A 62054-nucleotide genomic window follows, 5' to 3' on the forward strand; every position below is an offset into this window, starting at 1 on the left:
AATGCACTTTAATTAGATAAATGAAATAGATAACATTCTTGGAAACACTTTGGCTACTCGCGACACAAGTTCCAAATTGCAAATTTTACCAGTATGTCAAAGGCAAAAACAAAACAAAAAGGTCAAAATGGATCATTTCAATTGTGTGTTAAATGTTTGTGTGATTGTTTGTTGTGTTTTATTCTTTTTCACTTTTAATTTCTACTCATAAATTGAATCCTCTCAACGAGTATATCCGTAATGCAGGAAAAAAATTCAGACATGATTCATTTACGAAATAAAAAGTGCTTATTACTCTGGCAAATATACTGAGTATCAAACTCAATTAAGGATAATCGATGTTGGATTAATTGATATCAATGAAATACAAGGTCTTCAGAAATAGGGTACTGCCAGGTTGTCATTCTCATGAATGTTTTTAAAATGCGAACGTTCTCCCGGAAACATTTGTAACTAGGTTTAAAATTTAGTCAACAATAATTTGTCTCTTTTATTTGGTTCACTATAAAATCTTTGGTACTTTTACATACCGTGTTGTTGTTTCGGTTATATATTTCCACAGTATCTGCCTTATTTTCACATGACTTCGTTTCGAGGTTTACCTGTTATTAATGCACAATGTAGAAAAATACAGAAAACCGGAATCCCCAAAGAACGCCCACAACGACAAAATTAAAAATGTTGCAGGTTCGATTTGATTGAGCCTGTGTATGGACGTACTGGAATGTACAGATGTAATCATACGGTGGTTATCTTGGAACCTTCAACGTGACACGTCAGTGCCATTCCATGAAAAGCGGCGCACGGTCCCCAAGTAAAATAATGTGTGTGTCATCACCTAGAATATTTTGATATCTGCTGTACCGATTGCATATTTTAGAATTATGGAAAAGGGGAGATCCGTCGAAAGTTAAGAAGAATATAATGGATAAAATCGTAGACTCACTTTAATTGAATATGTTATAGATAGACAATGTTACAAGTGCAAGACATTTCATGCCCCTCCTGGCACCGGTTCATGCAGTATACTTAGTCTTTGTCAATATTTCAAGTTTCGTCTGTTCTTTTTGATTTCACTTTAAAAAAAAATATTACATTTTAAATTTATATTTTATCTTTAAAATTACATCCATTTTAAAGAAAAAATTTAAATATATGCTCAATATATAGTTAACCTCGTTTATATATATGTTTTGAAAATATCTGATGTTTTTAAAAAGGAATCTGAGGATTTTTATTTTACAATATTGGTAATATCTCTATTCTACCTTTATTGACAGAGCTGTCTTCTATTCTAGTTTTGTTTCTCAAAAACCGTTATTAATAAAGAGAGATAAACCTATTGTTTTTCTTTCTTTTTTCTTCTTCTTCTATATAATGCATTTAAAAAACTTTTTTAAAAGCTTGTGTAAAAAATATTTAAATATTTTTTGTCTAAGTTGCTAACAGTAAATTGTTCATGGTTTATATACTTGTACATTGTATACTTATGATTTTCTTTATACAGACTGGCTAGAGCATTGTCTTTCTAATGACCAAAAATCCGAATGCAATGACGTCAGCGATGACATCGAAAGTAGTTACCTTGGTAACGATTCACCAGAGGAACGAAAAGGTAACTTATAGTTTCGTTATCAAGTAATATGAATCGTTATCAAGTTATTTGCCTAGATGGTAGACGGTTACTGTTTGTTTGTATCACAAAAATGTCGATGACTTCTAATCCAGTTACCTCTCTGGCATGGGTTCGATCCCCGGGAGATGCTTTGGTAGTTTAGCGCGGAGGAAGGTAGTCTAGTACTAGTGTAACTCTCCAGGAATGATGGTTAGGAAACTACCCGCCTATATGACTGAAATACTGTTGGGAAAAGGCGTAAAATGAAACAAACAAGCAAACAAAATCAAAAAAGTTATATATTGTCTGTCTTCTGGATTCAACCCTCACCACGTACTTGTCCACCTATCAGCCTGAACAAAAAATTTAATCTTTCTACGGACAATTTCAAATCTTTTACTGACTGAATTAGTGAATAGTGAACTGTACAAACCATAATGAGACAAACAAGCCTTAGGGTTGAGTGTTAAGTTATATTAGAACTTTATGCAGTACTTTGTGTTCCTCTTTCATTTTATGGTCATATTAATTGATTTCATGAGATAACTGAAAAGGTTCAAATCAAGTTATATTAATGTGTATTCCTACGCAAATACGTTCATCTGAACCAAACCTACAACTCATTTATTAGACCTTACATTGTTAAAAACTTAAAACTTTGAAATTAATAGGGTTTTTCTTCCAAATTTTTAAGGGAACATACAGGTGAAATCACGTCGAAACACTCAACCCAAAACTTAAATGGTAAATTTTCAATTTTACTATCTTTAAAAACTTGGGCATTTATAGCATATGAAATTAAAAAGGGTTTTTAATTTTTAATCATTAGAAACTTTTATTAATATCTTTGGCGTCTTTTAAAAATTTTAATTTTGTCGCCCCTTTTTTTATTCTTTTTTAAAATTTAAGGACTTTTAATTGTCGGGGAATTTTCAAAAAGGTCAGCATAACCCAAACTACCAATTTACTTTTGTTTTCAATCTTTTACTAACATCAGAGGGTTTTTCAATTTATAATTTCAGAGCTGTATTTTAACCCTCTGGTGCCACCACAAAAAGAAGACAGTGCTATCTGCTTATGCCTAAGTCACCATTCAGGATTTTACTGCCGTCTTTGATTAGGACCATTCCGGGGCCCGACATTAAAATGTGTCAAAAGTCTGATCAAGATCCTGTGATTCGTGGCTGGAAATCAAATTTTATTAAAATTTGTAAAAAACATTTATTTAATCACGAACAACAATCAGATATTGTTCAGGAGGCCGTCCTGATCCAGCCGTTTCCAGCAGAATCGTCCGATTATCCCGTTCTCAATCCAATTCTGATCCGATTTGTATCTTTGTCATGGTAAAAAACGACCAAATATGTCCCGACCACGTCCCGAATTCTCCGGAATGCGATCCGACAGAGATCTAGACAGTGACGCAGACAATGGAACCGACCTCTGACGGAAAGACATCCCGTTAGAAAAGCCGTTTCACGTGATAGTCCCTAGCTATGGTAGGTAGAGACTCCGGTATTTTTAGGTACTTTACACGCAACGTGCTTCCGTTCAATGTACCGCAGACATGTGGGAAGTTCCATCTGCCGGAGAAATTCAAGCGATTTCCTTCCATCCGCTGGTAGTGGGGACGTTACCCCCTTCAGGACTCATCAATGAGGTTAGACTAACAAACATTTACTGGGAAACTTGGGAAACCCCGAAATGCCACTTTATACTGCAAATTCGCGGATGCCGATCCTCAGGGCAGGCAAACTTTTTCCGGATCAAGGTTTTGCCTCAAGGATTTTTTTTATGCGGGGCATCCGACCAGCACTTATCTAATTTTTAGGGCAGCCTCATGATTTATGAAAGCTTTGGGTTTTCTTTTTCTCAGCCCCTTAATGTTATACGGCAGCTGTCCCTTTGTATATCCAGGCTTGCCCCAGTATCTTCTATTTTCTACCGGGGTCGCAGTGCCCTTCTGTTCAAATAATAATTGGCAAACAGAAGGTCTTCTTCTCCTTCTTCCATTTCAATGGGAGCAACCTCCTGCAGAGTTTCCGTCTACGAGCAGCATTCATGGTGGACCGGTCAAAGTACTGTCAATGAATGACACACATGCACGCGTTATACGTGAGCAGCTCAGCCGAATCTGGAAATCCACGCATCTGGAATCCTACAACTGTCGCAATATTCGGGATGATCGGGGCACTGCTAGAACGCAATTCTATTACAGTCTGCTGTACCGCATTGCACACGCCTTTTTCTGGACTCAGTCGTATCGTGTTCAGTAATTGTGGTGACTCTGACGTGGGCATTATTGCAGAATTTCGTATTAATCACAGAACTGTTCCGGGACGGATTCGGCAAAGACGGTTCGCATTCGGCAAGATCTGGGCGCAATCTGGACTCAATCGGCAAGAAACGGCAATGCAAAATTTCTCCCGTTCCACAGGACACTGACCAGACAACACAGGACATTGTTACGATTTTGATCCGATACAGGAGAATCTGTCACGACATAGTCACGATTGTATTGTGAGTTTCCCGAATGTTACGGGACGCACCTTACTGTCGGGAGTGCTTGACCGACCTCTCCGGACCATTTCCGATCCGTAGGACTCTGTTACGAACATATACGACTGCGTTCAGACAATGATTGGACATTCCAGATCATTGAGGATAGTAATCCGACTTTTTCGCTTTTCATGTCGTAGCGCTGTCTGATCTCAAACGGGAGCCATAATTGGCACTGTGTGAACACCGCATTAGAGCCGAATTAGAATCAGCTTGCACTTATTCATGTAAGCTCAAAAAGTGGTCGAGGTTCTGTACAATCGGCCTGTCAAATATTGTATTTTTGATATTGTAATTTCTTATAAAAAATCACAAAACCAACATAGTGCGTTTGCGACCAGCATGGATCGAGATCAGCCTGAGCATCCACACAGTCTGGTCAGGGTCCATGCTTATCGCTGTCGGTTTCTATACTTGTAATAAAGTTTGTAAGTGAACATCATTGATGCGCATTCTGGTCTGGATCCATGTTGGTCGCAAACGCACAATGTTGGTTTTGTCATCGCGCGGCTCACATGATTGCTCTCCATGTATAGGTTAGAAGAGAATTACGAGATAGCGGAAGGTGTATGTATACCACGGAGTACACTATATGTTCATTACTTGGATTATTGCGAGAAGCATGATACCCAGCCTGTCAACGCTGCCAGTTTTGGAAAGGTAATTCTAAAGTATTTTTTCCTAAGACGTTTTGCACAATAGTTGCATTTGATATATCTGATATTACTGAGACTAATATACACTCGGGATTAGAATTTGGTACTATTTCTCTAAGTTAGGGATAAAAGTTTTGAAAAGAAAAGTTTTTGCGTGTTCATTAAAATCTGGTAAAGTTATGGTCCCTCGAACAATATTTTATGAAAATTTAATGAAATATAGTGTAATAGTGCAACATCTTTCACAGGCGTTTTTCAATTTACAGCACTAACATAAAATACTTACTTTGAAGTATTACCAAGACTCCAGAACAGGTCTATGAACTGTAAATTATAGTTGTCCTGATGAAGAGCAACTTTACTCGAATATTAAGATTATCTAGTTGATTTAAACATATCTATTTAAGCAGTGTCTTGCAACTTATATTCATCACTTTCGAGTCCGCTACCTAGAACCAACCTATACTGCTGTCATATGAAGAATCATGGTCGTGACCCGATTAGGGCTCGAACCCATGATCCCTGGGTTTAGAGGCACATTAACCACTAAGCCATCGCTCCCTTAAGCCATCTTGTATACTGATAAAGATATTTTTATTAATCATCTTTTCTCTTAATTATCTTTCCTGACTTTTGATTACCTTTTCTTACTCTTCTAATTATCTTTTCTTTTAATTATCTTTTCTGACGATTAATTGTCTTTCTGACTATTAATTATATATCGATTCTTCTATTTATCTTTTCTTTTAATTTATCTTTTCCTAACTCTTATTATTTCTACTGATTATACATGTATATTGTTTTCAGAAGACAAATTTATTTTTATATTTGCATTAACGTATTGTAGATCATAAGGCAGCAGTTCCCTCAGCTGACAACTAGACGCTTGGGCACTCGGGGTCAGTCAAAGTAGGTAAACGCTTAGGCACTCGGGGTCAGTCAAAAGTAAATACTTTGGCACTAGGGGTCAATCAAATTAAGTAAACATTTATAACTTGGATCAAACAAAGAAATCAAAAAGCTCTAAGCGGCACTTGGAGTCTGCCAAATTACGTAAACTCTTAGAATTTGGGTTAAACAAAGTAATAATACCTTGAGTAAACGGAATCATTGAAAGTGAAATGTTTGTGATTTGTTTTGTAATTCTATAACCTTTATTTTATTATTTTCTATACTTACTGATGGCAAGTAAGGTAATATCTAAATTACTTGAGCTTAACCGATAAAGATATACATTTCAATAATAAGTTTATGATAGTAATAGAAAGTAGAATAATGAAAAAATAAATAGATATAATACTATAGAATGTATAGCAGAGATAATGAAATATGCCTCAACTAATTTTAAATAGAAAACATAATTGCACTAACTGCAAAAGAACAAGTATATTAACGATCTACTTAACTTTATATGAGCCGCATGACAAAACCAACATAATGGGTTTGCGACCTGCATCCGCGCAGTCTGATCAGGGCTTACAAACCCTATTTCAAGTAGAGAAACTGACAGCGCGGATGCGCAGGCTGGTCTGAAGCCATGCTGATCGCAAACCCACTATGTTGGTTTTGTCATGACGCGGCTCATATGATGTTTATTTAATTAGCATACTTTCCCTTCTAGGTATCACTATTATGGCATAGGTGTGAGAGAAACATCTAAATATTATGAAGTGGGATTTTCGGCAAAAGGTGTGCAGAGGTAAGTCAATATCAAACCTCATGTATGTGATGTAATTGATTTAAACGCTGCTTCTGAACCGTAACCTACATTTATTATATCTATTATTATCATTATTATTATTATTATTATTATTATTATTATTACTATTACTATTATAATAATAATTATTATTATTAATGACGCCTGTGACTGTTGCTGATAGCCGGTGTGGTACGGCATGAAATATTGAAAGTATCCACTTCAAATGCTTCTATGTTTTTGTTTGATACATGTGCCCATATATATAATTTGATACGTGCACTCAAAGTTTAAAACACAAATAAAGCTGATTATTAAAACAATACTTGTCTGGAGGTTAGTAGTTTTGTACTTGTCAGAATCACCCCTATTCAATGCACTTTATATATCACAAAAATATGTATGTCTCAAATTAAATATTTGCTTATCCCCAGAGTCTTTGTATTTCAAATACCCCGTTAACACGAACAAAATTGCAAACAATCAAATTAATAGTCAAAATACAATGCAGATATACTATATATTATTTTTAGTTATGATTATGTAATATAAATATAATTATTCATATTTAGCAAGACTCATAGCGATATTCACCTGTGATCTTTGAAAAATCATAATAGCTATTTTTCAATATTTACAGTTCTGCTGATGGTAAAAAAGACACAACAAAACAGGTAAGCGTACAGAAATTATCATCTTTATCATCTTAAGTGCTTTTTTTGTAGTTTTGGTAAATGATTTCAATTTAACTGAATATTGGTGTAAGCTTAACACATAGTGTCTCAATTTCGGTATACTGTCTAGCTTACGTGGTACACTATATATAATATGCATCCTTACAATTACTTGTTCAACACATGAACATTTACAAACGAAGTATAGATATGCAAATTTCATTGTAGTTTGTTTTAACCTTTGTTTTTAATTTCGAATGATTTACAGATTAAAGATCTTTTCTTTGTTTCAGATAATTGCATACTCACCGCGTTCTAAGTTAGGAACTTTACTTCCGGACTTTCCGGATATAAAAGACATCAAACTTCCCCCAAATGTTGCCGAGGATAAGGTGGGTAAAACATTAAACGTTTATAAAAAAAAGAGTTAAAATAGAGCTGCACGTTGCAAACAATCACCCAATGTTCCGTTTAATTCATGCAATTCATGCTTTGAAAAACTTGCTATTACTTGTATATTTGATGCCAAAACTTTAGTTTCTATTTTAAAACCTTCATTTATTTATCAATTCATTCAAATATCAATTCATTCACTCATTCGTACGTTCGTTCGTTCATTTATTTTGTTTATTTATTTATTTAATTATTTATCTATTTATTATTTATTTATTTATTTATTTATTTATTTATTTATTTTCTATATAAAGTCTACAGCACATGTACATTGAGATGTTATAATTGATCATGTAGTTATATATTATGGAAGCAGCATAATTTTACTGTTTATACATAAAAAAAATAAGATAAAGCTTTTTACCCTATTATATTTCTAATGAATTTTTTGTATTTGATTACAATTTTAAGCTCATTTTTCGTAATTTGTTCGAAGATTATCAATATCGTGTGATTCAATGTATTATCTTATAGAACAAAATACCCTTCCTCCTTAATCGCTTGAAAGTTTCAAAATGTGTTAGAAGTAAACGGGTATTTTAAATTGTTTCAAATTATTTTACAGGTTTTAACATTTCTGATGATGTACAGAACACATTGTCAAAGGATACTAGACACTGTGATACGTGCAAATTTTGATGAGGTAATTGTGATGTATTAATATCTAATTTAATTAATGAATATCTTGTTTGATAAATTTCTTATTTCATATATAAAAATCTAACTTTATAAGTGAATACATGTATATAGTTTTCTTATTATATAATTTCATAGATAAATATATATAATTTCATAAATAAATATCTAATTTCATTGATAAATATATAGTTTAAAATTTGTAATAACATACATAATTTCATAAATACCTAATGTGCTTTTAGTCTTTTTATGTAGTTCATAAAAAGAATATGAAACCCGTTTCATTGATTTATTCTTCCAAATAATTATGTTTAAAGCATGAAAAAAATATTCTTGTAAAATATCCGAAAATCCAGTTAGTTTTATTTAGCAGCACTTATACAATGTATGTTAGTGACGGATCGTATTGATAAGATATACTATAAAATAGCCAAGTATATTATACTCGTTGTAAGTTATGATACATAAACTTTGTTGCACACGATTGACCTGTTACACGAAATTACTATTACTGTTCTGATAAATTCCATATTGCATGTTATTTGACATAGATATGGTATATAATTTTTATTCTACTTTCTTTTTGTCGAACATTTGTCCAAAGGTGTGGTTGCAAACATATACTTATTGTACCGCTGTTCTGATTTTCATTTGTATATACATTTGTATTTCTATATGCTGAGCAGTTTCTCATATTTCTAGGCTTAAACATAGTTAAACTGTTGGTTATATATAAATATCAGTCTTTAACAGCCCGTGTAAAGTTCAATTGCTATGCAATACAACATTTTATTATTATACTTGATATCATACATCATATTTCAGGTACAAAGTTTTTTACTGCATTTCTGGCAAGGCATGCCAACTCACATTAAATCTATTCTGGAAAGCAAGATACTGGTCACGTTGGTTGGAGTGTGTGATTCGATACTCTACAGGGCTATTGCCAACGTCCTGATGCCGACCGTGTTGCAGCCTTTACCCGAAAGGTAAGCCTTTAAATAGATGACAGGAGGTGTGTGTGTGGTAGCTGTAAATATTTGATATTCAAAGGTTTTGAATATACACGTTTTAAAAAGTTTGAATTTTTGTCAGGTAAAATTTTGAATATACATGTATTAAAGGAATAGTGAAACAAAGTTGCACATTTAGCTTACCTTTGAAATGCATTTAAATGTTACATGAAATGATTAATCCGAAAAATTAACTGCTTTATATAAGAAGTAAACACATTTTCAGTGTGATTTCAAACTTATTTTTATGATAACAATTGTAACAAAAAGAAACATCTCTGTACTTTTCATAACAAAATTTTAAACATTACATTGACGGTGTTATTTTGATATTGCAGTTTAACTCAGGTTATTCGGAACTTCTCGGTTCAGCTTGATGACTGGCTACGCCAAGCTTTAGATTCTCTCCCAGACAGTTTACAAAGAGTGAAATTTGATCGTAAGTCTCAACTTAACATTATTATTTAATTTAATCCTATACCATTTGACTTGTTTTGGCTATTCCATTTTGACCACCCGTATAGTCTGACCACCCGTACTGTCTAACCAGTCTCTATACTGTTGGCTTTATAACTTAAAATTTCTTAATTAGAATCTATATACCCACATGATAATGGGCACTTCTATAGAATGGCAGCTAGTTTATTCAATTTAAGAAATTCAATAAGTGAAGGGTAAACTACTTGACACATCCATGGCTAGTATTCTTAAAGATGTTGACTTTTGTATCGGATGCGTTCTTTGTCCGTCGCTCTTCTTTTGCTAATTTTTGTTTTATATCCTACAAGAAATTTTGTTTTTAATACTGATTTATTTCGTACCACTTGCAACCTGGTATACAGCCAAACTTCGTTTGCTCGAACTCGGGGGACCGTGCAAATTTGTTCGAGAGATTGGTTGTACGAACCTACTCAGGTATTATTGCTATTAATACTCAATTGATTTTTCTAGTCGCAAGGCGATTTTCACAGGTTCTAAAGAGGCAGACGTCACTAAACCATTTATGCCAGGCGGCAAGAACGGTGATAAATTCGGCGGAAATTACGTCACAGATGCTAGACGATTGGTTCAACGTGGATCTCAACAGCATAATCAAACAGACGCTTTATACTACCGAGAGTAGTAACAGTATTGACAATATCGTTATTGTCAAACGTAAGACCTTCTTATTATGACAAAGGATATATAATGCCAAAATAGTTTAAGTCTTAATCTACCGGAACCGGAAGTAACCACTAGTATAAAGCCAGACATCCGTGCAGTCTGACCAGGCTCAATACTGTTGGTATCTTATGTTTTGTATTTTGATGTTGAAATCATTTAAACTTTGAATAACATATTCTAAATCCATAGTTGCACATTTCATTACGCACATTCAGAAGGTTAAAATATTTGAGGCAATTCTTAAAAACTCTTATATATAATTCTGTCAAGATTCGCCCAATGTGATTCAAATCTTTGTGTCGTTTATGTTATGTTGAGCTTATTTCAGATAAAATATATGCTTCTGATAGTTTTATTTCGCATGCCATATTTCCTTACTTTACAGCATACCATATCATTTGATATTTCCTTCTTTGCGTTATAAGACTTTGCATTTATAAAGCAATCTCTTTTTTAATTTATCAATATTAAGTTCCCTTTACATATATGAAATACATTGTTTGGTGTATGTTATTAATTTCGTACCATCAAATTTGTTTTTCGAGTCGTTGTCTTCATAACACTTGTCCCTCGAAGCTATGGGTTCTAATCCCGACAAGGTCTTTTGATTCTTTCGCGTGAGAGAGCTAGCTACAGAAAGTCGGTGATTTTACACAGATGCCCGTTCGTGCCTGAAATAATGCATGATGGGGGCACCTGAGCTCTTATGACCTTATTAGTGTAGAATCGACGTTATTACTGAAACCCAACCAACCAAAAATAATATGTCAATTTTCCCTTATGTAAGACTACAGATTTTCATTGCAATGTTAATTATCATTTTTATACAAATATAACTTATCTATATCAAATTATTCACAAAATAAGTCAAACATTTTTTTTTATTTTTCAGTCGCTCGAGATTTTGAAATTTTACTAGAAGAACAGGCTCCATTAGAATCCTATATTGAATGGCTGGACGGAATGATTGAACAATGTGTGTCGAAGGTAACAGAAATGTGTTACACATGTCCTACTTAGTGAAAACTTAAACGCTGTTTCTTTTTTCTATGATATGTTTTTATATTGTTAATTTATTCAAATAACTAAATTATTGTGATGAATGAGAAAGTATATTTATAAAAACAAGAAATATTGTCCCGAGGGCAGTCCAGTTATTTAGTTTTGAACCAATACTAATTAAGTACTAGTACTTTATTCTAAATATCCATCAGGTACATAGCTGTTTTATCTAAATTAAGCACGATAGATATATTAGCTTTGCAATTCACCATAACGAATCGTTATAAAATGTATGTACTATACAAAAAACTAGCTGTAGCGATCACACAAAATGTGTCAAATAAAAGAAGTGAAAACCTTAGAATAACGCCGATTCTTTAAGAATGAGTAGAGTGTCTGCTACAGTCTGATTTGCGATTATATTCTGTGTCGTAAGAAAGCATTTCTCAGAGTAAGTATATCAGACATGCTTATTTCTTAAATGTTTTTCACATAAAATAATTTATTCATCTCCAGTAATTTGAGCTCAAATGGAACTTATACATCATTTATTTATCAAGGTTTAGAAATGTTATCTTCATAATTCTAGTTTGTGTTTCAAACATATACTTACCGTAAAAGAGCGATACTATACAATTATAGACTAGTGAGCTATTGAATATGATGTGATATTCACCGGTAAATGTCATTTTGGCCTATGCGTTCTGTTGACTATTGTTTAAACTTCTGAGATAGTAACTTTTAAAATATCGGCCTAAAGAGAAGAGTTTTATTTGTTAAATGAATTTTTTTTGCACAAATGTCTGTAAAATGAGATAATACGGTGTTGTTTTAGAAATGCAGACAGAAGGGTGAGGCAACACCTCGGGTAGCCAGACAGTTCTTGTTGATGTGGAGTTGTGTCGGAACACGTGTTATACGGGACATGACATTACACAGTGCACCAAGCTTCGGTATATGAAACAAACAAATGATATAAAGCATGGAATTAATAACATAAAAATAACATATCATTTTTACGCAAGAGCAAAATAATGGCAAAATATCATTAAAACTAAATATATGTGGCTTTGCAATGATATATATACAACTATATATTCTTATCAAAGGTCCATTATGTCTTATAATTGCTATAAGTTTTTTTTTCTAAAATGTCAATCTTTGGTATCTTGTCACAATTTCAAGAAAATACTCATTTGCATAATATACATAAATTATATTTTGCTTTTGTTTTGCTTTGCAACTGGTATATTTCTTGTATTGAACTCAAAATACTACTTTGTTTAAATTTGGCCACCTTTAACTATCACTATATGTTTAGCGCTACTTTTTTCAGTTGTTGATTTTTTAATATACTCTTATTCCATAACTGAAACATTATCAAACACAAGTTTGGCAGTTCAAAAATATGTATTTTTGACGCATAATCAAATGCTTGATAATTATTACACAATTGTGAAATATTTTAATCTCTCACGCAGTTGTATAATAGTATTTATCTCTCTCTTTATAAAATACTTGACAATTATTTGAAATCTCAAATTTTGTAGATTGATGCAAATTTAAATTACATTTCATTTATTTATTATTATTGTAAATTATACTGTAGTAGCGTTTTGGATTGTGGACGCCTGTAAAATTTTGGTGGTTTACTGTTAACCTAGTGCCTGTTAATTAATAATTCAGTAAAGCTTTAATTCTTTATGATATATATAATTGATATAATTGTCAGGTTCGTTCCATTTGTTACATTTGATGTTTGATGAATATGTGCTGTACATGGTAGAAGATATTCACAATCATGACAAAGCTAATGATTTGTTACGAGCTGTTAAAGGAGAAATATCTATGGGTAAATGATATATTAATGTTGTTAATTGTTCAATCAGTAATTGATTAGTTTGATTTCGTCTTTGTTTTCAATAATCTGAGATTCGTCAGCTTCTTCTATGGCGTCTGTTTCCAGCTAAAATGTATTCGTTTGACAGGAAGCCATAACTGTAACTCAGTTTGCTTAAAGATTACTTTTCAAACAATTTTGCCAATTAATAAATTTATTTTTAACAATGAACTTATGTATGCAGATTCTGAAGAACGCAGTACAAAATTTATTTTCATATTAATAGCAATATTGAAAGTGCTTAGCGTACCAATATGTCTATTTTACGATTCAGATATCTTAGACGATCTTCTCATCTCGCCACAGCAGTCTTGCAAAAGCAGCGTCTTGGGAGATGTCATGGACACACAACGAACAACAGTTATACGGGGACCTGAATCACCATATGCAAATACAGGTTACGTGTCGGACTAGTAATCTAAATATTGCTGGCCGCGTGGGGTCGAACCCAATCAGGGTCCGGCCAAGTCGGTTTTTACTCCTTAAGCAAGAAACTTTTCATTCATTGTTTAGTACTGGTTGAGATTCCAGGAACGGATTCGAAACTGTTAAATAAGCTGACAGCTTCCAACACAATCGAAGTAAAATGATTTTGTAAATATTGTAATCCTCAACAAAGCTTGATCGGATAATTCAAGAGTCATGTAGGAACATATCAAATTTTGGCCAAATTTCAATAAATTTCAAATTGTAATAAATCTAGAAAAGCATCATTCTTTCAGTATAAAACTGTAGCAGGATTATATGACAACATTTTGAGATGTTTTATCTTTACAATACCATGAACATTTCATTTTTACCTCACATATAGTAACATGAAAACAACACATACAAAGTGCAACTTGATGACAAGTTCATTCGTTCGTATGAAATTAAAGATATATTATTGCATCAACGCGTTTTATAGAGCTTTGTGATTATTAACTGATTAGATTGAATATAGATATAGGTTAAATTTTACATGTATATCTTCTTGATTTTTAGATATGGAAGAGAGTCCGGCTTACTATTCCCAGAATGACACTATGTGTTTTCAACAACCTGTTATGTGTACAAATCAGAGATTATTAAGGTATGTCCGCTGAAGGGAAGAGCCATTGAGAGAGCACAAAAACACAATAGAAGCTAAAAATTAATAAAACCATAAAAACTTTTCAGTAGTTCGAATTCAGTCCAAGATTGCACATGCAAACATTATGGTTAAATTTATGTGCAATAAATTAAAAAATAGACATGTATATGTTTTCCTCAAAAGTCAACATTACATATAAACTTTAATACTTTGTTATTAATAATGTCCTGCATACATATCAAAACACACACACTAGTGTTGACTTTTTCTAGTTTTTCAGTTATCTTCAGCTTCTGTCTTGTTTTCTCATTCCGGCTGTCTACCTGTTGGCAGTTAGATTCAATTTCTTTATCTTTTGATAATTCAAGTAAAAGCTTGATATTTTGTTCATCATTACACACTGTTATAAAGGGACTCAAAAGAGGATTTTCGACATAAAGGGACTGGAACTATTTTTTCAGGAATTGTGTACCATTTGTATAAGGTCTAATAACTTTTTGTGCAAATTTTCAGATCATTCTCTTATTTCATTTTCCCAGAATAACCATTTTTATTGTGCAAAAAGACCAAGAAAAGTTGAGTGTTGAAAAGCTTTTCATTTAGATGGAGTTTAAGTTAGCTATGTGTATATCTTTTTGTTCTCCATTTTACGTCCATCACATGATCTATGTTAACAAATTCAAATTTAGTGTAGTTGCTCTCAGTAGTGCTCCTATAAAACAAAGCCTCCATTCTTATTACAATACTCATTTGTATAACAGTTTTATCATTACCATTTACAAAACAGTTTCTCATTTTTTCAGTCCACCTGGACCCCCATTGAATCAATCTCTTCCGTTTGGAAATGCTTATTCATCACCTTGTCGACAAAGAGGTAACTCATATTACGGACTTTATTCGTCACATTTACCGGAAGTAATTCCAACCAATAATTCCGCGGCTAATTCTTACGACTGTAGTGATTGGTCAACAGTCGGGCAATTAGGATCACACGGATCAACAAACATGGCGGCAGGAAGCAAAAGTCTTACAGATTCAGTTGTTGCTATGAAACAAAGTAATACAATGGATATACAGACTGTTCAACTTCAAACAGAACCGCGAATCAACACCAGTCAATATTATAGTGGGTTTTGTACTGAGCAAACAGGTGTTAAGAGGTGTTTAACTGGAAATCAAACCTATAATAGAAGATGCTTAGAAGATGAAAGTATTAGACCAAATATGGCGGACATGTACTATCATCACGTGACAAATTTATTGTGATTTTTCGACCTACCATACATGTTAGTAAGTGCGAGTAATGATTTTCTAGGACGTATGGCTTGGTATTTGGTATTGATTGTAGTTCAATAGAAAGATGTTTTCGTTATATCTCGTTTATTTATTTGTACATTATCTTGACAAAATAAATATATAATAAAACATGTATTATAACTCTTGTTAACAATAAACAATGACACTACGACAAATTCATTAAAAACAGCTGTACTTAACAAACTCCTTTTGTACTCAGATATACATACATATAACTACAACTTGTAGTTCAGTTTAAAATGGCACTCTAATTAGCTTCTGAAGAAAACAAAAAGACCTCAACATTCGTTCAATTTATACAAGTCTCTGCTTAATTATATCGCATAAGAGCGAAACTAATGATAAAATATAAATTTATAATGTTATAAACACAATATTTAAGATAAAAAAGAAAAATATCCAATAAACGAGCTGAAAAAAAACTACAACTACAACAACAACCAATAAAATTAATAATAATAAGCAATAATCAAAGTATTGCTGGCACTAGAAAAGTCCACTACAAGTTTGAACACCACAAGATATTTTAGATTTTATGAAACTGTTCAGGTGTTATCTGTAACATCGTGCGTTAAGTTTCCTTGCCTAATAATAAAATTATGTTTATCTTGGGGTTGGAACCCCATATGGATCTCAAAATAAAAAAATATGTGAATTTTCGCTCATCCAGATATGCGCAATAACTCGATATGTGAAGGAGAAAATAGGTCAATCTCAGGGTAATTTTTCAATTTTTTTAACATTTATATAAAATTCAACGATTTTTTAAAGTTTTCGTGGAGATATTCTTTCCTTCCCGGTTCTGGTGTGCACAAAACATGAAATGCATATAACGAAAATGTCGCTAGCCCTGTGTGATAGCTCTAACACTAAGAGTTCCTACACTGTGAAAGACCTTTATCACTGTGCAATAGCTTAAATAATGTGCAACAGCTCAAGCACCTAGCTAGATCCCAAAAAGTGTGGTTAAAAGCTTTAGCACCTGTGTGATAGTTCAATGATTTACAGTAGCTAAAACACTCCGCAATCGCTCTAAAACTTTGCGAAAGTTCTTTCAGTGTGTAAGAGCTCTCTTGCTGTAGAAGCAGTAGCTCAAGTTCTAACACTGTGACATAGATCTTACACTGAGTTATAACATATTAAGTAAAGCAATATTCTAGTCATAAAATAAGTAACATACATGCACGTCATTTATTATAGTTTTACAAAGAAATAATTCCGTGTGCCTATTCACGTGGGGGGTCACGTGACTTTGTATAGTAATATAAACGAGTAATGGCGACTTCTGAGGTCCTAAACGTGTCCTCATGTCACACTAGACCTGGCCTATCATATGCACGGTCTCGTGTGACTTACTAAAGCTGCATTTGCAATTTTCACATAATTCAAACAATGTTCTCGAAAAGCCTAAAACATAGAACAATGCACTTTTTATATTTAAAGAAAATTACCGTGCATATAATGGGTCAAGTCTAGTTTTGATATAGAAAACGTTTCTCACCTGTAATTAAAAAATAATAATGAACTTACCGAGGCCCAGAAGTCGCTATTACTCGTTTGTATTACTAAACAAAGTCAAGTGACCCCCTCCCCCTTCCCTTCCGCTATAGTCTCAATAATTTATTGCGAATCTCTGTTCTATTGCATTCCCACTCGTCTTTAACACAGAATTCTGGAATCTACAAAAAATACAGAATTTTTTTTTTTAGTAGATTTCAATTCAAGTGGCTGTACAAACAAGTCAGAAAGACTTTAATCTTAGAAATAACTTATTCATTTTCGTGTAATATAACATTTCTGTTATGTGGCGAAGTCTATCTTATAAAACATAGCTGAATCCAACTATTCAAAGTGAATAATTGAATCCTTATCATACTTTTTACAATATAAAGAAAAACAATAGTGCTTACAAAAGTTAAGTAGTATATGTACAATACTTTCAAAACGTTATTGGCCGTAGTGAAAGATGATAAATTTCTCGTAGTGTAAACTAAATTAAGGAGAAGCATGGTATTTTGAGAACTCACATAAACTTATCCTAGCATTATACGACATATTTTAGTCTGAAAATTGATTTCTACTTATAGGAATCAAATTTGTATGTATACTTACATCAAAAAAATGTTTTGGACATTTTTTCCATTGGTAATATATCTCGTTCCATTTGTCAAAGAGATTTAACTTCACATACATGTAATCAAATTTAAGTGTCACTGAAAAGGAAGTATTTGGAGGTAAGTAAAGTATTGATATAACGCGATTTGATATTCCAATTCAGACTCACATTTTTACCAAAGGCCACCGTCAAAATAAAAAATTCGAAGGAAGATATTGCAGTAAAGATTTCTACAAGAAACATCAATTTCTTGTACAAAATATAATGAAATTTTCAAATTTGACATTGGCAGTCAAGGTCGTTTATAGATCAAGGTCACACTTTATTCAACAAGTCAGTGTTGTCTTACACGTTGTTTTCTGCCAATATGAATTAAATCTGTCCACGACTGTCAAGTTCATTTTTGATCGATGCAACATATCATTTTGCGGTAAGTGTTGTTTTGTTCAAGTATAAGTCAAAATCTGTAACATCGTGATAAAGTTATCCCAAATTACAGCAAAAATAATTGACTTGAAATGGTCAGTCATTTTCACTTTAAGGTCAAGGTCATATTGAATGCAATAAATCTGCTGTGTCATATGTTGCGTTATTTCTAAGTATGGATACTATTAATCAATAAATAACAAAGTTATGACAATTTAAGCTTAATAGTTTGACAATCAAGGACAAGGTTAAGGTCATATTCGAATAATTCAACAAGTCAGTTTATTCTTTGCAAGTATGAATCACATCTGTCATGACAAATTTTATTAAATTCAATTATTTGACATTAAAGTCCAGGGTGATTTAAGGGTCGAGGTCAAACTTGAAATACTTTCATATGGTCAGATTTTGTCATAAGTATTCGAACCAATTCTGTTAATTAATAACAATGCTATGAGAATTTAAAGAAAATAAAGTTACTCGTCATTGACAATCAATAATATCTAAAGGTCAATATCTTTTTGTGTGTGAAAATGTCGGTTCCGTTGCAAATAATCTTATGTTCAAGTTTTAGGTAATAAATTACAAAGTTATGACAATAAAAGCGATAATTAACAATTTGATCTTAACGGTCAATGCCATTTTAAAGTAAAGATCTTAACTGAATTATTTATCATGTCAGTTTTCTAATAAGTGTTCTTTTTCCCTAGTAAATAAATAACATATTGGTTACATATGATAATTTAAGCAAATTTGAATCTGATGGCCAATGTCATTAAAGGTTTAAGGTCATATTTGAATTATTCAACATGTCGGTTTTGTAATAAGTGTTATTATTTAAGTATTAAACAAATCCGTAAATAAATTAACAAAGTTATGGCCATTTTTAGCCAAATTAATAAACTTGACACTTATTGCAGGCATGAATGGGCACCTGAATAGAACCACCTACGTTCCTGAATCTAGCTTGATAGCGTCCTCAAATGAAAATATCCAATGTTAAGTTCGAACTAACAGTGGTGAGGGGCAAGTGGTGTTAATTCAACGACCTTTACCACTCGGCCAGCGACACGTCGCCCTAAGTATGATGATAACGATAATACTTCATGTATAGTTTAAGAAAGAAACAAAAAAACAAAGAAGAAAAAAACAATCCCAAACGCAGTGAAATTAGAAAAACTTGATCGTCAAGTTCATTTATGAGACATTGTAAGGTGGTTTTAAGACTTAAGCTGAATGCAGTTTACATATAATTTATTACTTACTATACCAAATAATAAAGATGTAAACATTAACTTTAAGGGTGAATGTTGCTATACCTATAAATGCATTACGTAAAAAATGTCCTTTTTCAGGCAACAGAATATAACCCGATATATATGTCGATATTATTTAGAATAATAAATTTGTATTAATTTATACTGATTTCTTTGGACACAGGTGCCGTTGGCTTGGTTATGCATTCATTGCGCCATTTGTAAAAAGAAATACTCCATTCTTGCACTTCTTGTCTCCATTCATCTATAATGCTTTCAGAATCTGTAAAAGCGTGTCTTTCTAAAATGTAATTGCAATTCAATTTAAGTATAACATTGAAATGTAAGTTACTATAAGTCTTGTACCTATTCGCAACATCATTTTTCAAGTCAAATGCAGAAATTTCTCTACTATAAGTCTTGTACCTATTCGCAACATCATTTTTCAAGTCAAATGCAGAAATTTCTCCGCAAATTTTAAATATGCACATCATAAAATTTAGTAAAGTAAGAAAGAGGTTTTCAAGAAATGTTCTTGCACAAAAATAAAGTTGAATCAAGTCATTCAATAAAATGTTAATGTTGAAAATTATCAATTCATGAAATTCGCAAAATTTTCCTAAAGTTTACCACTTTCAATCTTTACATATGATTCATTTATAACGAAACCGTATATTTCTTTAAAGTATAAAATGATGTAAAAACAAAGTTTTTATACTTACCAGCATGTATATAATTGTAAATGTTATTAGACGATTTGTCATTCCAAACAGGTTTATTGTTGCCCAAAATATGTTGAAAAATAAAATAAATGAAAAAACTAGTGGCGATGGCTGCAATAATCGAGTTCCTCCTTTCAACCGATTTTGATTTGTTTCTTATTATTTTGAGATTATGTATTACCTCTAAATTGTCGCGTGTTTGTTTTTGAGTTATTTTGATCAGTTCATATTGTATTTCTTTCAAAATTTCGCAATTTTCACTGCCCATTTCAGTAGTTTGTCGTATGTTCTCAATTGTGCGTTCGGATTGGGCGTCAAAATTCTTTTTTATGTTTGAAATTATGCTCAAAAGACAGGGTGTATTCTTTATATCTTCTAATTTATCGATACAATATGTTTTGTTGATGTGACTTTCAACGTCTCTGTCATTAAGAAGATCCCTTAACGCATCAAATACTTTTGCTTTGTCATTCTCGTCAACAAGAAGAGTTTCGTTATGGGCAAAATATTTATTTCTACATTCTCTGACATTATCTATGACAAATTTCCTTATTTTAAATGCATTACATCTTTCCCATATACTGCATGCATTTGAGAGATCGAGGTAATTCACTGGTGAGCCATCTGTAGGGAATGTTGTGAAAACACTAGCAATATTTTCAAAAGATTCTTCCCAATTTGCCGTTGTCTGTGTAGTCCAGTCTATTGTGTGCTTTGGACAATGACGTTGGAGATGTTTTTGCCAGCCTTTGCAAGGCTGACACCATCTGAAAATGAGAATGAATTATGTAATAAAATTATTGTCACTATTTATAGGGTAATCATTGTTTGAGAAAAAATGTACAAAAAGGGATGGCTACCACGTTTGCTATTTGCCTTGTACATTATTTTCTCTCCTTTACTTTTCATACAAAGAAGATAGTTAAAAAATCTATAATACTGATGTATTTGGATTAAATCTACAAATCTCGAAAGACAACTATTCTTTATGATTTTAATTCGATAAATAATGTTTTGTTTGATGAATTTATTTCACTCTTTTACCCAGAAGTATTTCAGACCCAAATCTTTCGTCATAACTATGTGTGAAAATGAATAATGCTTAACAGGATGGGTGATAACGTAGCATTTGTCAAGGTCATCACGCTTGTGGCCGCGTCCATATCTTGAAATGTTTTTTCTATTTTTCAACATTTGAATCATTATCATATATCAGGATATTTTTCCGATTATTATGGCAATATTTCTTTAGTCGGCTGTGTAATTTCAGCTAGACCTCTTGTAAAATACACAGAAGTGAGTTTCATAAATCATTTTAAGCCCCTTACAAGCGCTAAAGTCATACGCATATTAACTATTAAAGCATGCGATCGTTTCACATATACTTTATTGCTCATATACCACGCGATTAAGAACTGAATGAAACAAGAACGTGTTTGTTAAACACAAATGCCCTCGTCTTAGATTCTTGTCAGTAGCAATATTTCAAAAAAATGTTTACCCATTCACTCAGTTATGGAAGGAAAAATTGGCAAAAAATTGTAAACACAAGTTATATAGCTTGACAAAGTCATTGCATTTTGTAACTGTGATAAATATAAGTTGCCAAGTCATTGCTCTGACTTGTGAAGTTGAAAAATATTCAACTTCATGCAAGTTATCTCCCTACCAAATATGAAATACATCTGTCATTAAATAAAGGCTGTATGGGCAAAAGTGTAAAAATCTATTTTCAGCACTGGTGACCTTGACCAAACAGACCCCTAACTCTAGCCAAAAGAAGAATACCATGTAAGGTATCTTCCTACCAAATATGAAATACACCTGTCAATAAAAAAGGCTGTATGGGCAAAAGCGTAAAAATCTATTTTTAGCACTGGTGACCTTGACCCAACTGAACCCTTACTTTATCCAAAGGACGAATACCATGCAAGTTATCTTCCTACCAAATATGAAATACATCTGTCAATAAATAAAAGCTGTATGGACAAAAGTGTAAAAATCTATTTTTAGCACAAGTGACATTGACCTACTGATCCCTACCCCAATCAAAAGGATGAATACCATGCATGTTATCTTCCTACCAACTATAAATTATCTGTCACTTAATAAAGGCTGTATGAGCAAATATGTAAAAATCTATTTTTAACATTGGTGACCTTGACCCAACTGACCACTAACTCCATAAAGTTTATGTTTATATCAATAATAAATAACATCTGTCTATAGAATAAGGCCAATACACCTGTAAAAATATAACAATCTATTTTTAACATTGGTGACCTTGACATTGGTAACATTGACCTAGACCCAATTGACCCCTCACTACATCAAAAAGAAGGAGGACCTCCCTTGGAATGTTTGTATTAAACTAAGACATCAACTAAACAAGAGGGACATGATGGCCCTGAGGTCGCTCACCTGTATATAGGCCCCCGTCCCCACCCCCCCCCCAACGTTGCAGGGCCAATTTAACCCAAGGGCTTTTATTTGCACAAACTTGGTAGACACCCATAAGAAGATGTTTCATGCTAAACATCTAAGCTCTAGCTCATTGGGCCTTTTAAAAGAAGATTTTTTTAAAGTTTTTACTATACACATATAGTTAAAAACAATGACACCCCTGGGGCCGGACCAGTTTTGACCCCAGGGCTTTTATTTGAACAAACTTTGTAGACACTTACTAGAAGATGTTTCATGCTTAATATCTAAATTCTAGCTATTTGGGTTTTTTCAAAGAAGATTCTAAGTTTTTGCTATACACATATAAAGAAAATCAATGACCCCCGGGGCGGGGCCAATTTTGACCCCAGGTCTTTTATTTGAACAAACTTTGTAGACACTCACTAAAAGATGTTTCATGCTTAATATCTTAACTCTAGCTATTTGGTTTTTTTCAAAGAAGATTTTTTTAAAGTTTTTGCTATACACATATAAGGAAAATCAATGACCCCCGGGGCGGTGCCAATTTTGACCCCAGGGCTTTTATTTGAACAAACTTGGTAGACACCAATTAGAACATGTTTGACGCTAAATATCTTAGCCATAGCTCTTTGAGTTCTTTAAAAGAAGATTTTTTAAGTTTTTACCATATGCATACAGGGAAAATCAATGACCCCCGGGGCGGTGCCACCTTTGACCCTAGGGCTTTTATTTGAACAAACCTGGTAGACACTTATTAGAACATGTTTCATGCTAAATATCTCAGCTCTAACTCTTTTGGTTCTTTAAAAGAAGATTTTTTAAGTTTTTACTATATGCATATAGGGAAAATCAATGACCCCCCGGGGCGGGGCCAATTTTGACCCCAGGGCTTTTATTTGAACAAACTTGGTAGACACTCACTAGAAGATGTTTCATGCCAAATATCTAAGCTCTAGCTCTTATGGTTTTTTAAAAGAAGATATTTAAAGTTTTTTCTTTCGGTTGCCATGGCAACCAGAGTTCTGCATGGAATTAAATTCTTTGAACAATTTTTAAAGGTGACCACCAAAGGAACATTCCTGTAAAGTTTGGATGAAATTGGCTTAGTGGTACAGGTAGAACTTAAGAAAAATCCAACTTGCCGTTCTAGGTTAACCTCGAACGGACAGACGGACGGACAGACAGACATAAGTCATCAGTAGTGACCATAAAAAGAAAAATTAGAATCAACAGAGTTACAACAGAAAGATAACAGTAGATTTATATAGGTGAGGGAAATCATACGCTTTTTGCATGGTATACATTATGGGCAACGGCATTCATACGTTTTGGGCAATACGTTGGAGCACATCATACGTTACGAGCAACGACATCTGTTAGAGTACATAATACGTTTCAGACACTGATACACGTAGGTTAACCCTAATTTGTTTATATAGCATATACTGAAAAAGGGATATCGTGTGCCTTAGAACTGAAAATTTACAACACTGCATTTCATCTTTACTTAAAAAACTTTAAATTCAGAGCAAAAAAAACATGTATTTTTATTATTATTAAACAGCAAAAACATGTGTTTCGTATAAAAGCAAAAACATTTATATCTTTTTTTTACAGCGACATCCTATTTCATATTAGAAAATGTTTATTTACAAAAGTTGATTTTTTTTCTTCTAACACTTTTTTTCATATTTTTGATACTGGATTTTTTCACAATGAATAAGTGCAATACAGTGTAATGTCTCATCAAATAACTAATAACTGTAAATGTTGTCTTTTCGTTGATTTCAACGGCATTTAGTCTTTGTACGGGAATGTTTATTTCTTCATATTTCTTTTTACGCACAGTTTCAATCTTCTCTACAAAGTTCTTAAATATGTCCAAAGCTGATGATGAAGATGCAAAAGAGGATATTTTTGGACCCATAGATGACGGAGACGAGTTCAGTGATAGTGACAATGACAGTTAAGGTGATATTGCTATGGCATATTCTTCAGAGGAGCCCTTAAATTCAGACCCTTGGGACGAATTTTTAAACGAAGTTTTCCGGAAGCGTCATTCGCAGTATGACAGTAAAGTTAGTTAATGAGCTCATGGAGATAAACAACGATATCAGCGATTCTGAAGTCATGGAAGAGTTTATCAGGATATGAAAAATACATACTGGACGGCTATGTTGAATAGTTTTGGTAGCAAACTGCTGTGGTTAGATGCCATTGAAAAAGACCCCGTCTACAAATCTATAACGGCGACTATCTAGCAGCTGATTGATTCTGAAGGTTATGATCCAGAAGATGCTTAAAAATACAGCATCCTTAAGAGGAAGTTTTATTTGACTAGAAATGTGTCATCATGCCACGGATGACCCGCATGCAGCCAAAATTTCAGATGTTGCATTAATTTTTTTTTTCATTTTAAGTTCAAAGCCCTTTAAACTTTTAAATGTTAACACAAACCATTTTCATACAATGTTCAAGGCACTGAAATTATTCAGTCTTAACCTTTTAAAAATAGCATATTGTATGTTTGTAGCCAAAATAATGGCTAAAAGTATGAGTGCTGAAACTGAAAGTTCAAAATTTTTCCAACACTCAGGAGAGATAAGTTTGTCTAAAATCATTGAACAGCGACCAAATTCAAACTTAAACTGCTTATTCCTAAGATGTATCTATATTATTTTCAAAGTGAAAGGGACATAACTCTGCCAAAAAATCATCAAACCATGACCAAATTCCTTTGACATATCCATATGTAAAATTTGAGTTGAATATGTAACACTGTTGGGTACATAATTAACGGAAACTGAAAATTTCATATTATTTCAAAGTAAAAGGGGCATAACTCTGCTAAAAATCATCGAACCATGACCAAATTCGAACTTGACCTGCATTTTCTCATGACATATCCATATGTCAAGTTTGAGTTGAATGTGTTGTACCGTTGTGGAGATAATGAACGGAAACTGAAATTTCATATTATTTTCAAAGTAAAAGGGGCATAACTCTGCCAAAAATCAACCAACCATGACCAAATTCGTTCTTGACCTTTATTTTCTCATGACATATCCATATGTCAAATTTGAGTTGAATGTGTGCAACCGTTCTTAAGATAATGAACGGAAACTGATGATGACGGAATGACAGAATGACAGAAGGACGGAAGGACGGAATGACGGAACAGGGTAACACTATATGCCCCGGCCATAAAATGGCGGGGGCATAATAAAGTGTAAGAAAGGTACGACAATTCCGACCGGGAAGCACAATCGAAAACTGCTTAAAATGATGAAACAACGTGAAACCAATACTTACGACAGAGATTAAACGAGTGTTTTGAGAATTGTTTGTCCTAGATACAATTTGAAAAGAAAGAACTATGATGTTGAGTCGCTGACAATAAAGGCACAAGCTTGGACTTTGTTGAGAGGATTGACGTTTCTGACTTATAATGTATTTCATATACCACGTGCTTATTACAAAGAGTGCTAAAACGCAACAGGACTCGCATTTCATGAAGTAGTCCAAACATTTTTTTACTTCTGATATGATTAATATTCTTATACATGAATCATGAACATGAAAATTCCGGAGCTCTAACAATAAGCTATTGAATTGAACAAAAATGCAATAAGACGTGTTTTATTATTTATATGTATTAACATGCAAAACCAAAGTGTAAATAAAATAACTCATTTTCTCGTTTTTGATCGTTTGTCAACAATATGAAAGTACGGCGTTACATTTTAATTGTTGTTAATACAACTTAATGTTTGTCAAAAACCAGTGAAGTATTCTATTACCACGGATGCCTTATCGTTGTATCTGTCATACACATCAACCTCGTAGTGTAAAAATGAATTATATTTTGCGTGGTTAGAAGAAGGGATATAACCTTCAGTGGATGATTTATTCATTTCATAGTCGACACAGAAAAACCTCGATTTATTTTAATTGGAGGTAAAAGTGGCAAATACAATGTAATAAGAATCAGTTAGAATACCTTTTTAAGTCAAATCTTAAAACAATAATTCTGTCGTTCTTAATTCTGAAATTTACAATATTTCTTTCATTTAAAAATTGAAAAAAATATGTTAAAACCTATAGCGTGTATTGGTGAGAGTCCATACTCTGTATAATTATCTACAGTGTAAATTTGCACAAACAAATAAGTAAAGAATAAATCATTGAGCAGAACACAGCTAATATTGTAATTTAGATTCAGTGCCGCGCAGAACCATTATACGCTGTTTCGATTGAATAAGGCTTTATTCATGCACACTAACCAAATGCACGTGATTTATTATTTCCTAAGTAAACGGACATTTTCTGTACGAAATTGGCTGTACTCATAGTTTTATTTAACAATAGGTTTAGCTCTTAAATTTGATTCGCAAATCATGGTCTTGCAACTACAGAATGGGGATACAGATAAAAACTACAATTTTGCAACTCGCAAGTAGAAATCTGCAGCTGCACGCATGTTACCAATAGCAGCGCTGTTGTTCATCATTTGTTTATTAAAGTTAGTAAATATTGCTTGAAAGTGTAATTTAATGGAATGTTATTAATTGTTCTCCAGTGATTTAATCTAATTATAGGTAGAGGAGTTATTTATAGACTTTGGTTTTTTTCAGCATTATGTACAGCATTTACATGTACTCCCTAAATATAGGCTTGTACATATATTGCATGCTATGTAATGAGTTTGGCATAGTTTCATTATTACTCAGTTGCAAAGCGAAAATATCAACATATAGTATCATTTTTATATATACTTTTACAATAGTTTGTATGCAATTGTACATATATTACATAAAAATGCATGTAATATTTTTCTTGTTTCGTTTATTTTTTTATGTATGCTAACTACATTAAATTTCAGTCTGAGATAAGTTTAACTATAACAGTGTAAAACTGTCCTTTACAAAATTCTCAATTGCATATTTCTTTTCATAAAATTGTTGTTCTGCTTTCAACTCTTCTCAAATTACTCATTTCAATAGACCAATTAAAGTTAATCATTCTGCCCGAGCTTTTTTATAAACGTTTGTTGTATTCACTCCCTTTACAAAAAAATAGTTTAAGGTAATGTAAAAAAGGCCCTACCTATTTTTTTATCAATGCATGAACATACTTTAACTGTTATCATTTTGCATCGAGTGACTCAAATCTGTAAACACAACGTGATTATTTAAAGATCACCATAGATAAAAATACAAACTTTGTCATATTTTAAATGATTGAAGTATTTTACTCATTGAAAATTAGATACCGAATTATAATTAAAACTTTATCACGAGTAAATATTTTACTAATTGGGATCGCTGATAAGCTTATTTAAAAGAATGACTTTATGGGTTTTTTTTTTCAAGTTTAAATCATTTTTTTCTGTGAAATGTTGATGCAAGTAATTTCATGTTTGGAATATAAGTTCGTACTATATAGTCTCTCTAGGAATTCATTACGGATCCTATGACATCTTTCCTGAATTTCTTTGATAATTTTGACCTTGACTTCCTCATACTTTCGTTTGATTTTTATCAATGTGAGTCGATTGAAAAACAATTATATGAAAAACTTTTAAGTAGAGTCAGGGGATATATATAAGTGTTATAGGTGGAAAATTCACCTTTGGCATATTTAAGAACTTTGAAGAGATGATGGAAACTGTGCGTTAAAAAAACCCGAAGGAATAAACATTCTCGTATAAAGACAAAAAGCCGTTGAAATCCACGAAAAGACAACATTTACAATTATTAATAAATATTTGATGAGACATTAAACTGTAATTTATTCATTCATAGTGAAAAAAATCCAGTATTAAAAACATGAAATAAGTGTTAGAAGCACAAAAAAAAACTTTTGTAAATAAACATTTTCTAATATTAAATAGGTTGTTGCTGTAAAATAAAAGATATAAATATTTACCTTTTATACGAAACACATGTTTTGGCTGTAAAATAACAAAAAAATATTTTTTTACTCTGAAATTAAAGTTTTTTTAAGAAAAGATGAAATGCAGTGTTGTGTGTTTTCAGTTCTAAGACACAAGTTATCCCTCTTTCAGTATATGCTATATTAACAAATTAGGGTTAACGTATGATTTGCCCTATGTGTATCGTTGTCTGAAACGCATGATGTACTCTAACAGATGTCGTTGCTCGTAACGCATGATGTACTCTAACAGATGTCGTTGCTCGTAACGCATGATGTACTCTAACAGATGTCGTTGCTCGTAACGTATGATGTACTCTAACAGATGTCGTTGCTCGTAACGTATGATGTGCTCTAACAGATGTCGTTGCTCGTAACGCATGATGTACTCTAACAGATGTCGTTGCTCGTAACGCATGATGTACTCTAACAGATGTCGTTGCTCGTAACGTATGATGTACTCTAACAGATGTCGTTGCTCGTAACGTATGATGTACTCTAACAGATGTCGTTGCTCGTAACGTATGATGTGCTCTAACAGATGTCGTTGCTCGTAACGCATGATGTACTCTAACAGATGTCGTTGCTCGTAACGCATGATGTACTCTAACAGATGTCGTTGCTCGTAACGTATGATGTGCTCTAACAGATGTCGTTGCTCGTAACGCATGATGTGCTCCAATGTATTCTATTGCCCAAAACGTATGATGTTTCCCAACGTATACCGTTGCCCATAACGTTTGATGTTTTCCAACGTATGCCGTTGCCCATAACGTATACCATTGTCCATAACGTATGATTTCCCTCACCTATATATACCTACTGATAACAGCATTGACAAAGAATTTGATATCAAAAAAATGAATACCAACGGTTGAGAACAACCAACAAAATATAATGGTATATTATGATCTTAACATTCTTACTAAAAATAACAGTAGTCTGAAATCATAATTTAATGCGCGGAGTTCATAAAATATATCAATAATAATGGATAAATAATTGGAATTTAAGAATCTAGGAATCAAATGTGATAGTATTGTCTCTATTGTTTCACTTATAAACTTTATAACAATTTTCAATTACAATTTGTGAATATTTTTTCAACAAGCATAATGGAAAAAAAATATTGAAAGACAGGAAACAATACAGCAAATGAATAAGGCAAAGAATGTGTTGCTCAGAAAAGGTTGGCAAGTACCATTGACAGACAAAGAGTCTATGCCAATGTGTATCTGGAAAAGAAATTACTTGAAATTTACATTATCACTACTGTGTGTTCAAAAAACAAGATGTGAAGGATGTGATCAAGAAATGTTTTAACAAAAATGAAGAAGTGTCGTATAACGTTGATGAAATGTCGATGAAAGGGGTTTTAAGCAGAGATGAAAACAACAAAAGCACGAAGCTTACAAAAAAGTTCTTTATTCAAATTTTGGAGGAAATATGTTAACATGAAAAGGGCTCTCATTGTAGACGAAACACTAAAAATGAATACCAAAATTTACCAAATAAAGACAAATCTAAAATACCTTAAATAATTATACTTGGTTTATTTATTGTTTGTATGCAATATCAATTCCTTACTGCCTCAAGCGATAGATTTGTCAAACAAACAGGCAAGCAGATGGCGATGGTGCACAGGATTGATCGAAATCAAAAACTACTTAAACATAACATCTTCTTTCTCAAGTAAACATATATGGTCAGATACTGGTCATATGCATTATTCAAATAATCCAAGACATTTCACATACTTGTTCATACTTAAACCAAACTCCTGACTATTTTCGAGTATGTGGTCGCCATTAGTCACAGACTACTCGTTTATCTCGCTTAAAACACCGAGCTTCATAGTTAAGTGCAAGAGAAATAACATTTGAGTGATTTACTTGGTACAGTATCGTAATGTTACAGTTAACAAATGTCAAAGATTTCTCACCCTGACTTCAACTTGCATTTCGGTTCCAGAGCTCGCTTTGATTTTTGCTAGTGGAAAAATTCGCCGACGGTTTTGACAGTAACCCTAAATATTGTTATATATTAATATTATCATTTTTCATGTTTACTACCTATTTTCTTGAAAGTCACATACCTTGATGGTCGATTCCCACACGTTCCGGTATATTGCGACTTTCCCGCCAGAGCTTTTTTTATCGTCTGATGCACCTGTTGTAAACCATGTTCCGTGTACGACTTTAACACCCGACACACAAAAACTAGAGCAAGATTTACACAAACGTAGTTCTCGTGGTCCGGATGTTGAAATAGGTTTTCAAAATCCATATTGTCAATATGATGTTATCGTACTTTAACTTAAGTTAAACAATTAAAAAAGGCGAAATAAATAACACACGAGAAAATCCGGCTTTTAAATGATTTGTAATTTTGACTAGTTTCGTTTTCCCTATGTATTGATGTCAGTAGTAACAACGCTTAAATGCACAGGAATTTTATCATGGTTATTGTGTGTCTAATTTTAGCAGTGATCTAACAAGGGAAACCTAGGGAAACAACTCAAACAACCAAAGATATATCAAGACACCTGCATTATCGACCCTGTTACATAAGTATGCTATACCTTTTATTGCTAGTCATAAAATTGAAGTATTTTAACCACATGCAGCTCGATGATTGCTTGATCAAACGACAATTAGATATTTGCTTGATTTTTGTTGTTGTAACCAAACGTCACAAAGAAAGAGGTCAGGACTATAAGCGGGTTGTAGCAAAACTTCAATTATCTCTCCTTTAAATCCTGATCGGTGAGCAAAAGCATTATCATGGTGTATTTTGATTCTGCGCAACCTGGACCATAGGTTCTTTGTAATGTAGTGAGTTTATCGTCTGGTCAAACAAATGAAGCAACGTTTTATCCACTTTGACAATTTCTCACAGGCGTCTAGGGTTTTGATCTTTGAACCTAATAAATAAGGCCGAGGCTTTTTCAATCCGCTCCATTTTCTGGTTAGAATTAAGTTAGCAAATACGGGATATAATGGGCCCGCACTTCCCTTAACTTTATCTTATCTTTCAAGATGGAAAACACGTTAGACACACTAAAATCCCATAAGCCACTTATATCCGCGGTATATCTTGCATCTTCTATGGCTTTCACAGTGCTGATGTCGTTTTCAGAGGTAGCGGAATTTTGCAGCCTATGGCGGGATATCGCTTATCCTAACAAAAATATGAGTTCTACCTTCCTTACACATTGTCAACCACCTGGAAATTGTACGATATGGGAAGGCATCTTTTTCATAAATCTAGATCCGTTTTTATTTCTGACCCGCATTTACTCTCAAAACCTACGAATTTTGCAATAAGCTCTTTGCTCCTCTATAAAATCACAATGCAACTCAGCCATGTTTGCAAGAGTGTTGCCCCGGTCACATATTCACTGATAACGTCACGGAAGAGCTACGGTCTTATCGTTCACGGATTACTATGGTAATGTTAAATTCCGTAGCCGCTGCGGTTCAAGTACGGAAACATAATAGTATGAGTACGGGGTTCGAGGGATTTACCGCCATAATGTAGGTAAAAGCCCCGGGAGAGACACGAATTGTTACGGTCCGACACAATTTGATACTAAGTAACACGAATCAGGACTGCCACGATATAACTACGTGTTAGTACGAATAGGGAGAAGAACGAATCGCCACGGATCTATACGGACCTATTTTATCCTTCCAAAAACTCTTGCATGCTTATTTTCAAAGTGCCCCAAAAACATATAGAAAACGAATTGCAGAGTTCAACGATTCTGACACAGAGGATTCGGCCTCATCGCCTCCAACACCCGAGACATATCAGGTCCAATGCTGGTGAATTCCTATAGGACGTCGGATCCTCATCAACAAGTTCGGCCATGAAAGCCTCATACTGGCCACGAACGGGTCTTCCTAAATGCCAATCTCTAGTCCACCATCTCCTCTGTCTTCTCTTACCTGATTAAATATGTACTTGTAATCGTTGATTAATACTGCTTCTCTTTTGATTTCAAAACTGGCTGTTCATTTAACAAAACGTTAAAGTTTATGTTTTAAGAATATATATTAAAACTTGTTAATCTTATCTCAATGGTCAAGAAGGTCGTATTTATACCCTAGAAAAAGTACATTATACTTAATTCATTCGAACTTAACCGTACCATTACGCATCGTTTCGTGTTGCAACTTATTAAACCATTATCCCTGCCTCTCCGTAGAACAACGTATTACAATTTTTTCTTTCCGTGACAATGCCGTATTAAAACCGTAGCTTGTACGTAGGGTAACCGTACAAATACGTCAGTTTTCCGTTTCAAACCGTGGAAATCCTTGACAAGTTTGGGCCTACGAATCAGTTCGGACTAGTCCGTTTTCGTACGGACCAGTACGTATCAGTACGGCTTAATAAGAACTAGTAGGGATACGCTACGGTTGATTTTTCCCTGGCAAATTTTTGTGCATGTTCAAAAATTGTCAAAGATCGCTACGGATAATCAATGACTACTACGATAGATTACGGTTACAATACGGAGAGCTACTGACCAGTACGGGTAGCTACGGACGATGCCGGAATTAATCCGTGGCTCTTCCGTAGTCGTATACCGAGGTATCAAATACATATCAAATACATTATGTTTTTTTATATAAGATAATTAGATACCAAAAAATCACCAGTTTTTGCATCATACTGACACGGAAGCAACCCATGTTGTTTGCACTTACATCACATTTACCTGATAAACATGATGTCTGGAAGCACATGTGTTATAGGCGTGTGTGTGCGCGATTTTGGTACTTTTATTTCTTTCCAATTTGGTGTTTTTAGTCGGTTGGTTCCGATATTCCTCACTTGAACACAGTTGAATGAACGTTACGATGTGTTGCCTGCTTTTTAATTTTGTCTTTTGACATCTAATCTGTGGTATGCAGGCCTCATCACCTCAGTCTGATCTCCAGACAAATTCCTTTTTATTTAGTTTCGCCCATTGTTCACACTGATTTTTTTTACTTGGGGACCATATGCTACTTTTCATGGAATAACACTAAAGTGTCACATTGTGAACACATCTGCGGATATTTCAAATTCATAATTTTACAGTTCATGTAAAATGTGAGATTCTGCTTAAGCGTATATAAGGGGGCATGGACGGTAACTTGCACTTTCAAGAACCGTCTATGAACTAGCTTTATACAATCGAGCCTGTAACATTTACAATTTTGTCTATTTAGGCTTTACTTAGTGACTCTCTTTTTCACTATTAAAAATAATATTCATCCAGTATTATCGCAAATAAGGTATTAACGGGTGTTTATTTGGAAATCAAACCTATAATAAGGAACGCTTAAAAGACAATTTAAGTACTAAAGAATATCAGACTGTAAATATTGATGACATGTCATCATCTGACAAATCTATTGTGAAAATTAAACCACATATAGGTTATAAGTAGTGTTAGTAATTTTTGTCTTGGATGTTTGATCTGCTTATAGTTGTAATTCAAAACAAAAACATTCTCTTTATCGATCTATCGATCGTTTATTTATTTGTACATTTTCTTGATGGAATAAATATATAAATGCATCATTTGTAAAAAGACAACAAACAATAATCATTCAATCAAATGTGACACGATAGCTAACTCACTAGTACGAGAAGAAGTGAATTTTATGTAACAACAAACACTTTAATACTCAGAGCATATGATACAAGTTGTTAAACTTACCATGACGTGTCAATAAGAAAGTCTTGACGGAATCAAGTTTCAAATCAAAATTAGCAAAGTTTATACATCATATTACAAAATACTGTCATATTCAACCATAAAAAAAGATGGTTTGAATTTTGCTTATGTTGTAAAATGGAGGGAATGTCGCTGAAACGCCATTATAGCGTACATTTTATCGTTGGATTGAGGTAACATTGTTTATTATATGATTTAAATATAGCTGTAATCTCACTGGTCCAAACAGTAGTCAACAGAACTTTTTATAAAATCATAATACACTACACTGATGTGTACTATCGCCTCGGTCAATATGACTGTCTGCCGGTGAATATCACATCATATTCAATGGCTCACTAGTCAATAATTGTATAATATATACTTATGTAATTATATTGGTTATTCACAACAGGGAAACACGCATGCATCAGTTTCGTGCATATCTTATCAACAAATCATCTTTTCAATATAAAGATTTTTTTTTATATTTTTTTATATAGCATAAATTTATATATACATCATAATTCAGTATGTTTGGATATCAATGTTAAAATAGCTTTCATGGACAATTTCTAGGTAAAATAATGATATTTACTTATATATACTAGTGACCACTAATGACAATAAGGCATGAGTGCAAAACAGTTTTGATAGAGCAAAACACGGTGATATACAAAAATGCAATAAACAGAACTAAGTTAACCATAGCAAATAGAAAATAAACATAAAACCATTCACATAAACATAACTTTATAAGCATTTCTTTATCTGAAAGAACATGGATGTCGACACTAAAATGACATTCTAGCTGCATGATAAATATGTCGTCTGCATAGTCCAGGGGGGTTCTTCCGGTTAGGTCAGTTTTTGTCCAATTCATGACATAACCGCTTGCAATTATTATACTAATCATTTCTATTCTTTTATATTTCATTAACAGATGTTCAACTGACGCACCAGCTGGACAAGGATAGTACGTGTCCAATATCATCATTGTATCCACATAATTAGAAATGTCATATTTAAAATATTTCATGAAGGTGAAATGCAAATATAACCAGCCATTAGATATCGATTGACACTGCTCATTCAGGACATTATTGGTAAGAAGAATTGAAAAAAGTTGATCGTCGCTAATTACTATGTAGTAAAGAAATGGGGTCAAACCATTAAATCGGCATGAAAGTAATTGAGGGTATTTTGTAATGAACATTCTTACAGAATCTGCAATAAGTATATATCTCCGTTGATAGAAAGGTTTTTGTGCAAGTGTATGAAGTGGTGAATTCGTTAACAATGAAGGATGTAAACTTTTATGTCTAGGAAAATGAGCTACATATGAAGTTAATTCTAACATTTTTTTCCATTGTATCAAATCATCATCACATACTAATTCCATATTATTCACTACAGATAGCATAATGATGTCTTTTATGTCATAATAGGAATTGCACTCAAAAATTGCTTTATCAATAGTTCTTGTGTTAATTACCAGTGCGTCTCTAGGAACGAATGTTTCTAATATATCCATACATCTGTTGCTAAAAAGAGTGTCAATTACATATTCGTCATAAAAGACTCCTACAACATCAACAAGATACATAAAGATATTTTTACTACAGAATTTTGAAGCTTTAATTAATGGGAATTGTATTATGTTTGTAATTTCTTTTTCGTGTTCATGTATATGAGACACTATATCTACCCTGTCATTCCTTATAGCACATGATGACGCAACTTTTAGAAAGCGATCTAGTAAATGTGATCTTGTTTCTTTGTGCTTAATGTATTCTGATAGTAGCTGAAAGCTCTTGACAGACGCAGAGGGGCATAGATCGAGATATAATTCTGCAACTGGTTTTTTAATTTTTAGATAAAAAAAATTTATTTTGACATACTCGTCATCTGATTTTGCAACATGATAAACCAACGTCCTCAAAGTTCTAATATGTGAAATATTAGAACATGTAAATAAGTAGTTTGAAAACATTGAATGACCGGCACTAAGATAAATATTATACGTTTTACTGCTGTTACTTATCAGCCATTCATAAATCGAATTGTGTTTAAATGTAACAAAATAATCAGATGAAAGATAAAGATCTAATTTTCTCATGATTCTTGAAAATTCCGATTTATTACACAGTTCGTTTGTTTCTAGGATTTCGAAAACTGTGTCGGTTGACATTTTTTGTACGCTTATTAGCTGTAAAATTATTTTTGCAACTTCGAAGTCGTTGTTAGTTTCAAAAAGTCTATTAAAATTTAACTCATAAAGTAATTTTATATTATTGGGTAGATTAATAAAATTTTGTAAACTGACATTTCCAGATTTGATAATATATTTCAATGAATGACTGAGATATAGAATATTTCCCTGACTTTTGTCAGCAAATTGTTGAATTAAGTGCGCATCAGACAAGTTCAAGCGTTTCATTAAATACAGCTTTATATCATTTAGATTTCTTGGGTCCATGTAATCAATCTCCAAAGTAGTCAGTTTCTCTAGAGAATTTTCATACCTTTTCTTTGAGGTAATCATCCATTTCAGCCATTTGGGCAAATCAATTTGCATGAGAAAGAGCTTTTTAGATAGGAGGTCTAAAATTTGGTTACGTTCATCAGAATCAGAACATTCATCTAATGCATCAATAATTATTATCCAAGGAGCATCATCGGGTTCTGGTAAATCTTTTAAGGGCAATGTTATTGCATGATCGAAACATGCACTTATATCATTTGCACATTTGTTGTCATCAAATATGAAGGTATTATTTTGTGTTTCAATATGTTTGCTATACTGTATACTTTTTTTGGATAAAAACCATATTAATCGTCTGATAAGCAGCACTGGATTCTTTGTTAAATCATGTGAATCAAAACAAACATGAAAAGCTATAATATGCCGTCTTAACATCCATCCGTTTTCATTTTCTTTAGCACAAAGAAGTTGTGATACTATTGCAGATTTACCAAATCCATAATCAGCCACCAATAATGTACCTTTTGACATTCTATCGTGTACAATCTTTGTCTCAAGTATTTCAAGAAGCCATTCCCTACCGACAAACTCGTTTTCTTTAGGTAGATACCCAATCATTGCTATGTGCAGTTTGAATGGATAGTTTGATCTCTCGGATAGGCATCCTGAAAAAGGGGAAATACATTTTAATGACCTAACTCAAGTTTATTTATAAAGCACATTAGAAGCAAGCGACAGAGAGAGAGAGAGAGAGAGAGAGAGAGGGAGAGAGAGGGAGAGAGAGAGAGAGAGAGATGTAATGGTATAGCCACACTCTAACGTATGAGAGTATATAAATATAAATAACATGGGTTTGTGGGTAACAGTAAAAATATAATCCCAATAATATACTTCTAAGCGAGGCATTATATTTATACCCCAACTGAACACTTTCATATGAGGAGCTTATGCGTAACGTATGAACTATAAATTTTAGAACGTGTTAAAACAGCCACTGTGTATAAGAACGTGCAATTACGTATGTCAGTGTGTTTGTAACGTAAACGACTTATGCCGAGCATACCCCTAATGTACATCTGCGTATGCGAGCGTATGAGCAATTTTTATCGTACGCTCACTCACATACGTTAATGCCATACGTTATACTGTGACTGCACCAATACGGCGGATGATAAAAATTCAGTCAAACGAAGTTATGTTATGAATTAGATGTCTTTAAATTGACTGTTATATTTAACCACGACTGAAGACCTAATACAAAATGATATTTTAATAGGCTTTTGAATTAAAGAACTCAGCAGACTTCCACAATCATTTAATCATAAAATTTTATTTTAGTTTATATAAATCTTCATGGGGAACTTAAAAAAGAAGTACAAATGTATATGCAAAGGATAATGATAAATATACTTAAATCGTTTTTGTGTTTTACTTAGCCCTGTTAGAGAATGGGAAATATTCTGAAAATCGTATATTTGAGCTTTTCTTAGCCCTATTTGAGAGAAAAGCGTTGCAACGCTTTTGAATTTTGGGTAATTTTTCGCAATTATGATAAAAGTGAGTGAACAAATGATCTGAAATTTTGTATTAGTGTAAAAATCTCAGTGTAGTGCCTTTCAGATCACCAGTTCTATACTATTTTCAGGTTTTACATGTTCCTCCCATAGTTTACTGACCGTCTCATATTACAGATCTTTTGCAAGCAAAGTAGAAAAAATATATAATATCCAAAGTTTCATACTTTAAAATTAAATTTGTTTTTGTGGCATTAATCATTAAATGAAAACAATCATACGCTTACCGTAAAATGCATGGACTCTCCTGTATGTATTGCTTTTTCGTTAGTATCGTGAGACAAATATGTTGCAATAATAAGAAGCATGTTACAATAATGACGACTATGTATCAAAGTGATTATGTTTCGAAAGAAATATCATATTCTTGATAGCATGCTTAAATAGTATTATTGTATCTTTTATTACGTATGTCTTACCTTGATGTATGTTGCTTATGTTTGCCTTGCCATTTTCAGGGTGAACATTGTCAGAAACTTCATTACTGACATGTCGAGACGGTATGAAATAAAATGATGCAAGAATACAACATAAAACTAACAACACAGCCACTAGTATTATTTGAATGTTCGTTTTATGCCTGAAAGCATGTGGATTGATTCCATATGATTAAGCCGTTGTTGAATGGACATGTCCTCAATTATGATTGATATTTCCTTCAAAACATTACTGTTCTCTATTGTAGAAATTGTAATTTGTTCTAAAAGTTTAATATTTTCTTCATCACAACTTTCCATCTTTTTAAATTTCAGTTTTATTTCTTCAATAGTCTTTCTTAGGCTAGATTGAGGTATACATTTTATTTTATCCAATGCGTTTTTGTCCACCTTTTGAATATGTGGCTGTACATATTTATCATTAAGAAGGTCTTTCAGTGCATCAAAACCTTTTGACTTATCCAAATCACTAATAAGAAGTGTATGATTGTGGGCAATTTTTTTGTTTCTAATTTCTCTAACTTTTTGGATGTATAACTTATTTATCTGAAATATACTGCAACATTCCCATACATTACATGCAGTTGATATGTCAAGGTAGTTTGCAGGTCCATCAATTTTCTTCTTTGGTTCCGAGAAAACACCGGCTATGTTCTCAAACGATTCATCCCAATTTGCTGTTGTTTGTTTATTCCAGTCAATTTGCTTTTTATTACTCGTGTAAGCTTCGAGATGTTTTTGCCAATTTTTACAATTCTTACACCACCTGAATTCAAACAAATATGAAATAATTACGAAATAGAAGTAATACCAATTGTTAATACTTGAAATTTGGAATACATAATTTTTTAAAACTCACATGGTGTTATCTGCGAAAATGATGGTTTTCTATCGTGTTTGCAGTAATCGCCAACACTCTACAATCACCCGTAATGATCTAAAACATTCACACAAACCAACACTCTACAATCACTCGTAATGATCTAAAACATTCACACAAACCAACACTCTACAATCGCTCGTAATGATCTAAAACATTCACACAAACTAACACTCTACAATCACCTACATTTGATATAAAACATTCCCACAAACCAACACTCTACAATCGCTCGTAATGATCTAAAACATTCACACAAACCAACACTCTACAATCACCTGTAATGATCTAAAACATTCACACAAACCAACACTCTACAATCACCCGTAATGATCTAAAACATTCACACAAACCAACACTCTACAATCACCCGTAACGATCTAAAACATTCACACAAACCAACACTCTACAATCAACCGTAATGATCTAAAACATTCACACAAACCAACACTCTACAATCAACCGTAATGATCTAAAACATTCACACAAACCAACACTCTACAATCACCCGTAATGATCTAAAACATTCACACAAACCAACACTCTACAATCGCTCGTAATGATCTAAAACATTCACACAAACCAACACTCTACAATCACCTGTAATGATCTAAAACATTCACACAAACCAACACTCTACAATCGCTCGTAATGATCTAAAACATTCACACAAACCAACACTCTACAATCACTCGTAATGATCTAAAACATTCACACAAACCAACACTCTATAATCATCCGTAATGATCTAAAACATTCACTCAAACCAACACTCTACAATCAACCGTAACGATCTAAAACATTCACACAAACCAATATTCTACAATCAACCGTAAAGATCTAAAACAATCACATAAACCAACATTCTACAATCAACCGTAACGATCTAAAACAATCACACAAACCAACACTCTACAATCAACCGTAACGATTTAAAAACAATCACACAAACCAACATTCTACAATCAACCGTAAACGATCTAAAACATTCACACAGACCAATACTCTACAATCAACCTTAACGATCTAAAACAATCACACAAACCAATACTCTACAATCAACCTTAACGATCTAAAACATTCACACAAACAGATACTCTACAATCAACCGTAACGATCAAAAACAATCACACAAACCAACATTCTACAATCAACCGTAACGATCTAAAACATTCACACAAACCAACACTCTACAATCAACCGTAACGATCTAAAACAATCACACAAACCAACATTCTACAATCAACCGTAACGATCTAAAACAATCACACAAACCAACACTCTACAATCAGCCCTATCGATCTAAAACAACCGCACAAAACAGCATTCTACAATCAACCGTAACGATCTAAAACATTCACACAAACCAACACTCTACAATCAACCGTAAAGATCTAAAACAATCACACAAACCAATACTCTACAATCAACCTTAACGATCTAAAACATTCACACAAACAGATACTCTACAATCAACCGTAACGATCAAAAACAATCACACAAACCAACATTCTACAATCAACCGTAACGATATTAAACATTCACACAAACCAATACTCTACAATCAACCGTAACGATCTAAAACAATCACACAAACCAACATTCTACAATCAAGCGTAACGATCTAAAATAATCACACAAACCAACACTCTACAATCAACCTTAACGATCTAAAACATTCACTCAAACCAACACTATACAATCAACAAATAAAACTTTGCCGCGCGGGGCCGCGGGGCGAGATTAAAGAAATAAAACGGCGAAAACGCGAATGGCACAAATCAGCTACCATAACAAACAGATGGGATATATCATTTCGATTCCAATGTTTCAACAAATAAATGCTGCCGTACCTGATATTAACCTTAATTTTGTCCGATTCGCGTCGCAGTTTTAAGTAAAACGTCACATGTCTAAATATAGATTGTCAACATTAATTTTACTTCTTTGTTCAAAAGAGAAAAATGAGGGTCGTGAATAATGCACGATTTATCGTCGAAATGCTTTGTAATTTATCACCCAGGTCTATCGGCCTTCGTGATACAAAAACGCACTAAAAATTGATATAAAAAAGTTGACTGTTTTAGAGAAATTCAATAATTTGAAATTTGCAGTCAATGTCATTTCATTCTCAGGTTTATTTCGAAGTGTTCAAAGGTTTCCTATTTTACAAGTATAAATCAAATTCATAAATGCACAACAAAGAAATGACAATTAAACAAATTCAATACTAGTTTTTTTTAACCTTGACGGTCAAGGTCAGTTAAATGTCACTGTCAGTTGAATTATTCAAAATAATAAATTTGTCGTAAGTGGTCTTTTGTCCAAGTGTGAAGCAAATCCATAAATAAATAACAAAGTAATGACAATTTAAGCTTGACTTTGGCGGTTTTCAAGTAATGTACGTTATCGTTCGTTTGCATGTGACGTCCACCGCTTTTTGTTCGCTATGCTATAGAGGTTACATCTTGGTCACCGCACCAATATCGAGAATTGTATAAAAAAAATTATAGAGAACACCATCCTAGTGTTTGATATTCAACAAGGGCAACATTGTCACATAATACACCCGTCACAAAAGCTTTTGTCTAGAAGATATGCTCTGGGCAATATCCGGACAATATATAGATATATTATCGTCTCTGATGACCTTGACCTTCAAATATTAACCTTAATTACATGTGTCACACTTGATAGTCATCATTTGTGTTAAAATCCATGAATAAATGATTAAAAAATGGTCCCCGTACAATATCTTTGACATTTCTACGTGACCTTGCTTTTGGTAGCAGGGACCTGGATTATGTGCACAATACTTAGCTTCAAAATAGTAGTCATGATATTGACCATTTGTCTTTCAATCCCTCAAAAAATGATGACTAAATGGTCCGAATACACATTGTCATATTTTTATCTGAACTTTGACCCCTATGTGTGACCTTGACCTTGGTGACAAGCACTTGAATTTTGCATGCGACACTCAGCCTTACAATGGTGAACATTTGTGTCAAGTTATGTTAAAATCCCGCTCTTCATAAAGAAGTTTTGGTCGGTACAAGTGCTTTTCAATGAACTCTAAGTGTGACCTTGACCTAGAAACCTGGTTCATGCGCATAACACTGCTTCTCATAGCGGTGAACATTTTTATGAAGTTTCATTAGAATTCCTCCATAAATGTAGATGATAAACTCTGGACAAAATCTCTATATTTGTGACCTTTGCCTGCATATATTAACCTTAAGTACTTGTTTCGCACCATTAGTCATGATAATGACCATTTGTGTGTCAATTCCTCAATAAATGATGACTAGATGGTCAGAATACACATTTTCATTTTTCTATAAACTTTGACCCCTTTGTTGTGACCTTGACCTTGGCTGTCATGGCCTAAATTTTCCTCGTGACACTCCGCCTTACAATGGTAAACATTTCTGCAAAGTTGTAATGACATCCCTCTATGCATGTATGCAAGTTTCATTAGAATTCATCCATATGTGTAGGTGATAAACTCTGGACAAAATCTCTATATTTTTTTCATCTTAAGTGACCTTGACCTTGCATATACTAACCTAAATTACTTGTTTCACACCCGTAGTCATGATAATGACCATTTGTTTTTCAATTTCTCAATAAATGATGACTAAATGGTCAGAATACACTTTTTCAATCTTTTATATTAACTTTGATCCCTTTGTTGTTACCTTGACCTTGGTCGCAGTGACCTAAATTTTGCTCGCGACACTCCGCCTCTTAAAATTGAACATTTCTGTCAAGATATATTGAAATCTCTCTATGCAAATAGAAGTTTTGCTACGGACAAGCGTTGACCTTGACCTTTAACCTAGAGACCTGGTTTATATGCGCGACACACTTCTTTAAGGGGTGAAAATTTCTATGAAGTTTCATGAAAATGCCTCGATGTGTGTAGGAGATATGCTCCGGGCAAAAATTGGACGAGCCCGCCCTCCCGCGAGGGGGTAACTATAATACGACCCGTATTTCAAAGGTCGTATAAAAATTATACGGTAAGGCTAAGAAATAAAAAGATACTCGCTCTTCATTTTTTGTGCTGAGCCAGAAATTTTTTATAATAGACACTTGTTCGTTATTCTGGTTATCACATTTTCAATTTTAATATGCGTTTCAATTTTAACGGTCAAGAATCTTTCGAATGCATTCTTCGCGCAGTAACATGCCATGGGTTATATCTTTAAGGAAGAGTCCTAAAATGTTTTAGTCAAATGTGAGAGAGACATTATTATTTAAAAAATCTATTCGATTCAAAGTTTATCAGTACAATATTTTCAAACTAGAAAGTGAAAAAAATATTCCATTTTCTTCATTTATTTCAATATGTATTGATGAGGTGTCTGGTACAGCTGAGGGTGACTGGTAAAACAATATTTATGCACTTTGTCGACAGAAATTAATGTAATTACATAACAAAATGACATGCCATAATTTAGCTGTAATACAAACGTAACAGGATGTGACATCTATAACATAGCTTGACGACGATCGATGTCATTTAAAGGTTAAATAGATACATAACCTAGGTTTAACAAAGTTCAACAAAATCTAATAGGTAGAAGAAAGAGCATCGGAACATCTTACACAAAAAAAAAAACAAACAAATTTTATTTCTATTTACGCATAAAAACAAGTTTAAATGAATTTCCTTAATATTAACTTTAATATTAAAATCCGTTTCCCCCACTGTCAGCCTAATTTTGTCGAATTTCACATGAAATAAAACAAGTCTTGGGCTGAAAAATAAGTTCGACAATCAACGTAAAATGGCGATGATATTATTAATTTTATTCAAATAATATGAATGATCGCTTGTTTTAATAACAAAACAAACAATACTAGTAGGAGAAAAAGTCAAACTATTCATCCTTATTTCTGTTACTTACGGCGAATTTATATTAGACCTGGCTCTGTGAAATGTAACCGGACGCCAGTTTTTCACGGAAGGAAAATAATTGTGTTCGAATCTGAGGGATATCCTTTGGATTTGTTATTCATACATCATTTTAGAAGAAAGAAAACTTATTTGAGGATTGTTACAGACAATAAATAAGTGTTGACAGATGAGTAAACATTCCAAAAGCGGCTAGGAAATTGGAAAACATGGAATTTTTGAAAGGCTGCCTTACGAAACTGGATTGTTTACTTTTTCTTCGGGCTGTTGTCTGTCATTGCTTTTCAAGTTATTAGGCAGTTATTGCTCGTAGGATACTTAAATATGCCCAAATGTCATCAAGAGAAGTTTTGTACGTGGAATTGTATATTTCAGACTGAAAAATGAAACAAAAAATTTATTTTTTATAATTCTGATAAAGAACTTGTGTTGAGGTTTTGCTCTATTCATATTATAATCTGCATTGAGTGGGCAGGGGACATATTCGAATGATGGCTCTGGTCAAATTTATTCATAACTCAGACATGGTGTTTTTAAGGTACAGAAAACTTTTGATATTTCTCTGTCATTGTAATTCTTCTCTCTTGTTTTTATGGTGACTGATTTACGCCATGTCATATTTCCGCTTCCTAGCCTCAAAATGTGAAAATGCGAAAACACGAAGAGACGTCAAAGTTGGACTTTTTCGTCTCTTCATGCTTTCGCTTTGTCGGATTTTCGAGGCAACAAAACGAAAATACGACAGAAGAAAATATGTCGTATATTCGCATTATATCTGTCGTATTTCCTTTTTTCGCATTGTTACATTTTCGAATTGTTGCATTTTTGCTTTTTCGCATTGTTACATTTTCGCATTTTCGCGTTCCGGTTGTACATAGGCTTGAAGACATCAATCTAAAAATACCTAAACGTTATAGCTTATGACATTTATGTACCATTAGTTTATTGTTTCCCTTCCTGTTTCAAAGCTTTAAGTACCGTGAACTAAGAGAAGTACAGTATAATACAATATTATCTAAATACAATATATTTATTGATTTTTTATGAATTTGAATTGTTCTCCTTTCATTGATATTCGTGCAATATGGGGAAGATGGCAGACCAAATGACCGTCAACAGAGTTGTGCTTTATAGATCTGGGGAACGCCTGACAACATGATATAATGTAATAATATTATAATATAGATTTTAAAAATGCAATAAAAGCCACTGAAGAAGGCTTTATGACCGGGAACTATAGCGACCAAATGTTTTTATTTGTATTTCTGTTTTTATTAAATTGAAACATTAAACTGTCTTTTCAAACTTCATCCAACATGCAATCTAATAAAGTAAGTCTTACCAAACTATAGAACTAGAATTAACAGACATTATAAAATGTTTTCCTGTGAAAATACACCTCAATCTCAGAGTAAATATCTATTTTAAGATGTGTGCCGGCAGTGGCTTTATCGTTAATTCTCATGTCACACCCGTCAGCGGTAAAATATTTGAAAAATAAACTGATAATCTAAAGATGGTAGGAACACATGAATGTTTTTATTATAATAATAGTTGCATTAATTGATTCAAAACAGTCTGAAAGCCTTACCGTTATATTATTTTGTTATGGAGCAGGGTGATTCCTTTAAAATTATACATCTATGTGAATACAACATATCTTATATAGGACTATTAAAGGGACTCCACTGAGATTTTTTGACATGGCGGTACTGAACATATTATTTTCCAGATAAATGTACCATTTGATGTAGGTTTGGACCACGAATCTTTGTGCAAACTTTCAGATCATTCGCGCACTTCGTTTTTCCATAATAATTATTCAAATTGTAAAACAATTACCCAAAATGAAAAGCGTTTAAACGCTTTTCACTCAAATTAGGCTAAGAAAAGCACAAAACTACGATTTTCGATTTATTTTAAAGTATATTTCTTAACTATCTTTGCATATATTTCTGTTTAAAGAGCCCAAGTTCATTTATGTAAGACATTCTAATGTTCTTAGGCTTTTAAACCTCAGTGGAGTCCCTTTGAATAATATATCATTGTGATCAGACATTAAAAATAATTATAATAATAATAATAATAATAATAATAAATTGATGTCTCCATGCGCATGCACAACCGGAACGCAAAAATGTAACGATGCGAAAATGTTACAATGCGAAAAAGCGAAAATGCAGCAATACGACAATGCGAAATTGTAATTATGCGAAAATGCGAAGAGACGACAAAGTTATACTTTTCGCATTTTCGCATTTTGAGGTGAAGAAGCGAAAATACGACATGGCGTAAATCAGCCACCATATTTTTTTGTGTAAGAATTGGGGTTTTACCCGAAACTAAAAATTTTGGAAGCTTTGTTTGTATTTTGATTCTCCGAATGGAGGTGAAAAAGTTAAAAATCAAGCTTTGTCAGTTGGCGCCAAACAAGTAAGAAACTTAAAAAAATCTAAACATATGACACTTTATTGATCAATCGATTGTACTGTGTGTTAGTGATTATTTTAAAGGAATCGGGCGAATTCTCTGGAGTATCTTGCACTTTCATGAAAATTGCCCATATTTGTATATTTTAGGTGTAATTTTTGTTTGATGGGGTAAATATAAATTGCTGTTATTATTTTTAGGAGCAACGCATGCAAACTATTATTTTATTCAACGTATCTCATATATCCTTAAATAATCCTGTGCAACTGGTTATCTGCCTGTGTAACATATTTTGAAATATTTTGAATTGTATTTCTGGTCACACTGAACTACAAAATTGTTCATTTATAGGTCCTCTTCCCCCTTAACGTTAGTTCCTCTTCCCCCTTAACGTTTTATGAGCACTTTTTTATAGTGGAAACATTTACTGCTACACCGTATCGACCTAAATCCCGAAGACTTTGATTCCCAGCTTTACATGCATTTCAAATAACCAAATACTAGTATTACATTCACATATGCATTCATCTAATATAAGTTTATTACGCATTTGATATCTTGCTATGTTAAAATTGATAATGGTCAAACCAAAAACATGTGAAAATCATATAATTTTTATTATAACTGTTTATTATACATCGTGAATGTATTTTATTAAAGCCGTGATTCGATGAAGAATAATTTCATCTGAATCGTCTGAAAACGCGGAAGTACGTATATATGAATACTTTATAACGACACTCCCATTTATTGATTATCATACGGACCACAAAACTATAAAACAATAATTATATTAATGTATGCTATTTAAAGAACGGATGACACGTAATTACAAGAATTTCTAGATAAATAAATGCATTTTAAAGAAATTAGAAACTGCTTGCAAAAAAGATATAACATGTATAATATTCAAATTTGAAAAACTATGGATTCGATAGAAATGTATACGGTGGCACAAAGGTGACATGTGTGTGTTTTTATTTATCTCGTGGCCACGAGATACTATGTCATGGCCACGAGTTACTAAGTTGTGGCCACGAGATAGCTAAGTCGTGGCCACGAGATACTTTGTCGTGGCCACGAGTTAGTAAGTCGTGGCCACGAGTTACTAAGTCTTGGCCACGAGATAGCTAAGTCGTGGCCACGAGTTACCATGTCGTGGTCACGAGTTACTAAGTCGTGGCCACGAATTACTAAGTCGTGGCCACGAGTTACTAAGTCGTGACCACGAGATAGCTAAGTCGTGACCACGAGATAGCTAAGTCGTGGCCACGAGATACTATGTCGTGGCCACGAGTTAATAAGTCGTGGGAAAGAGGTAGCTAACTCGTGGCCACGAGATACTATGTCGTGACCACGAGTTACTAAGTCGTGGGAACGAGATAGCTAAGTCGTGGCCACGAGTTAATTACCCAATCAGAATACACTATATATATTATGAATTGTTTTAACTTAACAACTTACTTTTACATGCAATATTTATCTTTGAAAATACTGAAGATATTCACTTTGAACTTGTCTTTAGGATCATATTAGAACCTTCAAAGGCCCTTCAAACATTTATTTTGACTATAGCTCTTTGTTGGGAAATTTTGTGATCAAATTGGTCAGTTTGTACGTACTATGTCTTGTAACCTTGTTTATACGATAACATGAGAAGGAATAAGTCCTGGTTAGGGACATATCCCATGGACAGTAGATAGCCTATAAGAATCAAAGTGCTGCAGCACTGAATGCGACGGACATGCAACCGGAGAGACATAGAAAAAAAAACACAAAAGATATAAAGAGAAAATTTGTTCCATACAAGTTCGAGATTTGTAGAGCAATATATTTTATGTGTCCCAATCTGATATGATTCAGATTTTCTACTTTCAATACTTTTAAATACAGAATGAAATTTATGCCTATAAACTCTGGTCAAACTTGTTAATCAGTGTCCCAAGAAATGATAAGTAAATAGAAAAAACTGTCGACGAAATATTTCTAAAATAAAAACATGCAAAGAAACTTCAAGCATAATACATAATACATGTGAGAATGTTAATTAGAATTGCTTAGTGTTATATCATCGTGGGCATATAGACAATAAAATATAAGTCATTTGTATTTTTATTTCTCTTGGATATGTCTCATTAATATTTTTGGTTAAAATCATCAGTAATTAATTGTCCCTTTCAATTTCACACTAAATTCCATTTTAACTTGTTTGCTTCTTACAATAATTGTATAGAATTTCTTAAAGTAGTGCATGTAAACAAAGTAAGTATCCGCTGGTTTATTACGTGTATATTGTGTACTCGTCCGAAAGTCAGCACAGGTGATGCAGAATCTATTTTTAGAATAGTGTTATCTTCAGGTCATATCGTGACCTAGAAAATTTTATGTAAACAAAACACAAGAATCGGAAGTAGAACTGATATTATAACTTCCTTCAATAAAGATTACCATGAAAGACTACATGGTGGTAAAGTGTTGAAAAACTCTCTTGTTACATGCATTTTCAAAAATAGATATTTATAATACTAACCATTGTACTGTAGTCTAATTTATTAATAACTGCTGGATATTCAGCTGAACCCGCGGTATGAGTCACGAAAAGAGTTCTTCTTTTATTAATACGCGAGTTATTATAGAGTCACGAAAACTAATGCGCGAGTTATTATAGAGTCACGAAAAACTGATCTGTTAATAAAAATGTTTTGTTTAATGGAGCAATATTTATTTCATACTTATAATTTCTATGAATTATTGAGCTTTCTCCTTAATTATAGCATAATTTGCTGTCCTACTTTTTCGACAGCGGTAAATCGTTTCAGCAGTTATTTGCATATTGCGCAATAAAGCTACGGGGCTACAGCGTTTTTATCAAATCAAATACGTTCATATTTTAAATTGGATATCTTAATTTGAAATTGAAAAGGCTAAATATGGAAGTTTTTAAGATATTCGACAAAGTATGGGAGTTTCATAGGATCAAATTCATGTAATATTTCTTGGGATGTTATTCGGTTGAGGACACTTGCGCGATTGTAGCCGACGAAATCCCATGTGTAGATGACATAGCTCTGAACGCGCCTGAGGGCGCGTCCGTCGCAAAAAATCATCGTCTGATGAATTATTAAGAAGGGATAAGCCATCATGGTTTATATAACACAGAAATATCATTGCACCTGATCAGAAGATAACATCTAGGTCATTGGGTCAAAAATCAGGGTCACAGTGACGCTAAATGTAAAATTATTGACCAGTCAATATAAGTAGTATAAATGGCACTTTTACAGGCTGGTGAAGTAGGGGCATCCTTGTACTATAGCACATGTCTAGTTAGAAATTCATATAAATGGTGTAATCTGATAAGTTATTTATCTCGTGGCCACGACTTAGCTATCTCGTGGCCACGACTTAGTAACTCGTGGCCACGACTTAGTAACTCGTGGCCACGACTTAGTTATCTCGTGGCAACGACTTAGTAACTCGTTGCCACGACATAGTATCTCGTGGCCACGAGATAAATAAAAACACACACATGTCACATTTGTGCCACGTAAATTTAACAGAATAGAAATAGATGTTGAAAACAAGAATTACTCATTTCAAAAGATAAGTAAATACCCATATTTGTTCTATAGATATGGGTAGCCGGGATATCGTTCTAGCACCTATATTATGATTTTAAAATTGCTATTAACTTTAAACAGCCGGTATGGGCAGTACAACTGACAATGCCAGTGAATTCAACTATTTGATTCATTGATTTGTATTATAAACACGCTATACTTTTTTTAATCATAATGTAATAAAATGAAAATAAATAAAAGTATTATTTAAATAAAAAACAACACTAATTAAAAGGTATAATTTAAGCAGATGTAGAGCTAGTAATAAAACGATTTTAAATTATATCTTGCAATAAATTTAAAAATGTGTATATTCATAACGTGGTGTTGGTTAGGAATCGAACCAGAGACCTTCAGATCGATAGCCCGGCGTCTATACCAATACACCACATAACTTAACCACCACACAACAAGTTAACAAATAGTTGTGTGAAAGATTTTTTAATTATACTTAAATAAGTATAGCTGATATTTGTTTCATTCACTCCCCATTTTCATACCAAAGTTGTTACTTACTGTGTTTGTCGGTCTCTACAAGTTCCGGTACATTTTGAATTTCCCGCCAGAGCAGTTTTTATCGTCCGATGCACCTTTGCTAAACCATGCTCCGTGTAAGGCTTCAGCACCTGACATACAAACACTAAAGCAAAGTTTACACAAACATAGTTCTCAAAGTCCGGGTGCTTAAGAATGTATTCAAAATCATCCATTTTTGATTTTTGTTGTTAACGAATGTTGTTGTTTTTTTGACACAGTCTAATATTCTTTAATAATATTTAAGTGAAATAGTTACTCACAATTGTTAGATGTTTAAGTTAACACCTAATCTCACGAAAATATGGACAAATATTTTAACAACGATATATAGTTTCAATATTTTCTATTATATTTGTGAAATAAAGCAATATGGATATTTGCCAAAGTACTAGCATACCGATCATGGTATTGAATTTTAGTGTGTTCTTTGTTTGCATGCATTCAATGAAATATTGATCATGGTGCAATTTATGATAAAAAGGCTGACATGTTTTTATATTGAAATTTATTATGTTTATTTCTTTAAACAAACATGTTTATATTTACATTGGTTGACTACATATCTATAGAGAACTCGTTTTAAAGGACTTCACCTAAGATCCTAAAGCATAAAAAGCATATACTTACACTTCTTATTTAGATCTTCTGTTTAACACGAAAAGGAACAAAATAGAAAAAAGATAATAAATAAATTTATCCAGAATTAAATTGAAAAATTCGATATACCTTGTGATTTTGGCTAGATTTTTGAGTTAAAGTCATTTTGCACACTCAGATAAAATTGTTCTGGAAAAATAATATTTGCGAATGATTTGATATTTTGCAAACAAGTCATTTGTCCACCCATATCAAATGGTTCACTCAACTAAAAAATATCTTTTGAGTTTCGTCATGTTCTGAAACCTCAGAGGAGTCCGTATCGAACATAAATCATTCTTTGGTGATTCAGCAGCAATCTTGTGTATTCCTTTACCGCTTGTAAATGTTATAACCATGCCAACAAAATATACAGTCAACTGTATTTTACTATACTACATAATAGAATATAAATACATGTACATAAATGATATAAATATAATACTCGAGTCTATAAAATAATATCTACAATAAATATATTAGTTTTCCAATCATGTGGGAACACTCAATCAACATAAAACAAAATAAATGTTCTACTTTACTAGTTATACGGGAATTACTGCTTAAATAACAACTTTATATTATCTCTCCTTGGCATGGTCTTTTTATGTGTTCAAAAGGGTTCAATCAACTTTAAACACTAGTTACGTTCGGTATTTAAATATTTGAGTGTGATTCGGGAAAAAATCATCCAAAATTTTAAGCTTTCACACACTCATTCATTCATTCACTCACTCACTCACTCACATGCTCACTCACTCACACACTTACTCCCTCGCATGCTCACTCACTCGCATGTTCACTAACTCGCATGTTCACTCACTCGCACACTCACTCAATCGCATGCTCACTAACTCGCATGCTCTCTCATTCGCTCACTTACTCGCATGCTCACTCGCACATTCACTCACTCGCATTCTCACTCACACGCACACTCACCAACTCACACACACACACACTCACTCACGCACTCGCACACTTACTCAATTGCACACTCACTCAATCGCATGCTCACTCACTCACTCACTCGCATGCTCACTCACTCACTCGCACACTCACTCACTCATACCATTTTCCATTTGGAGTCCATTACAGAACAACCCTTGGTAGCGAATCAGAAGACATAATGTCCAAGCCATCTCTGGACAGCGTTTTTTTGTTTGGATGGTCTCTTTCCTGTGGGTACTAGGTTAAAAGATCTTGCTCAGTCATTGAAGGATTTTATTTGAAAGACTTCAAGTTTCTTTTCAATGGTAGTAGAATTATACCAGCACTGTGGTCCAAAAAGAAAGACAGGGAGACCATTAATGTTGAATATCCTGAGCTTTGAGATTTTGAGCATTGTAGATCTCTGTAGAGCTTCGTCATTTGCCTTGCTAATCTCGGTATCAATTTCTTTGTCCCAGTCTTCCATTATGGGGACTCTGTTACCCAGGTATGTGAATTCTCCACTTTCTCTAGTGAGTTTTTTTCTTTTTATCAAAACTGGATTGTTACTGCCTTTATCTAAAAGACCTGTGTTTTCTTGACATTAACCTTCAATCCTGCCTTGCTTTATGTATGACTGAGAGACTATGTCTTCTGTTGGGTATTTGGTACCTGTTAGCCAGGAAATCAAGGTTTTTGGAACTGATGTCAATATCCAATATAAACATCGTCTTCTGTTTTCTGTGACGTTCTTCACGAGCAAGTCGAGTGGTTGGGGAGAAGTGCTAGGGCGACAGGATACAGCCGAGCTCCACTCCGGTCTCCACACTGGTCGTAGAGTATGATTCAGGGTGAAAACTATCGAACTGTTAAGGAAACATACAGATAGATTGAGACACTTGTAAGGCTAAATATGTATCACTTTCCAAGCTGGATTTATGCCAAAGACAAAAGAAGTAAAATGCACGACGTCGTATAAACTAACGCATTCCGTTTTCATTCAGTTTGAGGAAATATTGTCAGCGAACCGTGGGGCGGGGACTTAAAAATAACATCAAATATGGTTCTTATCATAGTCCATGCAAGGCGACTAAAGGAATGAAGCTGAAAGAGACGGAGCTCAAACCCCTACTGACCTAAATATGACAAGTGACAAACGCAAACATGAAAGTGTGATGAGTAAAATTCTCATATAAATCACTGCTCGAACATAAGCACATGCTAAAAGAGAGTGAGATGAGATATATAAACTCATATACCACTGCACAGACATATACAGTAAGAGTGAGATAAGTGAGATAGTTAAATACCACTGATCACTTTTTATAAGCAACTTTAAGCAGTCACACAAACAAAAATTAATTTTCCTGATTTCAGCATCAAAAAATAATATTCTTTAAGTGGACTTTATAAATGAAAGGGCTGAGAATGATAAATGTATTTATGTGAAAAATTCTATCTTCCAGTTTAAGTTCGATCAAGTTTCATCAAATTTCATTCAAAGACATCAAACTGTAAAACTGCAGTAGGATTTCTCGATTAAAATGACTTCTTGTCAAACTTATTTGCATGTTCATTCTTTTCTCTATTTTGATTAGAAATTATAGTTGTAAAATGAAAACAGTCGTCATTCTGATTTGTCAGCTGCATCACACAAAAGAAAATACTAGTAGTCCGTAATATTGCTGTTAAAACCTAGAGAAAATTAAGGTTATCGGCCCTATCTAGTGTTTGTCATCATTCTTCTCTAAAACATAAATAAGAAACAATTAAAATGCCAATTGGAGAATCCAAACAGCGAACGTCATCCTTACTTTCACTTCTGTCTGATGACTTTGCAAAAAAATAAATCAACAAACAAAAATGGTAAAATTCAAGAGCAGATTAGGGTAGATTTAACTTTTAAGATTTCCAAATGTACATGATGGTTTTCGGGAGCGCGTTTGCACTTATATATCATTGGATGCTGGAATTGCAGGAAGGCTGTGCTGGAATCAATGGAAAATGGTAAGACACTATTCCCTCATTCCACTATCAAATCTTGTATAAGCCCAATCTAAATTAAACTTGCATATTTATTTTCTCAAAGACAATGTCAACGTATCTTAACTAAATCTTATGTTTTGCCGATACCCGGAAGGACTACTTCGGGAACTTCAATAATTTCAGCCAAGGCACCAGAATATCTTACAATGAGCGGTGAATATTAATTGCACAGACAAAAAAAAAACAGGATTTCTAATGTTGACAGCATATATTTACACCCCGTTCATCTTTATCAAATGGTGTTTTTATATGATACAGACAGCTCACAAACTTTCGGATAGGGATGGATTTGAACCGTATTACGATACTCCAGCAAATATTCATTACTTGCAAGCAATGTATACAGAGTTATAGCTGCATTTCAGAAATTAATAGGGTAAACGGCTTTGCTGAACAACAGCCACTTTCGGGTGAAACCTCGATAAAAGTAGATCTTCATTTTGCAGGATTGTCACATTTAGATCACTTTTTGTTTAAATATTGTTTGCATAGTGGTCAATAAGCTTTGAAAGATCGAAATTATGCACTCAGTTAAAAGAAACATTTCTAAACATGAAAGCAAAAAATATGAAAATTACTATTTCATTGATAAAAGTATTGTTTAAACCTACGCTTCAAACTTCGTATCCACGCATGCGCGTGCAAGAATGAATGAATTACGACAGACTCTGTATAAAAATATGTCCAACATCCAAAATAAATATTAAATCAAACAAGTAAACCTTATTTACTCTTAAATTTACACTTGCATATTTTTTTCTATTTCAAACTGTTTTACAAAACGAGCATATACAGATATATGTCTTATTTAGTGGTATGTAACATTGTAAGCGTCTGTATGAATGGAATAAAAGTTAACGTTCTGAAAACGTATTGTCATATAATTGCATATAATAGAACCCTATCAACATGGTGGCATCGGAGGAATATGCAATTATTTGTTGCACACCTGCAGTGTGAAGTATTTCTGCCACTTAAGTAAAATATATCGCCCAAACCATTTTCGGGAAGGGGAAGATTCGTACTCAGTATTGTTCGATTTGAAGATACGTACTCAATATTATTCAAACTAAGGATTCGTAATCGGTATTTTTCGAACTGACAATCATCGCAGATACGTTTAGACCCCCTGGACATTAAGATGTTGAAAATGGTAACATATCACATAACTTTATCAAATGGAAGCGCCAAATGGAAATTTACCTGACTGCCAGTGGAAATGCTGAGAAAGATGAAAGGATACAAGTAAATATCCTGCCTCGACCTCTTCTTCACCAATAACCAGTCTCTCATCAACCGTTGCGAAGTCCTCCCTGGCATAGCTGACCATGACGCAGTGTTCATAGAGTCAAGCCTCCGCCCCATGTGAGTTCGTAAAGCTCCAAGGAATGTCCTTCAATACAGAAAAGCTGACTTTGAAAGCTTCAAGGCTGAACTGACGTCATATTTACACAGTTCACTGAAGAGACAGTCAACAGCTCGGCCGACCATTCTTGGAAGATTTTTGAGAGTAAGTTGAAGTCATTAGTCACCAGGTACATTCCCTCCAAGACCATCTCGGGCAACAAGGTACACAAACCATGGATCACCAAAACAGTAAAGTATCTCCATCGAAAAAGAAACAAGCTACTATCCAAGTTCAAATCAACCGGTTCTCTCAAGGATAGGCGGCGATACCATCAGGCCAAAAGAGAAACTCAAAAGAAAGAACGACAAGAATATTGGCGATACTTAGAAGAACGATCCAGCATCAGAACAATCATCTAAGCAAAAACAGTTCTGGAATTACATCAAATCGTTGAGAAGGGACAACTACGGGGGTTTCACCACTGAAAGACAAGGGCAAGTTACACGCATAATCAATCGACAAAGCTCACATCCTAAACAACCAATACCAATTCGTTTTTACTAGGGAGGACAAATCCAGCATCCCAAATCCAGAGGGCGAACCATCCCCCACCATGCCTGACATAGAGATAACCAACAAGGGAGTGCTTACAATACTCAGGAAGCTCAACCTTAAGAAGGCAGCAGGCCCAGACATGATCTCTGCGCGCATACTGAAGGAGATGGCTGAAGTGTTCGTCATACCTGGTCGTCATCTACAAAAGTGCCTCTCATCTGGTAGCATACCTGAAGTGTGGATAACAGCCAACGTGTCAGCCATATTTAAGAAAGGTGAACGCTTCAAAGCCAGCAACTATAGGCCGGTATCCCTCACCTGCATAACCTGCAAGATGCTGGAGCACATCATCGTCAGCAACATAATGAATCATCTGAACAGTCACAAGATACTTACCGACAGCCAGCATGGATTTAGAAGAAAGCGGAGTTGCGAAACCCAGCAACTAACGCTGACAGATTAGCTCACCAAGTCCATGGACCGGCGTAAACAACATGACCTCGCAGTGCCGCGTCCCACACAGCCGTCAGCTAGCCAAGCTTCATCATTATGGCATCAGAAACCATACCCTGAAGTGGATTGAGGCATTTCTCACAGGCCGCACTCAGCGCATAGTCGTTGATGGAGCAACGTCCGACCCAGCACCCGTTATCAGCGGAGTCCCCCCAGGGAAGCGTGCTCGGACCCATACTCTTCCTGGTCTTCATCAACGACCTGCCACTTCATGTCACGTCCAGGACCAGGCTCTTTGCTGACGACTGTGTGGTACACCGGGAAATCGCCACTGAAGAGGACTGCTACATTTTACAGGATGACCTGAAGAAGCCGGCATTGGGGGAGAAACGCTGGGGCATGAGTTTCCACCAAGAGATGTGCTGCTTAATCAGGGTCCATAGGAAGAGGAACCCCATCATATACCCGTACACCTTGAAGGGCCACACACTCGAAATAGACTCGACAACCAAGTACCTCGGAGTCCATATGTCTGGAAACCTCTCCTGGAACCAACATGTTTAAAGATTGTGAAGAAGGGCAACAGTACACTCGGCTTCCTTCGACGCAACCTGCGCATCAGCAACGAAAAGGTCAAGAGCACAGCCTACATGTCACTCGTGCGATCAGGCCTTGAATATTGCTCCACCGTTTGGAAGCCTTTTACCAAGGACCTTACACGCAAGCTCGAGATGGTCCAGAGGAGAGCTGCAAGATATGTGACGAACCGTTACCACAACACCTGCAGCGTATCCTCAATGACCCAACACTTGGGGTGGGAGACATTAGAGTCACGGCGAACCAAAACCCATCTGACCATGATGCTCAAGATCACCAATGACCTTGTGGACATACCAGTCCGCGATTATCTCACCCCTGCCCCAAGCCGCACTAGAAGTGACCACTCCAAGAAGTTCCATCTACCATCTACATTTACATCGTACTACAAGAACTCCTTCTTCCCTCGTACAGCCACAACCTTGAACAGCCTACCTGCCTCCGTTGCAGAGGCCCCTGACTTGGTATCCTTCAAGCAGGGGCTATCATCCCTCACATTCTAATCCGCCATTAGGGGCCCAGCTACAAGTTCCCACTAGTGATATTCAAGGCTGTGCCGGCCCCGGCCATCGTAACCAGAGAGGTTTGGGTTGAAGAGACGAAATGTAGCTGGCCAGACTTTTTGTCTATATCTCTTTCTTTTGACCTATCCAACCTCTTCTAACTTTCTATCATTTCTTGTATATTTCTTTTCCTTGACCTAGCACCACACGTCGCGTTATAACCAAGTGTGATTGCGCCGACGTACGATGTAGATGTAGATCCTATAACACTGTGCTGGACCTAAAGTTATAGAGATTTATGATCAATTTACATGGGCAAATGCAGAACAATTACTGAAAGTGGACAAAGTATTTGACAAAATAGAAAGCTAATGCAATCCTAGAAAAAAATGAAGTGCTAGAATCACACAGATTTTGGGTAACAAATCCAGATGAATATACATCATTTGACAGTTTTCTTACAGAGTTTTGAAAGCATGTTGAGTCTTGTAATTTTGATACACAGAAAGAAAGAATGCTTAGAGATAAAATTAGCAGCAACGGTAAACAACAAGAACTGCTGATAAGAGAAGAACATCTGGACTTTGAAAAGGCAATCAAAATATGCCGAGCTTACGAACAATCGAATTAGCATGTGAAAGAAGTTCGCAATACAAATGATCAACCAATCCACAAAGTTGAGAAACAAAACAACAGTTGAATCTCCCTAGCCAACCGCGTCAGTATAAACCACCAGTGGTAAAGAAACAACAACGTCCACATCAGAATCGATCACAATGAAATATTGTGGATAAAATCACGATTTTAGAAAAGAGAAGTGTCCGGCATGGGGTAAATTATGTGAGGGATGTGGCGGCAGACATCATTTTATAGAACAGATGTTAGAAAATACACAAAATTGAAATTGAATCATCAAGTGAAGATGAATTTTGGTTACAATGTGTCGAAATAGGCCAAAAATCCAAAATAAATGCAAAAATGATTTTGAAGTTGATTTTCAAATTGATACATGTGCAGAGATAAATACAATCAACAGAAAATATGTAAAGAAAAGTCAAAGAAAGTATTGGTGAAGTATACTGACTAACAAAAATCAAGGTGGTATCACAGCTTTGATCGTAACTTACTGTAAATCAGTATATTTATGTGTTAAAACAATTAAATGCATTTAATTTATATGCAGAAAAATGCTTATCTGTAAATGCATATATGCAGACAGTCACTTCCAATTCTACATGTATTCTTATTAACATAGTAATATTGAAATATCTCAGCATGTAAGGGACTCAAACACCTAGCTGACTCTCGGAATACCGTTCCTCCAACTGAGCTATCCGGCCGTTTACACATAATTATCTCCCCTAAATAGTAAACAGTTTTATTTACGCATGTACATATCTTGGACAGATAATAAAATAATATGGTGGCAGATTTGTGCCTTGGCATTTATTTGTTTCGCAAGGCAAAAACACAACAATACAACAAATTAACCACTTTGTGATACTTTCCTGTTTTCGCCTCGCACACAGCTAACATATTTTAGTATTTTGCTGGGTACCTTTCTTTTAAGAAAGTGAACTCAAACTGCTATAGTAAGCAGTGCGCATGATAGGTTATTTCCCTTGTTAACGCATATTGTCTTTGCGTACAAAATAAACTCCACAATAATAATAATAATAATAATAATAATAATGATAAATAATAATAATGATAAATAATAATAATACGGCGTCAGCATGATCACCGTCGTCTTTAACACTATTATCGTAACAAAAGTTAGTAGTATGCTTTATTATCATCATTATTATTATTATTATTATTTTATAAGGTGTATAGTTAGGCGGCGACTATGTTGAGAAAAACTGACATTCGACGCCACGCATTTATTAACAACTAGCGACGCCACCGGAATGACGTCGTAACGTCGGAATGGACTGCCCCGCACCCGCTACCCCTTGTCTCATTACCCTGCCCACAGACACTGATCCAGTTGCCGGACAACTTTGAAATTTTTTGTACTAATGCAATAAAGTTGCATTTTGTTCATGTTAACTTTGTTTGTTTTTATTTTCAGTAGTTTTTGAGTTACAGCAAAAGTCCACGCAATTCTGGGACACCCCTCGTACATGTATAATATTCTGATTCAGGTTGATTCCAGTCAAACTGCACATTTTTTCACCCTGTGATATTTTCACCTTTACTTTTAGGGTCCATTATAAGTCTATGATGGTACATAATTCAATCATAAGTCAATTCACTTTGTTACTTAAGTGTTCCAATGAAAAAGGACAAATTTCAATATGCTGGGGGTTATGTCAATGCATAAAACTATGAGACTGAAAATGTTTATGCTGTAGAGCTGCTGTATGGTATTCTAAGGGTTCTGGGTTTTTTGGTAGTGCTGAGGTATGGTATTTTGAGTGTCTCTGGTTTGGGTTTTAGTCAGGCTGCACTTTATTTTCTCACTCTTTGATATTGATAAATATGTTCAGCTCATTTTTGGGTGGACTGCATATATTAATGATTTATTTGTATTAAATCAATATAATTGTTAAATATTTAATTATTGTCTATATATGTGACGTTATTTTGATAAGGCATTGTTACAGTACTACTTCTTAGTTTGACCATTTTGTATGAGGGGGAGAAGCCCTTAATTAACTCCTTACCAGTAAGTTTTATTTTGCACGATGATGATAGCTTGAAAGGATTTAGATTGATAAAATTCTACATGAATCATTTTTCCTATTGGATTGTAAAATATTTATGGATTGTCAAAAAACTATATGGAGTTTTCCTCGGTGACATTAAACAGTCCCAGCTGGCCATACATGTAGGAACTTGCAGACCATGAGACAGGGTGGTCTGTACCAAGACATACCCGATATCGACGGGGTGAACAGGACAGGCAGTGATGTTCAGATCCCCACTCAGAAAGGAAGTACACTCAAGGTCCTGGTCTTCAATTACTTCATTTGCTTATTTGGAGTAAATGTGCCGGAAACAATAGTATGGTATCACAAAAAGCACAGACTGTAATAAAAGTCAATCCAAAAAAGATACTTTAAACTGAATTCATAGATTATATAAAATAAATTTATTAATTCTTTATAATAAACATAAAAATAAAGAAATTGGGTATTTAATTTTGATATATATCATATTAACACATATAAAGCGCATTATGCCATATAAATTTCAATTTAGTGCCTAAATACTTTCTGATGCACTCAGTAAATCCACATGCTTTAAACATGATTTACTAATCTTTGGATTCCCGAACTCCTCCCCACCTAGCTCCAATTAGATCCACTAGGTTGACCCTACCATGTACCTTACCTCATATTGTTTGATTACAGTTTGGGAAGAAAAAATGAATGTTTATTCTAAAAGTTATAAAGCTTTTATTTAATTTCACAACGCTTTCAAGAGTGGACACTTCAACAATGTAATTGTCATTTTATTTTTTGAAAATGTGTTGGACTGCCGGTGTCGCGTAATTATCACACGCGTGGTAATATTACCACGCGTGTGATTATTACGCAGGGTCGTAATTATCACACGGTTTGGGGTAGTGCCGTGATAATCACACGGACGGTATTATATTTACACTTAATATTCTTGAATTATATATCATTTTTTTCCTAAATGATTTCCCCGCGTCTAATGGTGTAAATTTTATTAAAAAGCTATGATTTTCCACCGCATAGGGGTATCTTAAAATGTAAACTTAAAACAGAAATTGTTC

At 33.9% G+C, this 62054-nt stretch overlaps 4 protein-coding genes across 4 annotated transcripts; 1 reads left to right on the forward strand and 3 right to left on the reverse strand.

Annotated features, from left to right (window-relative positions):
* Nucleotides 1–4702: 4702 nt before the first annotated feature.
* Nucleotides 4703–17408, forward strand: LOC132730578 (transcription factor RFX4-like). Its single transcript, XM_060716538.1, has 15 exons — nucleotides 4703–4834; nucleotides 5678–5739; nucleotides 6452–6529; nucleotides 7170–7203; nucleotides 7497–7595; nucleotides 8222–8299; nucleotides 9121–9284; nucleotides 9647–9747; nucleotides 10260–10463; nucleotides 11365–11459; nucleotides 12310–12427; nucleotides 13207–13326; nucleotides 13649–13771; nucleotides 14359–14446; nucleotides 15250–17408. Exons 1-15 carry the CDS (start codon nucleotides 4703–4705, stop codon nucleotides 15710–15712), a joined length of 1959 nt encoding a protein of 652 aa, XP_060572521.1. The 3' UTR covers nucleotides 15713–17408.
* Nucleotides 17311–31186, reverse strand: LOC132730580 (uncharacterized). The gene is made up of 5 exons (XM_060716540.1): nucleotides 30737–31186; nucleotides 20284–21050; nucleotides 19728–19862; nucleotides 17876–17976; nucleotides 17311–17442 (listed from the first exon to the last, which is right to left on the reverse strand). Exons 1-5 carry the CDS (start codon nucleotides 30925–30927, stop codon nucleotides 17368–17370), a joined length of 1269 nt encoding a protein of 422 aa, XP_060572523.1. The 5' UTR covers nucleotides 30928–31186; the 3' UTR covers nucleotides 17311–17367.
* Nucleotides 31187–34159: 2973 nt separating this feature from the next.
* LOC132730582 (uncharacterized) lies at nucleotides 34160–39335 on the reverse strand. Its single transcript, XM_060716544.1, has 2 exons — nucleotides 38833–39335; nucleotides 34160–37504 (listed from the first exon to the last, which is right to left on the reverse strand). The coding sequence occupies exon 2, from the start codon at nucleotides 37455–37457 to the stop codon at nucleotides 34962–34964; it is 2496 nt and encodes an 831-aa protein (XP_060572527.1). The 5' UTR covers nucleotides 37458–37504; nucleotides 38833–39335; the 3' UTR covers nucleotides 34160–34961.
* Nucleotides 38971–51487, reverse strand: LOC132730579 (uncharacterized). The gene is made up of 2 exons (XM_060716539.1): nucleotides 51221–51487; nucleotides 38971–39616 (listed from the first exon to the last, which is right to left on the reverse strand). Exons 1-2 carry the CDS (start codon nucleotides 51412–51414, stop codon nucleotides 38971–38973), a joined length of 840 nt encoding a protein of 279 aa, XP_060572522.1. The 5' UTR covers nucleotides 51415–51487.
* Between the last annotated feature and the right edge of the window lie 10567 nt (nucleotides 51488–62054).

Source organism: Ruditapes philippinarum, unplaced genomic scaffold (assembly GCF_026571515.1).
Source record: "Ruditapes philippinarum isolate M1 unplaced genomic scaffold, ASM2657151v2 ctg771_1_1_1_1, whole genome shotgun sequence".
NCBI classification, from domain to species: Eukaryota; Metazoa; Mollusca; class Bivalvia; order Venerida; family Veneridae; genus Ruditapes; species Ruditapes philippinarum.

Coding starts and splice junctions, on each gene's coding strand:
- LOC132730578 (XM_060716538.1), top strand. CDS start 4,703: ATGTATAGGTTAGAAGAGAATTACGAGATAGCGGAAGGTGTATGTATA. Junction 7,204..7,496: donor AAAAAGACACAACAAAACAG/GTAAGCGTACAG, acceptor TCTTTGTTTCAG/ATAATTGCATACTCACCGCG. Junction 12,428..13,206: donor ACACAGTGCACCAAGCTTCG/GTATATGAAACA, acceptor TATAATTGTCAG/GTTCGTTCCATTTGTTACAT.
- LOC132730580 (XM_060716540.1), bottom strand. CDS start 30,927: ATGGATTTTGAAAACCTATTTCAACATCCGGACCACGAGAACTACGTT. Junction 21,051..30,736: donor TGTGGGAATCGACCATCAAG/GTATGTGACTTT, acceptor TCTCATTTTCAG/ATGGTGTCAGCCTTGCAAAG. Junction 19,863..20,283: donor TTACAATTATATACATGCTG/GTAAGTATAAAA, acceptor ATTACATTTTAG/AAAGACACGCTTTTACAGAT.
- LOC132730582 (XM_060716544.1), bottom strand. CDS start 37,457: ATGATTGGGTATCTACCTAAAGAAAACGAGTTTGTCGGTAGGGAATGG.
- LOC132730579 (XM_060716539.1), bottom strand. CDS start 51,414: ATGGATGATTTTGAATACATTCTTAAGCACCCGGACTTTGAGAACTAT. Junction 39,617..51,220: donor TGTAGAGACCGACAAACACA/GTAAGTAACAAC, acceptor GTTTGAATTCAG/GTGGTGTAAGAATTGTAAAA.